The following is a 51,242-nucleotide window of genomic DNA, read 5'->3' as shown; positions in this document are numbered from 1 at the left end:
ATCGTTTCCTGATTTCGGTTGCCGTGTTGTAAAGCGGGATGCTTGATGAATTCATGAATTGTGTGCGTGTGTGAATGATGATGATGTGCGTAAACGTGAGGTCAGTGATGTGTCTCTGTGTGTTGGTATTATTGAGGATGTTGATGATGATGGTATATTGGTGTTGAGGTTATTGTTATTGTTAATCTCCGTGTATTATTATTATTGATGATGATATTGATCTGTTCTCTGTGTGTTATTGTGTTGATGTTGTTGATATTGTGTTATTATTGTTGATGTCTCTGTTGATGATGTCTCTGTTATTGTCTGTTGATGATGCATTATTGTGTGGTATTGTTATTATTATTGGTATTGATATTGTCTATTAATTGTCTATTATTGGTATTATTATTGTGTGTTATTGTCTCTGTGTCTGTGTGTATTGTCTCTGTGTGGTAATCTCTGTGTGGTATTGTCTCTGGTATTATTGATGACGTATATTGTGTTATTGTGTCTCTGGTATTGTCTGTGGTATTATTGTCTCTCTCTGTCTTATTATTGTCTGTGGTATTGTGTGTGTGTGTGGCTGTTATTATTGTGTCTCTGGTGAAAATGCTGGCTATTATTGTATTGTCTTATGTCTGTGTATTGTCTGGTATTGTCTGTTGATGATGACTATGTGTGTCCTGTGGTATTCTGTGTGTGTGTCTCTGTGTCTGTGTTATTATTGTCTCTCTGTGTGTCTCTGTGTATTATTGTTATTGATATTGTCTCTGTGTGTGTGTGTCTGTGTGGTATTGTCTATTATTGTGTCTCTGTGTGTCTGTGTTGTTATTGTGTGTCTTATTGTCTGTGTGTTATTATTATTATTATTATTGTGTCTCTGTGTGTACAAAATGATATATTATTGTCTGTGTGTGTGTGTGTGTCTCTGTGTGTAATCTCTGTGTGTCTGTGTGTGATATTGTCTCTGTGGTAATGCATTATTATTATTATTGTGTGTTATTGTGTGTCTCTACGGCGTGCCGTGGTGGCTGTATCAGATTGATCCCCTCATCCTGGCTGGTCTCATTGGTAATGACCCCATGAATGGTCGATCCGATCTCTGAGCTGGGACTCTGTTCCGGACTTCTGGGATGACGAAGCTCTAACACCGAACGGCAGCAACTAACAATAACAGATTCCCTGGGGAACGTTACCTGGAACGCACAAGGACACACGCAGGGGAACCGCACGCACAAGGACGCACACGCGGGCTTACACACAGGACACACACACGGAGACACACACACACACAGACACACACACACACACACACACGCACACACACACACGGACACACACACACAGAAACACAGACACACAGACGGACACACACACAGAGACACACAACAGGGCAGACACACACACACAGACACGCACACACACACACACACACAGGACACGACACACACACAGACACACACAGAGACACACGGACACAGACACACACAGACACACACACACAGACACACAGACACACAACACACACACACACACACCAGACACACACACACACACACACACACACACACACACACACACACACACACACAGACACACACAGACACACACACACACACACACACAGACACACACACAGAGACACAGAGACACACTAATGACTGTAGGAGCAATAAGCCAGGTGTAATATATACTAAATATTCTGATGCGATCATGGACACCACTAACTCACTACGAGAGTGGCAGAACTGTCTCGACCTTAACGCTTCGAAAACAAAGGAACGGGTAGCTGACTTCTGTAAGGATGTTTCCACTATCCCCACTTTGTTAGTCAACAATCAGCCAATAGAAAGGGTAGATTCATATCGATACCTTGGGACAATACTTCATCATTAACTTACATTTCAGGTAAACAGTGAGAATATTTCCTCTAAGAGTCAGCAGCGACTCTTCTTCCTGAGGAAGCTACGTAAGGTTCATCAGTCAGTGGTGACAGCTTTTACTAATGTTTCCTTGAGTCTGTAATAACTTTCAACATGTCAGCTTGGTTTGGATCACTATCTAACATTCATCGTAACACACTAAACAAAGTTATAACAATAAGTAGTAAAATAATTGGACAGGTGCAGGAACCACTCATCAGTATTTATTAGCCTCAGACTCACACACTGCACAGTCACTATTATAGCTCACTTATATTCAGGACCAAGAGAGCCATGACATCTATCAGAAATATGAATGATTGACACATTTACTATTTTAACCCTTTTTTAAATTTTTAAATTTATTTATTTATTTATTTTATTTTTAATGTAACCGTTTTTTAATGCTTATTTATCATGTATTTATCTATTGTACTTTGCAAGCTTTGGTTACTATTTATGTTACTATTTATTGGTAAATATTTACTATTTGTCTATATGGAACTGTGTGTGTGTTGTGTGTGTGTGTGTGTGTGTGTGTGTGTTGTGTGTGTGTGTGTTAGATTATGCTGTGTTCATGGTACTGTACATGCACTGATGCTCAACACAAATGAAGTTCCTAACGGATAAATAAAGTTCTTTGAATTGAATTGAATTGAACACACACAAACACACACAAACACTCACACACACACACACACAGAGGTTGTTTATAGACTGATTATAACGTAGTAGATACATGAATAAGTGAGTTAAAGTTAGTAATAACATAACCCATCCTGTTGATCTTCTATCAGTTACCTGAGGCTGTCCTCTAGTTAGTAAATAACATCGGGCCTCATTCACCAATATCTTCCTAAGTTTTCTCTTAAATATGTTCTTAAGAAGGTTCCTAAGAAAAGTCTACGTCGGATTCATGACGTGTTCTGTAACAGCAGAATTGTGACGCCCTGTATTCTTAGGATTGATATAATCCCACGTCTTCGTAACTGAAAGCCGTGCCAGTTGTTCCTAATTAGCATAAGAAAACGCCCAAAAATTCCCATATAAGGACATGGCACTTCCTGTGCACCTCCTGGGAGACAGGTTTTCGGAGATTGTCGGAGCCGCAGTGGAGGAAGTACTGAATCTCAGTACTTAAATAAAAGTACAAATAACCAGAGACATATTTACTTTAGTAAAAGTAGAAGGTGTCCACTACCACAAACAAGGCCTGGCTTTTAAAAAGAAGTTCCTATCCTAACCAGCATAAAACGTAAATATGTTGTTAGAATGGGAATGTGGTTGGTTTTATTCATGGATGTATTTTATTTTCTTTAACCGTGGGAGTAAGCAAATAAAGTGTGAAGCAGCGGGCATGGGGAGATGTGAAGAGGTCCAGCCAAATAAATAAGATATGAACACAGCCTGGCGGAGGAGTAAACGACGCTGTGGAGAGAAATAGATATAACAACTATGATTTAAAAACGGGAATAATAAAAACAAACATTTTCATTTTCACGTTTACCGGAGGCTGTATTACGCGAGGGTCAGCGCGCGCCCGGCTCTGGAACGGAGCCGACGCTTGGATCATGGCGGGCCCCATATATACAGTATCTATGGCAACCCATATATACAGTATCTATGGCAACCAAACTTCACTAGTGAGACAAAAATGTGGACGGTCAGGAAGACGTTTTGGCAGGGGAAACTGATCAGAAAATATAACGGAACATTGTAGAAATGTAGTGGAGTAGAAAGTATAGATAATTGCTGCAAAATGTAACAAAGTAAAAGCATAAACTCCACAAAAAAAAAACCACCTCCCCCCTCAAAAATATCTTTCTTTTTTTTTTAAAAAAAAAATAAAAAAATAAATTCCCCTCCACCTCCACTGCATTTTAGCTCTATAAATAAGCAGCGATCAATACGGCAGGATTTAATCAGTTTAATTGCTGATGTAAATTGCAGTGTTATTGTTTTTTGCATAATATGATTTATTTTTCAACAAATGATCAGAAATACATTAAAGTAAATACTATCATTGTATACGACTGTAGAATTAAATAAAATGCAGTAACCAATCATTTGGAGCAAATTGTCATCACTCAAATGTGCGTAAGAGTGCTTTTCAGTGTTCGTAGATTTTCTTCTTAGCTAAGAACAAATCCAAGTTAAGAAAACATTAGTGAATGCCAGAATCTTCGTAAAAAGTTCGTAAGAAGGGTTTAAGAACACATTTCTTCGTAAGAAGGGTTGGTGAATGAGGCCCATTGTGTGTGAAAGGTACCTGAGGCTGTCCCCGGCCTGGGGGTCAGAGGTTAGAGTCCTGCAGGACCAGGACAGAGCTGTGTTGATCTGGGACCGGGACAGACCGGGTCCATCAGGGGGCAGCAGAGAGCTGAGAGACACTGAGGACCAGCACTCTGTCTCCAGACACTCACGGAGACCTGAGACACTGATGTACTGATGCACCGCACGGTCCACGCTGTACTGTAGGACACAGAGACACAGAGACATAGAGACAATCAGACAGAGACACTGAGACACAGTACTGTAGGGACACAGAGACAATCAGACACAGAGACAATCAGACACAGAGACACAGTACTGTAGAGACACAGAGACAATCAGACACAGAGACACAGTACTGTAGGGACACAGAGACAATCAGACACAGAGACAATCAGACACAGAGACACAGTACTGTAGGGACACAGAGACAATCAGACACAGAGACAATCAGACACAGAGACACAGTACTGTAGGGACACAGAGACAATCAGACACAGAGACAAACAGACACAGAGACACAGTACTGTAGGGCACAAGAGACACACAGAGGGCTTTACGATTTATACATTTTGGGCACGTGCTTTCGTGCTAAATCAGGGTTAAAGGTACGCTGGCACGCGCCTGCTGCGTTTTCACTCCTGACACCCATCAGCCAATCACCTCTTTCCCCCAAATAGACGATTGCGCTTGGTAGCAAAGCGCGGTACTGTTGCTAGATATGATGCTGACTGAGTGCAGACTGAGATATTCCCACAGCTGATGCTATGACTGTTTGAAATGATCCTGATGCCGATATATAATATATAATATATAATGTAGCGAGGAGTTTAACAGCTGCTGGAATGGGATGTGAACGCTGAGTGGGAGATGCAATTTTATCTTTGATTTCTTCCAGTAACTCTAATATTGACTATGTTATATTATTATATTATTATAATATTATGGCTGCTTGATCTGTAACGCTAAATGATGTTGTGTTCACTGACAAAGTGTGATTCTTGTGTTAAAAATATTTTCAGCCTCCCTTATGTCTTCGTCTTGCTCAGATGACTGTTGCCATTTCACCAGCGGCATATAAAGGTCTACGAGGAAACTGGACTGCGGCTGGTTTAGACCTGCTTTAAGAGGCGGAGAGTTTCCCCGCAGAATAGAGGCCGCTCTTACTGACAGTCTTTGTAAAACCACGGGATATATAATTGGGGGCACTTTCGCTTATCCTCCCACCTTTTTGGGTGGATACTCCCACTTTCCCCGACCCTCCCACGAACGCATATTGAAAGCGCAACTTGTCTCTTCCGCCATGTAGCCAATCTCTAACCCGCAAGTAGGCCTTGTTTGTAAATAGCCCGCACGATTACGTCCGTCTTTGCGACCAATTAGCGCCTGGAAACAAGCGCAAACGCGTGATAAATCTAGCCCTGAGACACACAGTACTGTAGGGACACAGAGACACACAAAGAACAGAAAACTGTAGGGAACGACTGTAGGGGACACAGAGACACAGTACTGTAGGGAACACAGTACTGTAGGGACACAGAGACACAAGTACTGTAGGGAGACCAGTACTGTAGGGACACAGAGACACAGTACTGTAGGGAGACACAGTACTGTAGGGACACAGAGACACAGTACTGTAGGGACACAGAGACACAGTACTGTAGGGACACAGAGACACAGTACTGTAGGGACACAGAGACACAGTACTGTAGGGAGACACAGTACTGTAGGGAGACACAGTACTGTAGGGACACAGAGACACAGTACTGTAGGGACACAGAGACACAGTACTGTAGGGACACAGAGACACAGTACTGTAGGGAGACACAGTACTGTAGGGACACAGTACTGTAGGGACACAGAGACACAGTACTGTAGGGACACAGAGACACCAGCTTGTTCCTCCTATCATTGGGACAGTAGAGCCAACAGGAAGTAGTATGTACCTGTGTCAGAGGACAGGTGTACAGGAAGTAGTATGTACCTGTGTCAGAGGACAGGTGAGCCAACAGGAAGTAGTATGTACCTGTGTCAGAGGACAGGTGTACAGGAAGTAGTATGTACCTGTGTCAGAGGACAGGTGAACAGGAAGTAGTATGTACCTGTGTCAGAGGACAGGTGAGCCAACAGGAAGTATTATGTACCTGTGTCAGAGGACAGGTGTGCAGGAAGTAGTATGTACCTGTGTCAGAGGACAGGTGAGCCAACAGGAAGTAGTATGTACCTGTGTCAGAGGACAGGTGTGCGGCTCGTCTAACATCTCTGAGTAGATGTCTCTCCTTCCTCGTCCTCGTCTCCACACACACTCCATCAGTTTCCATGACAACACACACACACACTGCTGCTTCAGCACACCTGGAACCAGACTGACAGAGACAGACAGGTAGAGAGACAGACAGTTAGAGAGACAGTTAGAGAGACAGAGACAGAGAGGTAGAGAGACAGACAGAGAGGCAGAGTTAGAGAGACAGACAGTTAGAGAGACAGACAGACAGACAGACAGACAGACAGACAGAGAGGCTGTCCATTGTTACCTGTCCAGGTGAGTGTTACCTGTCCATGTGTGTGTTACCTGTCCAGGTGTGTGTGTTACCTATCCAGGTGTGTGTTACCTGTCCAGGTGAGTGTTACCTGTCCAGGTGTGTGTGTTACCTGTCCAGGTGTTACCTGTCCAGGTGTTAGTTACCTGTCCAGGTGTGTGTGTTACCTGTCCAGGTGTGCGTTACCTGTCCATGTGTGTTACCTGTCCAGGTGTGTGTTACCTGTCCAGGTGGGTGCTACCTGTCCAGGTGTGTGTGTTACCTGTCCAGGTGTGTGTGTTACCTGTCGAGGTGTTTGTTACCTGCGAGCGAGCTGGGAGCTCAGGTGACAGGCCCACAGGTACTGGGACACGCCCATGTTCTTCTCCAGCAGTAACCGTGGTAACGCTCCGTCGTCGGGGCAACGGACGTCAGGCGTGTCGCTCGCCGCCCGGCTGAAGGCGCTGACCCGCAGGCTGGAGCGCAGACAGGTGCAAAGCATGCTGGGAGGAAAGTCTGGGCACGGCCGGTACAGGAAGTGCACGTGATGCAGCTGCAAGAAAACTTTATTATTTAGTTGTCTTTTTCAACTGACTCCCGATGCATCGTTACATCAATAATAATAATAATAATAATAATAATAATAATAATAATAATAATAATAACTAGAAAATTCCTAAGGAAATTTTGACAGTGTGCCTACTACTTGGTGCACATCCGAATAACAATAGCTAACAGTAAATCTGCTGTTTGACACGTCCTGAAGAGAGGACAACAACATACTACCGTTACAGCTGTAGTGTGCTGGGTTTACCTGTTTACAGGTATATCTGGCAACCCAGCCTGGCTGTGAGACTGGGCAGTTAATAACAACACACAGATCAAAACATAAACAGACATCACGTCACGGAATGTAAATTTCAAAAAGAAAAAATACTGACATTAGCATTGTTGTCAGAAAAGATAGTATTTCCTTAATAGTATTATAAGTATATAAGTTTCCTTAATATCTGACGAGGCATTGGTGTCACTTTTGGATTTATTACAGTACATATATTACATATTGGACCTTTAAGTGATTTCCCGAAGACTTCCCATTAAAGTCTATGGGAAATTTCGCTGCATTTGTTTTGCCGATTTCGTGAAAACCGTGCAGCAAATCTGTTTGAAAAGTCATAGCACACCATTCCCGGTCATTACACACATTTTGATGTATTTTGTGTGCATTTGTTGGCAACGCTCCGTGACTAGTAGCAGGACAAAAATGTGGCGGAATAAACATGCAGGATAATAGTCATTCTGCCTTTTGCTGCCATTGCAGCACATCGGCAGAATGAATTAATATAACTGCTGTGTGAAGTGACTGACCTCCACAGAGTCTCCGGCTCTCAGTTTCCTCCTTGGAGTCGGCTGATAGGCCAGACACAGCCCCACCTTCCTGTCAATCACGTACAGTCCCGCCCCCTCACTCACCACCTCCGTCACCGTGCCCTATCAGAGCAGAGGGGCGGGGCTTAACACACAGGAATCACAACACCACAAACTACCTGAGAACTTTAGAGCCCAGTTTCTCTGTCTCACCTGGTAACTGATGACTCTGGACTTCTTCATCCTGACAGCTGATTGGCCGGCCTCTCTCTCAGGCTCCGCCTCCTCCTCAGAGTGGTCGTCATCGTTGTGTGACATCATCAGCAGAGGGGGCGTGTCCGACGGCGGCTCAGGGTCAGTGAGTGTGTAGTTTGTGTGTATTTCAGATCGGTCGGTCGCACACAGGATGTTGTTTCCTCTCCAGCCTCGCAGGACGCACACGCGCAGCGCCGTCACACACACACTCTGACCGACACACACACACTGAGTCCACCAGAGACGCCCGCTGTCCTGAGAGACAGACAGGTAGAGAGACAGACAGACAGGTAACTCACCAGACACAATCAGGACTTTTATCATTGTAAAACACACTTCATTCAAAGTGGACAGGAACTAAATAAAACTACCAAAAGTCGTCTTGGTTCATCTTTCCACTGTTCCAACAATCACCACTCTGGTTTGGTTGAAATAAACCCTTAATTCACCCATTTATATGTGGACATATGCAGGCTCTATACACGCTAAAAGTCCTGATTATTTACATGGAGTCTGGTGGAGATATGCTGGCTCTATACACACTAAAAGTCCTGATTATTTACATGGAGTCTGGTGGAGATATGCTGGCTCTATACACGCTAAAAGTCCTGATTATTTACATGGAGTCTGGTGGAGATATGCTGGCGCTCTATACAGCATAAAAGTCCTGATTATTTACATGGAGTCTGGTGGAGATATGCTGGCTCTATACATGCTAAAGGCCCTGATTATTTCCATGGATTCTGGTGGAGATATGCTGGCTCTATACACACTAAAAGTCCTGATTATTTACATGGAGTCTGGTGGGTTTGGTGGTGGTAAAAGTCCTGATTATTTACATGGAGTCTGGTGGAGATATGCTGGCTCTATACACGCTAAAAAGTCCTGATTATTTACATGGAGTCTGGTGGAGATATGCTGGCTCTATACACACTAAAAGTCCTGATTATTTACATGGAGTCTGGTGGGTTTGGTGATGGTAAAAGTCCTGATTATTTACATGGAGTCTGGTGGGTTTGGTGATGGTAAAAGTCCTGATTATTTACATGGAGTCTGGTGGAGATATGCTGGCTCTATACACACTAAAAGTCCTGATTATTTACATGGAGTCTGGTGGAGATATGCTGGCTCTATACACACTAAAGTCCTGATTATTTACATGGAGTCTGGTGGAGATATGCTGGCTCTATACAGCTAAAGTCCTGATTATTTACAAGGACTCTGGTGGAGATATGCTGGCTCTATACACGCTAAAAGTCCTGATTATTTACATGGAGTCTGGTGGAGAAATGCTGGCTCTATACACGCTAAAAGTCCTGATTATTTACATGGAGTCTGGTGGAGATATGCTGGCTCTATACATGCTAAAGTCCTGATTATTTCCATGGATTCTGGTGGAGATCTCTATGTCTGCTATAAAGTCCTGATTATTTACATGGAGTCTGGTGGGTTTGGTGATGGTAAAGTCCTGATTATTTACATGGAGTCTGGTGGAGATATGCTGGCTCTATACACGCTAAAAGTCCTGATTATTTCCATGGATTCTGGTGGAGATATGCTGGCTCTATACACGCTAAAAGTCCTGATTATTTACATGGAGTCTGGTGGGTTTGGTGATGGTAAAAGTCCTGATTATTTACATGGAGTCTGGTGGGTTTGGTGATGGTAAAAGTCCTGATTATTTACATGGAGTCTGGTGGAGATATGCTGGCTCTATACACATACACCTAAAAGTCCTGATTATTTACATGGAGTCTGGTGGAGATATGCTGGCCCTATACACGCTAAAAGTCCTGATTATTTACATGGAGTCTGGTGGAGATATGCTGGCTCTATACACGCAAAAGTCCTGATTATTTACAAGGACTCTGGTGGAGATATGCTGGCTCTATACACGCTAAAAGTCCTGATTATTTACATGGAGTCTGGTGGAGAAATGCTGGCCGCTATACAAAAGTCCTGATTATTTACATGGAGTCTGGTGGAGATATGCTGGCTCTATACATGCTAAAAAGTCCTGATTATTTACATGGATTCTGGTGGAGATATGCTGGCCTATACACGCTAAAAGTCCTGATTATTTACATGGAGTCTGGTGGGTTTGGTGATGGTAAAAGTCCTGATTATTTACATGGAGTCTGGTGGAGATATGCTGGCTCTATACACGCTAAAAGTCCTGATTATTTACATGGAGTCTGGTGGAGATATGCTGGCTCTATACAAGCTAAAAGTCCTGATTATTTACATGGAGTCTGGTGGGTTTGGTGATGGTAAAAGTCCTGATTATTTACATGGAGTCTGGTGGGTTTTGGTGATGGTAAAAGTCCTGATTATTTACATGGAGTCTGGTGGAGATATGCTGGCGCTATACACGCTAAAGTTCCGATTATTTACATGGAGTCTGGTGGAGATATGCTGGCTCTATACACGCTAAAAGTCCTGATTATTTACATGGAGTCTGGTGGAGATATGCTGGCTCTATACACGCTAAAAGTCCTGATTATTTACATGGAGTCTGGTGGAGATATGCTGGCTTAACACTAACACAAAAGTCCTGATTATTTACATGGAGTCTGGTGGAGATATGCTGGCTCTATACACACTAAAAGTCCTGATTATTTACATGGAGTCTGGTGGAGATATGCTGGCTCTATACACACTAAAAGTCCTGATTATTTACATGGAGTCTGGTGGAGATATGCTGGCTCTATACACACTAAAAGTCCTGATTATTTACATGGAGTCTGGTGGAGATATGCTGGCTCTATACACACTAAAAGTCCTGATTATTTACATGGAGTCTGGTGGAGATATGCTGGCTCTATACACACTAAAAGTCCTGATTATTTACATGGAGTCTGGTGGGAATGCTGATATGCTGGCTCTATACACGCTAAAAGTCCTGATTATTTACATGGAGTCTGGTGGAGATATGCTGGCTCTATACACGCTAAAAGTCCTGATTATTTACATGGAGTCTGGTGGAGATATGCTGGTGTGAGCTGAGTGTAACTCACCTTGACGAGGACAGGAAGAGAGTGAGCTCCGTCGGTCAGAGAGAAACAGAAGAAGGAAGTTCCTGCAACGACCAGCAGAGGGCAGACTGAAGACACCTGACCACAGACAGACACCCGCTGGCCTCCAGTCCTGAGAGACAGACAGGCACACAGAGAGAGAGACAGGCAGAGAGACAGAAAGGCACACAGAGAGACAGGCAGAGAGACATAGAGACAGGCAGAGAGACATAGAAACAGACAGGGACACAGAGAGACAGACAGGGACAGAGAGAGACAGACAGGGACACAGAGATATCATCTATTGTGTCTATTCTGATATAAGATATGATTGTTAGATAATGTTATATCTGGTACTGTTAGCACCAAAAACACTTTATATTGATTTATTTATCTGATTCATGTTGTTACATCCCATAATAAGTACTGATGAGTTATAACAACTTTATTCCTTAAAATGTAAAAGTCTAAAACATACAGGTGGGGGGGGGGGGCTCAGAGGTAGAGGTCGGAGGTTCGATCCCAGAAGGTTAAATGCAGTTAGTTAGACAGAGGTATTAATGGTGGATGAAGAAGTCTGCTCCAGTCTGAGAGCCTTGGTGCACCTGTGTTTGTATCTCTTTACATAAATATGTGTTTCTACTACTATGGGCCAACAGTTAACATAGAAACGATTAGAGATACATGTAAATGCCCTCTGGAAATGCTGCCCTGCTGGTAGGTTTTACAACTTGACCTACTTTCACTTAAAGGAACACTCCGACTTATTGGGACTTTATCTTATTCACTGTACCCCCCAGAGTTAGACTAGTCCATACATACCCTTCTCATCTCTTATTGGGACTTTATCTTATTCACTGTAACCCCCAGAGTTAGACTAGTCCATTCATACCCTTCTCATCTCTTATTGGGACTTTATCTTATTCACTGTAACCCCTAGAGTACGCCGTTAGACTCGTCCAAGTACAGCGCTTCTCATCTCTTATTGGGTCTTTATCTTATTCACTGTAACCCCAGAGTTAGACTAGTCCATACAGACCCTTTTTATCTCTTATTGGGTCTTTATCTTATTCACTGTACCCCCAGAGTTAGGCTAGTCCATACATACCCTTCTCATCTCTTATTGGGACTTTATCTTATTCACTGTAACCCCCAGAGTTAGACTAGTCCATACAGACCCTTCTCATCTCTTATTGGGACTTTATCTTATGTAACTGTACCCCCAGAGTTAGACTAGTCCGTACAGACCCTTCTCATCTCTTATTGGGTCTTTATCTTATTCACGTTCCCCCCCCAGAGTTAGACTAGTCCATAGCCTTCTCATCTCTTATTGGGACTTTATCTTATTCACTGTACCCCCAGAGTTAGACTAGTCCATACAGACCCTTCTCATCTCTTATTGGGACTTTATCTTATTCACTGTAACCCCCAGAGTTAGACTAACTAAACTCTGGGGGTACAGTGAATAAGATAAATTAATAAAGATGAGAAGTATGTATCAATACTCTAGAGCTCAGTGAATAAGATAAAGAGTCCCAATAAGAAGAAAAGAGCATACTAATGGTCTAGTCTAACCTGAGACGGAATAAGATAAAGAATCCAACAAAGATATGAATGAACTAGTCTAACTCTAGGAACTGGTGAATAAAGATAAAGATCCCAATAAGATGTGAAAACTAGTCTAACTAGCTCGTTGATTGTTGTCCTAAAGCGTGTGGCGTTGGTCCCGTGTTTTTAATGTTTTTTAACGTTACTAAAGCCGTCCCCCGATGTTTCTTTACCTAAAACCAACCTTTATTGTTTTTTTTTTTTACAGCGCGTGTGATGTAGTTCTGGCGATAGGACGGACGTTCCGTGGCGATACCAGTGGCGTGTGTTTACGTTAAGTCATGATGTCATTGTTTTTCCATGGGGAATCAAGTCTGTCTGTCTCTGCGCAGCAGCTTCCCAAAAGTCCCACGATGCAACAGGGCAGGACTGGGACAGGTCACCCAGGACCCCTATTGGTCCCTTATTGGTCCCTTATTGGTCCCTTATTTGGTTTTATTGGCCCTTATTGGTCCCCTTATTGCCCTTATTGGTCCCTTATTGGCCCTTATTACATATCGGTCCCTTATGGGTCCCTTATCGGTCCTTTATCGGTCCTGCTCATTATTATCGGCCCCTTATCGGCCCTTATCGGCCCCTGCATGGTGCCTATCGCCCCTTATGACCCTTATCTGACTATGCCGGTCCTTATGGGTCCCTTATGGGCCCCTTATCGTACTACTATTATGCCTCGGCCCCTTATGGTGCCTTGAGCCCTTATCGGCTGATGGCCTGCCATCGGTCCCTTATACGGTCCCTTGCCGGTCCCTGCCGGCCCCATTCTCTCTTCATGCGGTCCCTTATCGGTCCCTTATGCGCCCTTGACGCCCCTTATCGGCCCTTATAGGTCTAACCGGTCCCTTATCCGGTCCCTTATCGGCCCTTATCGGTCCTTATACGGGTCCTTATGCCTTTTGCATATTTGGTCCCTTCGGCCCGTTTTTGTCATATTTTTGTGCATTCTGCTTCTTCGTCATCTTTTTTGTAGGTCTTTGTTGTGTGTCCTACACTCCAGAGGTCAGAGGTCAGTAGGGGGTATGGGGCGTGTCCTACACCTAAAAGGGGAGGGGGGGGGGGGGGGGGGGGGGGGAGTAAGGGGAAGAGAGGGGGGGGGGAGGGGGGGGTGGGGGGGGGAGGGGAAGGGGGGGGGGGGGGGGGGGGGGGGGGGGGGGGGGGAGCTCAGAGGTCAGAGGTCAGTGAGGGGTTTGGGGCCGCCGGTCTGGGCGGGGGTTTGGGGCTGTCCCCAGGAGGTGGGGGGGTTTGGGCGTGGCCCCTCAGAGGTCAGAGGTCAGTGAGGGGGTTTTGGGGCATCCCTCAGAGGTCCAAGGGGTCAGCCTGTCTCACCTGTTGGTCGGTATCCTGCAGCCTCTCTGACTCCCACTGCTCCGCTAACGCCCGCCCTCCAGGGGCACGGCAGCCAATCCCTACTCACGACTCAGCAGAACCGGGAGAACAATCAGCTCAGCCACCCACCAGCCCTCCGAGCCTTGGGGGGCGGTGGGCGATGTAGAGTCAATGGGGGAGGAAGACAGGACGATTCAGCCACAGAGGAGAGGGAGACAGGCACTGCAAAGAGACAGACAGAGAGACAGACAGGCTGGTGTATTATGGTCTGTGTCTGTGTGTATAGAGGCAGGCAGGAGACAGACAGGCAGAGACACACAGGCAGGTTATTATGGTGTGTCTGACTGTTCAGCATGCAGAGAGACAGGCAGGCAGAGAAACAGACAGGCAGGTTATTATGGTCTGTCTGACTGTTATAAAGCAGGCAGAGAGACAGACAGGCAGAGAGACAGACAGGCTGATTATTATGGTCTGGCTGACTCCTAGTTGGCGTTGGCCCTCTCTCCTTTAACAATAGCGGGTGGCGGGGCAGGGCCGCGCCGCTCTTGCCGTCTATCAGCCTCAAGCACCATGTTTAAACACCACAGTAACAAATTTACCTTCCTCGGGAACAAAACAAAAAAAAAAAATTAAAAGAAAAAAAAATTGGTGCTCAAGAAGGTTGCTGGCCTTGCACCACAGCTACCGGGACAGAAACTCGAGACAGACACCAGCCTGGAGGTCAACATGGGGGAATCAACATGTAGGGAAGAGTCAACATGGGGGACAAGAGAGGTCCAACTTATGAGGGGTCAACATGGGGGCAGGGGGTAACATGGGGGCAGGTGAGACTTTCACGGTTATTAAGTCTCCAGGCTGAGGGTGTGTGTGTCTTGTGTGTGTTTGTATGTTGTGTGTTTGTTTGTTGAGTTGTATTATGGGTGTTGTGGTGTGTATGTTTGGTGTGGTGTGTGTTTGTTGTTTGTGTGATGTGTGTTGTATGTATGTTATTGTGGTGTTTGTGTTTTGTGTGTATGTGTGTTTGTGTTTGTGTTATGTATTATGTGTATTTATGTTGTACTATAGCTGACAGTAAGAGGTGTTGTATGTGTTATGTGTTGTGTGTTTTGTTTGTGTGTTGTGTGATTGTGTGTACCTGTAGCTGACTAGGTGAAAGGGGGGGGGGGGGGGGGGTGAGTGTGTGTGTGTGTGTGATGTGTGATGTGTGTGTATGTGTTGTATGTATGTGTGTGTATGTGTGTGTGTGTGTTTGTATGTGTTTGTGTGTGTGTGTGTGTGTACCTGTAGCTGACAGGTAAAAGTAGTGTATGTGTGTGTTTGTGTGTATGTGTATGTGTGTGTGTGTACCTGTAGCTGACAGTAGTATGATGTGATGATATGTGTGTGTGTGTGTGTGTTGTGTGTGTGTGTGTGTGTGTGTGTGTGTGTACCTGTAGCTGACAGGTAAAGTGTGTGTGTGATATGTGTGTATTGTGTGTGTATGTGTGTATTGTGTGTATTTTGTGTACCTGTAGCTGACAGGTAAAGTGTGTGTTTGTGTGTGTGTGTGTGTGTGTGTGTTTGTGTGTCTCTGTGTGTGTGTGTGTGTGTGTGTGTGTGTGTGTCTGTGTGTGTGTGTGTGTGTGTGTGTGTGTGTGTGTGTGTGTGTGTGTGTGTGTGTGTGTGTGTGTGTGTGTGTAGCTGCTAGGTGACAGGTGTGTGTGTGTGTTGTGTGTGTGTGTGTGTGTGTATACCTGTAGCTGACAAGAAGTATGTTTGTGTGTGTGTGTGTGTGTGTGTGTGGTTGTGTTGTGTGTGTGTGTGTGTGTGTGTGTGTGTGTGTATGGCGCTGGCAGGTTAAGAATAGTGTGTGTGTGTGTGTGTGTGTGTGTGTGTGTGTGTGTGTACCTGTAGCTGACAGGTAAGGTGTGGGGGGGGGGGGGGGGGTAAAGTGTGTGTGTGTGTGTGTGTGTGTGTATGTGTGTGTGTGTGTGTTGTGTGTGTGTACCTGTAGCTGATAGGTAAAGTGTGTGAGCGCTGTGTGTTCCTGGATCTTCTTCACCAAACACACACTCAGCTGATCAGCACACACACCCCCGCAAAACACAACACTGATGACATCACTGATCAGCTGATGTCTGATGTCATGTGACCAGTGGTCTCTGTAAACCCACTATGTTGTCCCTGTATGTTCGCTGTTGTCCAATCACAGCTCAGCACTGGGATTGGCTTTCAGTTCTGGTGTCCAAAGCATCTTCATAATGTTAAATATACATACACACATATACATACATATATATATATATACACATTTTAAAACTCTCCCCTCTGTACTCACTTGTATGAGTATTTATTGCAAGAAATGAAAATGTTAAGATCCATTAAAGCTCCAAAGTACCAGACTGGGTAACCTCCGGACTTAAAATATAATAATAATAATAATAATAATAATAATAATAAAAGAAAATATAAGGACAGAAATGGGACCAAAATGTCAAAATAATTAATAAAAGCGTGCCATTTCTACTTGGGCATAATTGTGTGGATGTTTTCAATTATACCTCCAAATATAATACCAATACTGAGCTTATTTACTATTTTACACAAGAAATACTTTGGGATTTCCCTAATGTCTCCTCCTGGGTAACAGACAATCAAATGCATACATTACCCACAATGCAACTGCACAGTCATGGAATAGGATATTCCGTCATAAAGAAGACTTTGGAGGACCGCCCGCTCAGTAATTGTCTCTAAAAAATTTTGATATTTCACCTTTTTTGGGTCACTGCGTCATTATGTTGAACTCAGGTGTCTTCCTGGATAACCCTAATAAAACATATTTAATGTTTTCATCTATAACAACAGATGATGGGTAATAAAGAGGATGTCCTGAGTTAAATTACACAATAAAGACGGTTTACCTGTGAACTGCATTTTAAGACATTTTCCATATTTGTTTTCTCTGTTTGGCATGGATTATCTGATATAATAATAATAATAATAATAATAATAATAATAAATTATAAATACCAAAATATATCCCATTAATTGTTCTAAAATGTCGTTTTCTTAACAGTGTGTGTTTGGTTAGCTGTAACTATAAATATACATACACATTTATATGTAATAAGGTAGACACTGAAATCATGTTGAAATCATTTCTGTGACATTTTTAATGGGATAAATCAAAGGATTCATCAAAAATAAATTGTAACTGCATTCTTAAATTAAATTCCTGTTGTTGAGATGTATACCAAACACTCTGAATTGGCATCTTTGACACTTTGATTCATGTTCATGTTGAATCCTTATCCGTCTTTGACCCATAAATAGAGCTTGGGCGATCTCTAGAAGCTGATTGGCTCACTGACCTGTCAACAAGCCGTCAGCAGCAGAGGGGGCGGGACCAGAGAGGACGGGACACAGATGTTCTGAGACGAAGCTGAAGATCTCCTTTAACCACATAGATTCCTGCAGAGAGACATTAATATATTCACATTTACTCAGATATATAACTATAAATACCACATTTACTCAGATATATAACTATAAATACCACATTTACTCAGATAGAAACACATAATATAACTATAAATACCACATTTACTCAGATAGAAACACATAATATAACTATAAATACCACATTTACTCAGATAGAAACACATAATATAACTATAAATACCACATTTACTCAGATAGAAACACATAATATAACTATAAATACATACAATTGCAAGAACAATACATATAATAATAGATAAATTATCATGGCAGGGTCGTTAATTATAAGTACTTTTCCAGTCAAAGTAACGAGCCTGTTAGTTACAGTAACTCGGCCGAATTCACCAGTCGGTTATTTAACAACAATAAGATCCAGAAACTAACCAATAACTACACTAATGGAACCACTGGTGTCTCCTCAGGTCATGTGATCCAGTTTCTGTTATAACTATGTAATAACTACGCAGCCTTTAGTGCTGGGTGGATATACAGTGAGCCGATATTAACATGAAGTATGACTGACTGTATAACAGTGTTTAATATTCCTCTGTGGTGAATATGTCTCCGCTGAGAAGCTAAAGATTATTAAAATCACACATTTCTAAAGCGAGTTCAGTTCTCAGAGCGTCAGAGTGTGAAGGTTACTAACGGCGTCTCCGCTGGGTTCAAACTGATCCAGGAACAGCTGCAGTGAGTCCATGTCCGCAGTAAGACCGCTCTCTGCCGCCCGATATCACTCTTTATTACTTATTAAATATCAAATATTCAGCCTGTAAACAAGCCGCTCCCGCAAAAGCCTTCAAACCACACATCCGGCCGGACTACGGTGTCCGGAGAGGCTCAAAGCGAACCGAGTGCGAGATGCGAGCGCCCCCGGCGGATATACTTCATACTTCGTTTCAGACTTTAGGTTTCATGTGTGTCACATAATGTTTAATGTGTCTGAAATATATAACTGTTATTTAAATAAAATCAACCTTTATTGATGTCGGAGTCAGCAGCAGAAAGACAGAAATAAGTTCAGATAAACAGAGAAAAAATACAAAGATAAACAAAATGTAATTATATTACTTGTAATATAATGTAATATAATAATAAAATTAAATATTAAAATATATAATTATAATAATTTAATTTATAATATTAATGTAATACAAAGAATGTACTACAATAATGACAAATTATAATAATAATTTAATAAAATTAATATTTAAAAGTAATAAGATGACAGGGTTGTATATAATTAACATATTATTTTATATTTTTCAAACCAATGTTTACATTTAGGTTTCAAAACAAGTAAATATGTGTATTTATCTGTGTTTTTTATGAAACATTTCCTTCTTCCAGCAGATTAAATATTATCTGTGTTTTTAGGAAACACAACAGAGTCATAACTTTTCTATCTTCCAGCAGATTAAATATAACATTTCTCTCACAAACTGAAGGAAAATAAAACACAACGAAGCTCCTAAAACAGACGATGTTTTGGTTAAATGTGGTGTTTAATAATAAAAACTATTTTTGTGTTTCTGTCTTTATATACAAACCCCCCTCATTTATAGGATTTATTATTTAATATTATTTTTAATAAATTCTTATTATAATTTGTCGTTATTGTAAGTATATTTTTTAGCGTTATATTAATATTATAAATTAAGTTATGATAATAATATATTTTAGTATTTAATGTAATTTTAATAGATTTTAATACTGAAGCCACTAAATGTGTTATACAATCTCCATCTTACACTGCTACTGTCTGTCTCTGTCGCCCCTCCTCCATCTCTTCACTGATTGGCTCTTATATTTCACAAACACTAGTGTTGACCAATCACACGCTAGGACTACAATCCAGCTCCTCCCACCTGCGTGTAAAAGTTCCCGCCCTGCTGCTGCAGCGTTGCTAGGCAGGCGGAGCCGTGTAGCAACGAGTTTTGAGGCGCGCCCCCGGGATCCAATCAAAATTCACTATAGATAAAATTCAAAATGCTTATTGGAAACAATGTAGCCAAGCGTCAAAGATACAAAATACTTATATATATAAATTAAATATATATATATAATTTAAATTATATATATATATATATATATATATATATAATTTAAATATATATAAATTAAATATATATCCTAAATTCATTCAGTAAACTAAAACATATTAAAACAAGAAAATCATAAAAGAAATATGTGTGGTGGGGGTGTGTGTGTGTGTGTGTGTATAGGTGTGGGTGTGTCTGTGTGTGTGTGTGTTTGTGTATATGTGTGGGTGTGTCTGTGTGTGTCTCTGTTTGTGTGTTTGTGTGTGTGTTTGTGTGTGTCTCTGTTTGTGTGTGTGTGTCTCTGTCTGTGTGTGTGTGTGTGTTTGTGTGTGTCTCTGTTTGTGTGTGTGGGTGTGTCTGTGTGTGTGTGTGTGTGTGTGTGTGTGTGTGTGTGTTTGTGTATGTGTGTGTGTTTGTGGTGTGCGTGTGTTTGTGTGTGTGTCTGTGTGTGTGTGTCTGTGTGTGTGTGTGTGTGTGTGTGTCTGTGTGTGTCTGTGTGTGTGTGTGTGTAATTCATTTGTTTAGGGCCAATAAAGAAACAGTATATACACTGTATATATACATATATATACAGTGTATATACATATATACAACTATACATATATATTCCCTCGACAACACTCTTGACTTCCTTCCTTGCTCACACGAAACCGCAACAACCCAACGACTTCTTCTCCCTCAACCAAGCATCCCCCTGGCTACAACTACATCTGCAAACCCGCCCCTCCCACCGTGGAGGTGGCTACCGCCCGTCATTTTCAATCAGAACTTCCGGATCACAGAACTCACCCTCCCCTCAGTATCATCGTTTGAATATCTCGCCTTCAAAACTCTTTCCTCCATGACAGTCATCCTCATTTACCGGCCACCTTAACCAAATCCCTCTTTCCTCTTCTTCTGATTTTACTGAACTCCTCACACTAGCCTCATCTCTCTTCACGTCTGCTGCTACTCGGTGACTTAAACATCCACATGGACTCCCCACATGCAAGCTCTCATCAGAATTCACCATTTTACTGGATAACTTCTCTCTCACCCAACATGTGCACTTCCCCCACCCATGAAAAGGTCACATCCTCGACCCTGGTCTGCTCCACCAACCAACCGGTTTGCTCGACCTCACATGCGGCCTCTTTCCCTCTCTGATCACAAACTGATACGGTTCACCATCCCTTCTCCAACACCACGCCTCCTCAGAGAAATCACCTTCCGCAACCTCAAATCTATCAATCCCCACCATCTCTCCGACCCTGCTCTCCACCACTCTCCACCTGGACTCAACCCTCACCTCACCCGATGACCTCACAGACCACCTCAACTCCACCTTGTCTACCTCCCTCCCAACACCCTGGCCCCCCTCAAAACAAAACTCGTCACTTTTAACACCTCTTCACCCTGGTACACACCTGCACTCCGGAAAATGAAACAAACTGGCCGCCAACTTGAACGTTCTGACAAAGAAATCATCCCTCACAGTCCATCATGAAGCCTATAAATCCCATCTCATCGCCTACAAAGATGCCCACAATGAACAACCTCATCCAAGCCTCGGACCAACACCCTCCCTACCTCTACTCCGGATCTCTGCAACTCATTCCTCCACTTTTCACTGACAAAATCAATCTCATTTACAAATCCCTATCCCCTGTATCTGACCTTCCAGGATCTACTCCAGCACCTACCTTGGACCCTCCTCTCTCCATCCCTCCAGACCTCCCGACCCCTCCTCCACACTTCCTCCTCTCCCAGTTTAACCCAGTCACTCCTCCTGAAATCTCCAAACTCATCAGCTCTTCCAAACCCACTACCTGCTCCCTTGACCCTCTCCCCTACTCCACTTCTGAAGTCCTGCCTCCCGGTCCTATGCCCCTACCTCACTAACCTCTTCAACTCCTCACTGTCCCTTGGAACTGTCCCCTCTGCTTTCAAAACTGCCGCTGTCACCCCAATCCTTAAAACCTGGTCTGGATCCCTCCTCTCTCAACAACTACGCCCAATATCCAACCTCCCCTTTCTTGCCCAAAACCCTGGAAGCATAGTCGCCTCACTACAAACCCATCTTCAGGCCAATAACACATTCCGAACCTCTCCAATCTGGTTTTCGCCCCCCTACACAGCACAAAACCGCTCTCCTCAAAGTCCTCAACGACCTCCTCACCTTTGCTGACACCGGTTCCCTCAACATCCTCATCCTCCTCGACCTGAGTGCAGCCTGATACTGCGTGAGCCATAACATCCTGCTCACCAGACTCAAAGACCTCGGTATCGACGGTACTGCACTCAGCTGGCTCCACTCCTACCTTTCCAACAGATCCCATTTCATCTCTCTCCCACAACCACACCTCTGCCACAGCCACAGTCACTCCAAGGTGTTCCCCAAGGCTCTGTACTTGGCCCCTCCCTCTTCATCATTTACATCCTCCCTCTTGGTCAGATACTCCGCCACTTCAACCTGGACTTCCACTGCTATGCCGATGACACCCAGATCTACCTCAGCACCAAATCCCCCCACAATCCTCCCCTCTCCCACATCAACTCCTGTCTGTCAGCCATTAAAACCTGGATGCAACACAACTTCCTCCAAACTCAACAGCGACAAAACAGAATTCCCTTCTGATCGGCTCCAAATCCACACTCAGCAAAACCAATAACCCCACCCTCACCATCGACGGCACCATTGTCTCCCCCATCTCCCCCAGGCCCACAACCTCCGCGTTATCTTTGATTCCACCCTCTCCCTTGAGCCTCACATCCCGTCAAGTCATTAAAACCTCCTTCTTTCACCTCCGCAACATCGCCAAAATCAGACCCTCTCTCACACCTCCCGCTGCTGAAAGACTCATTCCCGCCTTCATCTCCCTCCGACTGGACTACTGCAACTCACTTCTCCTCGGCATCAGCTCTACCAACATCAACCGACTCCAACTGGTCCAGAACTGCCAGCCGCCTCATCACCTGCTCCAAATCCTGGCACCACATCACTCCAGTCCTAAATCAACTCCACTGGCTTCCCATTTCCCCACCGGATCACCTACAAAATCCTGGTCCTCACCTATAAAGCCCTCCACCATCTGGCCCCCTCATACCTCACTGACCTCCTCTCCCCTTACCAACCCTCCACGGTCCCTCAGATCCACCTCAGCCGGTCTCCCTCTCCATCCAAAAGTCCAACCATGCGCTGTTTTGGGGACAGAGCCTTCTCCAGAGCAGCTCCCAGGCTCTGGAACTCCCTCCCCAAGAGATCCGCACCTCTGAGTCCCTCACCATCTTCCAGTCCCGCCTCAAGACCCATCTCTTCATCCCAGCCTACCCATAGTCCACCTGCCCCCCCTCCTTTTCATCTGTATCTTGTTTTGTTCTTACTTGTTTTGTTTGCCTGGTTTGTTTTGTTATGTTTTTTTATAATCTGCCCTGTAAGCGACTTTGAGTCCATGAAAGCGCCATATAAATTCAATTTATTATTATTATTATTATATATATATATATATATATATATATATATATATATATACACGTATATACATACATATACAGTGTATATACATACATATACATTGTATGTATATATATATATATATATATATATATATATATATATATATACAGTGTTTCTTTATATGTATATACTGTCTATGTATATGGATACAAGACAGTACATAAGAGATATATATATATCTCTTATGTACTGTCTATGTATCTATATACATATCATAGACAGTACATAAGATATATATATATATATATATATATATATATATATCTTATGTACTGTCTATGATATTAATACAAGTGTCAAAAATGTGAAAAAATAAAAAATAAAACCACGTGAAGCAGAGCCGTGAGTGAGCCAATCACAGAGGCGTATTGAGCGAGGCCCCGCCCACCGCGGCCGGCCTTGTTCCCGCCCTCTGAATAGGAATGACCAACGGGGGCGTTGCTGGGGGGCGGCGCCGCGCTCGAGCTCGACCCAGTTTGAAAGTGAACCAACGGCTCCAGTCGCTGCTTCCACCACCAAACAACAACAAGAACCAGAACTCCGACCCAAAACCTGATCCCTCCGCGTGCACCCGGCCCCTCCTGACGAGTGAGTACCTCACCTTCGGGTTCCTGTGGTTTTAATGTCGCTGAGCGCGCGCAGGCGGTGGTTAGACCGGCTGGCTTTTCCTGCAGAATCCCGAAGATAAAAGCTCCGGGAATAAGGCTGGAAAACGGGAATAAAATGGCCGCTGTTTGGGTCAGATTGGGCCGGAATGTGACGGGTCTGGGGTGCATGTCTGAGCTTCTGTGTGGCGCGCACTCTGCGGTCTGTCCGAAACGTGTTGTTGTAAACACGGAACGCCCATTACGTTGTATGTATAAAAGCCAGCCAGGAATTAGCCGTGTCCCGTCCCTACAATGCTGACCTCTCCGGAGTATAGCCGGAGCCCTGCGTTGAAAATGCGTAGCAGCTGCTATCACACTATGTTTCCGTTGCAAAAACATCTGTTAGGTGTAAATAACCCGCAGCGCCGCGGGTGAAAGTTAAAGAAGAAGCCCACGCGCTAGCAGAAAGCCTTTTATTGCGTTTGTAGTTCAAACTGCCTTTTTTTTTTTTTTTTTTCTCTCTGCCTGCTAGCCTGTTAGCATGATGCTAGCGGGGGATGGGGGCTGCTAGCATGATGCTAGTGGAGGGGATGGGGGCTGCTAGCTCCGCAGAGGGCGGGAAGCAAATGGTGGCCCATTGTTCTACTGGAGCTGGCCCGTTAGCACGGCTAGGCTAACTGCAGCAGTCAGTACACCTCCATAGAAGACGCGGCTAGCTGCGGCTTTAGTTCATCTCTACGGCCCGGAGACTCGCAGTCACAGCGGGGCGGAGGAACCGGGAGCTTCGCCGGGCTGTCCGGGGCAGTTACCCGACACACAGAGGCCCTAGCCCGGGTTAGTGGGCCGCCTCGCGCCCCGGCAGATAAAATGGATCCCCACTTTGTTCTCTTTGTTATTCCCAGACTGCCGTTACTTTCCGTTAGTTTCCGTTACAGCTTACCGGATTAACGGACCGTTAACGGCCGACTCTGTCACTGGGACGGAGGAAGTTCATTTGCTCTGTTTTATACATTATAATTTTGAATAAAACATATTTTTAAATGTACGTATATTAAAAGCAGACATATATGTGTAAAGGGTCATTTCACACAATGTTTATTCCTGTCTGATGTTTAGATTTATTCAACCAGATTAAGATTTATTACTGATTTATTTTATTTATTTCTGTTTAACAACCGGTGATTTATTCATGATTTAATTTAAATGTAAAGATCAGCTGTGCTGTTTAAACCTTATCATCCTAAATATATATGTATATGTTATGTGTGTGTGTGTGTGTGGTTTGTGGTTGTGTGTTTGTGTGGTTTGTGTGTGTATAATACCAATGATGTTATTGTGTAAATGATCCATGACATCACTCTTCTCTTTGTTGGGTGGCCAGCTGAATATTTTGGGCTTTAGCCCCTCCCCAGGACGTGTTATAGATGAAATGATTAATTAATTAACTGGCCCATGATCATCAGATTAATGATGGTGATTATTAACAGTTTCAGTAGCTTTATTACAGTGTCTGTAACGTTAGCTCCAGAAACAACATTTAATCACCTTTAAGGGCTGAATAATTAATAATTAATAATCAAGATTATAAACCTATATTATAATCTCCATCACAGACACACACACACAGAGATAACACACACAGATACACAGACACACACACACACCGCACACACACACAGATACACACACACAGATACACGAGACACACACACACAGATACACAGACACACGATACACACACACACACACACAGATACACAGACACACACACACAGATACACACACACACACAGATACACACACACACACACACAGATACACAGACACACACACACAGATACACACACACAGATACACACACAGACACACACACACACACACAGACAGTTATACAGCCTGATTATAATGTTATATCAACACAGTTATTATTATATCACAACTAAACATTATCCTGCTTTCTGTCTCTCTCTCTTTGTGTGTGTGTGTGTATTATCTGTGTGGTATGTATTAGTATTGTATCTGTGTGTTGGTGATGTGTGTATTGTGTATCTGTGTGATGATGATGTGTGAGTGATAATGATGTATGTGATATGTATCTGTGTGGTATTGTGTGTGTGTATGTATTTGTGTATATGTGTGTATTATATGTGTGTGTGTGTGTGTGTATCTGTGTGTGTGTGTGTGTGTGTGTGTGTGTGTGTGTGTATCTGTGTGTGTGTGTGTGTGTGTGTGTATCTGTGTGTGTGTGTGTGTGTGTATCTCTGTGTGTGTATCAGTCCGTCAGTATGATGCGTAAAGACGTCAACAAGCCGAAGGGGAAGACGTCGGCGTACGCCTTCTTCGTCCAGACGTGTAGAGAGGAACATCGTAAGAAGAACCCCGAGCAGTCCGTCAACTTCGCCGAGTTCTCCAAGAAGTGCTCCGAGAGATGGAAGGTGAGACAGATACACAGACAGACAGGTAGAGAGACAGACAGGTAGAGAAAGAGACAGGTAGAGAGAGAGAGACAGGTAGAGCCATTGGTGTGTAAATATTAAAGTCAGAGTAGTTTAGTGTCCTCATGTAGACTACCACCAGTAACACCATCAGGTGTGTTTGATTGGACCAGGTGAGTTCCTCTGACCAGTTACACCTGACAGACCCAACTGGTAATGGTTGACTGGTACCAGACTGGTAATGGTTAACTGGTACCAGACTGGTAATGGTTGACTGGTACCAGACTGGTCTGATATTACCAGTTACACCACCAGACCTGATGCTGCTAGGACTGGTAATGGTTAACTGGTACCAGACTGGTAATGGTTAACTGGTACCAGACTGGTAATGGTTGACTGGTACCAGACTGGTCTGATATTACCAGTTACACCACCAGACCTGATGCTGCTAGGACTGGTAATGGTTAACTGGTACCAGACTGGTCTGATATTACCAGTTACACCACCAGACCTGATGCTGCTAGGACTGGTAATGGTTGACTGGTACCAGACTGGTAATGGTTAACTGGTACCAGACTGGTAATGGTTAACTGGTACCAGACTGGTCTGATATTACCAGTTACACCACCAGACCTGATGCTGTAGACTGGATAATGGTTGACTGGTACCAGACTGGTGCGTATTACCAGTTACACCACCAGACCTGATGCTGCTAGGACTGGTAATGGTTGACTGGTACCAGACTGGTAATGGTTAACTGGTACCAGACTGGTAATGGTTAACTGGTACCAGACTGGTAATGGTTGACTGGTACCGAGACTGGTCTGATATTACCAGTTAACACCGACCTGATGCTGCTAGGACTGGTAATGGTTTAACTGGTACCAGACTGGTCTGATATTACCAGTTACACCACCAGACCTGATGCTGCTAGGACTGGTAATGGTTGACTGGTACAGACTGGTAATGGTTAACTGGTACCAGACTGGTAATGGTTAACTGGTACCAGACTGGTCTGATATTACCAGTTACACCACCAGACCCGATGCTGTAGGACTGGTAATGGTTGACTGGTACCAGACTGGTAATGGTGACTGGTACCAGACTGGTAATGGTTAACTGTACTGAACTGGTCTGATATTACCAGTTACACCACCGGACCTGTACGCTAGGACTGGTAATGGTTGACTGGTACCAGACTGGTAATGGTTTCTGGTACCAGACTGGTAATGGTTAACTGGTACCATACTGGTCTGATATTACCAGTACCACCAGACCTGATGCGCTAGGACTGGTAATGGTTAACTGGTACCGACTTAATTACTGGTACCAGACTGGTCTGATATTACAGTTACACCACAGACCTGATGCGCTAGGACTGGTAATGGTTCTGGTACCGGTAATGGTTATGGTACCGATAAATTACACCACAGCCTGATGCTGGGCTGGTAATGGTTGACGGGGGGGTGGTACCAGACTGGTTAATGGTTAACTGGTACCAGACTGGTAATGGTTAACTGGTACCAGACTGGTCTGATATTACCAGTTACACCACCGAACCCTGATGCTGCTAGGACTGGTAATGGTTAACTGGTACCAGACTGGTAATGGTTAACTGGTACCAGACTGGTCTGATATTACCAGTTACACCACCAGACCTGATGCTGCTAGGACTGGTAATGATTGACTGGTACCAGACTGGTAATGGTTAACTGGTACCAGACTGGTAATGGTTAACTGGTACCATACTGGTCTGATATTACCAGTTACACCACCAGACCCTGATCCGCTAGGACTGGTAATGGTTAACTGGTACCAGACTGGTAATGGTTGACTGGTACCAGACTGGTCTGATATTACCAGTTACACCACCAGACCTGATGCTGCTAGGACTGGTAATGGTTAACTGGTCTAGTGTTGAACTGGTAATGGTTGATAGGTGGCGCCAGACTGGTAGTAGTGGTTAACTGGTACCAGACTGGTAATGGTTACTTGAGTACCGTCTGACGGGTAATGGTTGGGTGGCAGCTGAACTGTTGGTACGGCTGTAACTGGTACCAGACTGGTAATGGTTAGCTGGTACCAGACTGGTCTGATATTACCAGTTACACCACCAGACCTGTTCGATGCTGCTAGGACTGGTATTGGATTGTTGGTAATGGTTAACAGTGCCAGACTGGTAATGTGGTTAGCTGGTACCAGACTGGTAATGGTTGACTGGTACCAGACTGGTAATGGTTAACTGGTACCAGTTGACTGGTAATGGTTAACTGGTAATGGTTGACTGGTACCAGACTGGTAATGGTTAACTGGTACGCCAGACTGGTAATGGTTAACTGGTACCAGACTGGTCTGATATTACCAGTTTACACCACCAGACCTGATGCTGCTAGGACTGAAATAATGGATTAGCTGCGAACAGGCGCAGTAATGGTTAACTGGTACCAGACTGGTAATGTTTAACTATTAATGGTTGACTGGTACCAGACTGGTAATGGTTAACTGGTAATGGTTGACTGGTACCAGACTGGTAATGGTTAACTGGTAATGGTTAACTGGTACCAGACTGGTAATGGTTGACTGGTACCAGACTGGTAATGGTTGACTGGTACCAGACTGGTCTGATATTACCAGTTACACCACCAGACTGTTAAACGCTAGGACTACAGTAATAGGTAACTGGTACAAGACTGGTAATGGTTGACTGGTACCAGACTGGTAATGGTTAACTGGTACCAGACTGGTAATGATTGACTGGTACCAGACTTTGGTAATGGTTAGCTGGTAATGGTTAACTGGTACCAGACTCATTGTTTAGCTACCGTTCCAGACTACGATGGCCCCGGCACCCCCAGAGTTAGACTAAGTCCATACAGACCCTTCTCATTCTTATTGGGACTTTATCTTATTCACTGCTTCCCCCAGAGTTAGACTAGTCCAGCATTACCCACCTCCTCTCTTATTGGGACTTTTCTCTTTATTCATGTAACCCCCAGGTTAGACTAGTCCATACATACCCTTTCTCATCTCTTATTGGGACTTTATCTTATTCACTTGTACCCCAGAGTTGAACCCAGCAGCTGTCCATACATACCCTTCCCATCTCTTATTGGGACTTTATCTTATTCACTGTACCCCCCATGGAGGTTAGACTAGTCCATTTCTAGCCTTCTCATCTCTTATTGGGACATTATCTTATTCACTGCTTAACCCCCAGAGTTAGACTAGTCCATACATACCCTTCTCATCTCTTATTGGGACTTTTATCTTTATTTCACTGTACCCCAGAGTTGGACTAGTCCATCTCCCTTCTCACTCTTATTGGGACTTTATCTTATTCACTGCTTTTGAGTTTAGACTAGTCCATTCATACCCTTCTCATCTCTTATTGGGACTTTATCTTTCACTGACCCCAAGAGTTAGACTAGTCCATATACATCTCATCTCTTATTGGGACTTTATCTTATTCACTGGCTGCCCCCAAGAGTTAAGAGTGTCCATTCATACCCTTCTCATCTCTTATTGGGATTTATTCACTGCTAACTTCCCCAGAGTTTCCAGACTAGTCCCATACCTACCCTTCTCATCTCTTATTGGGACTTTATCTTTTATTCACTGCCCCAGGGAGTGCGGCTAGTTTTCCAGACCTTCCTCTCTCTTATTGGGACTTTATCTTATGTTTCCCCAGAGTTAACTGTATTCTTACCCTTCTCTCCATCTCTATTGGGACTTTATCTTATTCACTGTACCCCCCAGAGTTAGACTAGTCCATACATACCCTTCTCACCTCTTATTGGGACTGTTATGTTTCCTGTTTTACCCCCAGGAGTTAGACCTTCAGTCCATTTCAGACCCTTCTACATCTCCTTAGGCGTGCTGTATGTGCTGTCTGCTGGCTCCAGCATTAAGCTTAGCTAGCACAAGATCCTGTAAGTAACTGGCTCCAACTAGCCTACTGCTCCCAACTAGAGACAAAACAACTCCAACATGTTCCTGTTTACATGTTGCCCTGATTTGATCGAGACTCGCCGTGTACTAATAACAAAGGTCACATGAGACACAGCCATCTTCTAACTTCGTTAAAACGCACGGAAGACCATTCCTAGACAGGCTTGCTTTGAGCATATCACTCCGCCCAAGTACTATATTCTTCCCACCTGAGAATATAGTTCCCGGGTTTTGTTTAGGGTTAGAAGATGGCTGTGGTGTCATGTTACGTTTTTTGGTACTACCAGCTGTGACTCTACAAATCACAACATGTAAACAGGAACATGTTAGTGTTATTTTGTCACTTATTGGGAGCAGTAGGATTACTGGAACCAGTTACCTGCAAGGATCTGTTATGGAGGCTGATGCTGCTGGAGCCGTCAGGAGCATAGCCATTACACAAGATGAGAAGGGCTTGATGCAGACTCAGTCCACTGGGGTGACTCAGTGGAATAAAAGTCCCAATAAGAGAGAGAAGAATAATATCTGAAGTACAGTGAGATAAAGTCCCAATAGAAGAAGATAATGGCTGAACTTGGGGTACCCTAGGGATAAGACTAAGTGCAACTAAGAGATGAGGAAGGGTGCTATGTGACTAGTCTAACTCTGGGGGATTACAGTGAACAGAGAATCCCAATAGAGAGAGAAGGGTTACTGTATGGACTAGTCTACGCTGAGAGTTAGTGAATAGGATAAAGTCTAATAGAAGAAAGGGTATGTATGTGAGTCTAACTCTGAAGAGCTACAACAGATAAAGTCCAAGCAAAGAGATGAGAAGGGTATGAATGGACTAGTCTAACTTCTGAAATGTGAGAGATAAGATAAAGTCCAATAAGAGAAGAGAAGGTATGTATGGTAGTCTAGGGGCTACAGTGAATAAAGTCCCAATAAGAGATGAGAAGAGACTGGAGCTAACGTCTGAAGTACAGTGAATAGATCAAAAGTCCCAATAAGAGATGAAGAAGGGTGTAGTAGTGCTGACACAGTGAATAGACAAGATCTAATAGAGGGAAGGGCTGTCTACTTGAGGGTACAGTAGTAAGATCATAAAAGGATGAAGAAGTGAAGGACTAGCCTGGGATCATGAACAAGATAAAGTAGTGAGAAAGTATGGACAGTTACTTGGGTACAGTGAATAAGATAAAGTCCCAATAAGAGATGAGAAGGGTCTGAATGGACTAGTCTAACTCTGGGGGGTACAGTGAATAAGATAAAGTCCCAATAAGAGATGAGAAGGGTCTGAATGGACTAGTCTAACTCTGCCGTTGATTGTTGTCCTAAGCGTGTGACGTTGGTCCCCGTCGTGTTTTAATGTTTGCTAACGTTACTAAAGCGTTCCCCGATGTTTCTTTACCTAAAACCAACCTTTATTGTTTTTTTTCTTTTTTACAAGCGTGTGATGTAGTTCTGGCGATAGGACGGCACGTTCCCGTGGCGATGCCACGTGGCGTGTGTTTACGTTAAGTCATGATGTCATGTTGTCTCCATGGGGAATCAAGTCTGTCTGTCTCTGCAGCAGCTTCCTCCACAGTCCCACGATGCAACAGGGCAGGACTGGGACAGGTCACCCAGGACCCCTATTGGTCCCTTATTGGTCCCTTATTGGTCCCTTATTGGTCCCTTATTGGTCCCTTATTGGTCCCTTATTGGCCCCTTATTGGTCCCTTATTGGCCCCTTATGTTATAGCGGTCCCTTACCGGTCCTTATCCCCCTTTATCGGTCCCTTATCGGGCCCTTATATCCCCCTTATCGATCTTTATACGGTCCCTTATCGCACTGCCCATTGGCCCGCCCTGCTGGCTATTGGTCCCTTATCGGCCCCTTATTGGTCCCTTATTGGTCCCTTATCGGCCCCTTATTGGTCCCTTATTGGTCCCTTATTGGTCCCTTATTGGTCCCTTATCGGCCCGTTTTTGTCATATTTTTGTCGTCGTCTTCTCGTCATCTTTTTGTCGTCTTTTTGTGTCCTACACTCAGAGGTCAGAGGTCAGTGAGGGGTTTGGGACGTGTCCTACACTCAGAGGTCAGAGGTCAGTGAGGGGTTTGGGACGTGTCCCACACTCAGAGGTCAGAGGTCAGCCTGTCTCACCTGTTGGTCAGTATCCCTGCAGCCTCTCTGACTCCCACTGCTCCGCTAAGCCCCGCCCCTCCAGGCACGGCAGCCAATCCCTGCTCACGACTCAGCAGAACCGGAGAACCAATCAGCTCCACGCAGCCTCCGGCCTCAGCCGGCCCCGGGGCATTGTGGGGGATGTAGTTCCAGTGGGGGAGGAAGACAGGACGATTCAGCCACAGAGGAGAGGGAGACAGGCACTGCAGAGAGACAGACAGGCAGAGAGACAGACAGGCTGATTATTATGGTCTGTCTGTCTGTTATAAAGCAGGCAGAGAGACAGACAGGCAGAGAGACAGACAGGCAGGTTATTATGGTCTGTCTGACTGTTGTAAAGCATGCAGAGAGACAGGCAGGCAGAGAGACAGACAGGCAGGTTATTATGGTCTGTCTGTCTGTTATAAAGCAGGCAGAGAGACAGACAGGCAGGTTATTATGGTCTGTCTGACTGTTGTAAAGCATGCAGAGAGACAGGCAGGCAGAGAGACAGACAGGCAGGTTATTATGGTCTGTCTGACTGTTATAAAGCATGCAGAGAGACAGGCAGGCAGAGAGACAGACAGGCAGGTTATTATGGTCTGTCTGACTGTTGTAAAAAGCAGCAGAGAGACAGGCAGGCAGAGAGACAGACAGGCAGGTTATTATGGTCTGTCTGACTGATTTATAAAGCAGGCAGAGAGACAGACAGGCAGAGACAGACAGGCAGGTTATTATGGTCTGTCTGACTGTTATAAAGCATGCAGAGAGACAGGCAGGCAGAGAGACAGACAGGCAGGTTATTATGGTCTGTCTGACTGTTATAAAGCAGGCAGAGAGACAGACAGGCAGAGAGACAGACAGGCTGATTATTATGGTCTGTCTGACTGACCTCCCAGCTGACGTTGCCGCTGGCGTCCTCCAGCCTCCAGGCTCCGCCCCCCCCGTCTCTCAGACAGCCAATCAGAAGCAGGTTGACGCGGGGCAGGGCCCGCTGACCCGGCACACTAAGCTCCGCCTCCTTGGCCCACGCTCGCTGCTGATTGGTGCTCCAGGAGGAGAGTTGCTGAGCCTTCGCGCCCCGCAGCGCTGCCGGGACAGGAGCTCGAGACAGAAACCAGCCTGGGGGTCAACATGGGGGGGCAACATGGGGGGGTCAACATGGGGGCAACATGGGGGTTCAACATGGGGGGCAACATGGGGGGCAACATAGGGGGTCAACATGGGGGTCCAACATGGGGGGTTCAACATGGGGGGGCAGGGGGTCAACATGGGGGTGGGGCAGGGGTCAACATGGGGGGCAACATGGGGGGCAGGGGTCAACATGGGGGGCAACATGGGGGTTCAACATGGGGGGCAGGGTTCAACATGGGGGGCAGGGGTCAACATGGGGGGCAACATGGGGGTCAACATGGGGGGCAACATGGGGGGTCAACATGGGGGGCAACATGGGGGCAACATGGGGGTCAACATGGGGGCAACATGGGGGCAACATGGGGGGTCAACATGGGGGTCAACATGGGGGGGGGTCAACATGAGACTTTAAACTACGGTTAATATAATGTACTCAGGCTGATGGGGGTGTGTGTGTGTGTGTGTGTGTGTGTGTGTGTGTGTGTGTGTGTGTGTGTAGGTGAGAGGGAGAGTGTGTGTGTGTGTGTGTGTGTGTACCTGTAGCTGACAGGTAAAGGTGTGTGTGTGTGTGTGTGTGTGTGTGTGTGTGTGTGTGTGTGTGTGTACCTGTAGCTGACAGGTAAAGTGTGTGTGTGTGTGTGTGTGTGTGTGTGTACCTGTAGCTGACAGGTAAAGTGTGTGTGTGTGTGTGTGTGTGTGTGTGTGTACCTGTAGCTGACAGGTAAAGTGTGTGTGTGTGTGTGTGTGTGTGTGTGTGTGTGTGTGTGTACCCTGTAGCTGACAGGTAAAGTGTGTGTGTGTGTGTGTGTGTGTGTGTGTGTGTGTGTGTGTGTGTGTGTGTGTGTAACGTACCTGTAGCTGACAGGTAAAAGTGTGTGTGTGTGTGTGTGTGTGTGTCTGTGTGTGTGTGTCTGTGTGTGTGTGTGTGTGTGTGTGTGTGTGTGTGTGTGTGTGTGTGTGTGTGTGTGTACCTGTGCTGACAGGTAAAGTGTGTCTTGTGTGTGTGTGTGTGTGTGTGTGTGTGTGTGTACCTGTAGCTGACAGGTAAAGTGTGTGTGTGTGTGTGTGTGTGTGTGTGTGTACCTGTAGCTGACAGGTAAAGTGTGTGTGTGTGTGTGTGTGTATACCTGTAGCTGACAGGTAAAGTGTGTGTGTGTGTGTGTGTGTGTGTGTGTGTGTGTGTGTGGTGTGTGTGTGTGTGTGTGTGTGTGTGTGTGTGTGTGTGTGTGTGTACCTGTAGCTGACAGGAAAAGTGTGTGTGTGTGTGTGTGTGTGTGTGTGTACCTGTAGCTGACAGGTAAAGTGTGTGTGTGTGTGTGTGTGTGTGTGTGTGTGTGTGTGTGTGTGTGTGTGTGTGTGTGTGTGTGTGTGTGTGTGTGTGTGTACCTGTAGCTGACAGGTAAAGTGTGTGTGAGTGCTGTGTGTTCCTGGATCTTCTTCACCAAACACACACTCAGCTGATCAGCACACACACCTCCCCCTGCAACACACAACACTGATGACATCACTGATCAGCTGATGTCTGATGTCATGTGACCAGTGGTCTCTGTAAACCCACTATGTTGTCCCTGTATGTCTGCTGTTGTCCAATCACAGCTCAGCACTGGGATTGGCTTTCAGTTCTGGTGTCCAAAGCATCTTCATAATGTTAAATATATATATATATATATATATATATATATATATATATATATATATATATACAGTGCCTTGCGAAAGTATTCGGCCCCCTTGAACTTTTCGACCTTTTGCCACATTTCAGGCCTCAAACATAAAGATATAAAACTGTAATTTTTTGTGAAGAATCAACAACAAAGTGGGACACAATCATGAAGTGGAACAAAATTTATTGGATATTTCAAACCTTTTAAACAAATAAAAACTGAAATATTGGGCGTGCAAAATTATTCAGCCCCCTTAAGTTAATACTTTGTAGCGCCACCTTTTGCTGCGATTACAGCTGTAAGTGCGCTTGGGGTATGTCTCTATCAGTTTTGCACATCGCGGAGACTGACATTTTTGCCCATTCCTCCTTGCAAAACAGCTCGAGCTCAGTGAGGTTGGATGGAGAGCGTTTGAACAGCAGTTTTCAGTTCTTTCCACAGATTCTCGATTGGATTCAGGTCTGGACTTTGACTTGGCCATTCTAACACCTGGATATGTTTATTTGTGAACCATTCCATTGTAGATTTTGCTTTATGTTTTTGGATCATTGTCTTGTTGGAAGACAAATCTCCGTCCCAGTCTCAGGTCTTTTGCAGACTCCATCAGGTTTTCTTCCAGAATGGTCCTGTATTTGGCTCCATCCATCTTCCCATCAATTTTAACCATCTTCCCTGTCCCTGCTGAAGAAAAGCAGGCCCAAACCATGATGCTGCCACCACCATGTTTGACAGTGGGGATGGTGTGTTCAGGGTGATGAGCTGTGTTGCTTTTACACGAAACATAACGTTTTGCATTGTTGCCAAAAAGTTTGATTTTGGTTTCATCTGACCACAGCACCTTCTTCCACATGTTTGGTGTGTCTCCCAGGTGGCTTTTGGCAAACTTTAAAACGACACTTTTTATGGATATCTTTAAGAAATGGCTTTCTTCTTGCCACTCTTCCATAAAGGCCAGATTTGTGCAGTATAACGACTGATTGTTGTCCTATGGACAGAGTCTCCCACCTCAGCTGTAGATCTCCGCAGTTCATCCAGAGTGATCATGGGCCTCTTGGCTGCATCTCTGATCAGTCTTCTCATTGTATGAGCTGAAAGTTTAGAGGCGGACCGGGTCTTCGTAGATTTGTAGTGGTCTGATACTCCTTCCATTTCAATATTATCGCTTGCACAGTGCTCCTTGGGATGTTTAAAGCTTGGGAAATCTTTTTGTATCCAAATCCGCTTTAAACTTCTCCACAACAGTATCTCGGACCTGCCTGGTGTGTTCCTTGTTCTTCATGATGCTCTCTGGCGCTTTACACGGACCTCTGAGACTATCACAGAGCAGGTGCATTTATCCGGAGACTTGATTACACACAGCTGGATTCTATTTATCATCATTAGTCATTTAGGTCAACATTGGATCATTCAGAGATCCTCACTGAACTTCTGGAGAGTTTTGCTGCACTGAAAGTAAAGGGGCTGAATAATTTTGCAGCCCACTTTTTCAGTTTTTATTTGTTAAAAAAGTTTGAAATAGCCAATGAATTTCGTTCCACTTCATAATTGGGACCCACTTGTTGTTGATTCTTCACAAAAAATTACAGTTTTATATCTTTATGTTTGAGGCCTGAAATGTGGCAAAAGGTCGAAACGTTCAAGGGGGCCGAATACTTTCGCAAGGCACTGTATATATATATATATATATATATATATATATATATACATTGTAAAACTCTCCCCTCTGTACTCACTTGTATGAGTATTTATTGCAAGAAATGAAAATGTTAAGATCCATTAAAGCTCCAAAGTACCAGACTGGGTAACGTCCCGACTTAAAATATAATAATAATAATAATAATAATAATAATAATAATAATAATAAAAAGAAAATATAAGGACAGAAATGGGACCAAAATGTCAAAATAATTAATAAAAGCGTTCATTTTCTACTTGGGCATAATTGTGTGGATGTTTTCAATTATACCTCCAAATATAATACCAATACTGAGCTTATTTACTATTTTACACAAGAAATACTTTGGGATTTCCCTAATGTCCCTCCTGGGTAACAGACACTCAAATGCATACATTACCCACAATGCAACTGCACAGTCATGGAATAGGATATTGCGTCATAAAGAAGACTTTGGAGGACAGCTCAGTAATTGTCTCTAAAAAATGTTGATATTTCACCTTTTTGGGGTCACTGCGTCATTATGTTGAACTCATGTGTCTTCCTGGATAACCCTAATAAAACATATTTAATGTTTTCATCTATAACAACAGATGATGTATAATAAAGAGGATGTCCTGAGTTAAGTACACAATAAAGAGCGGTTTACCTGTGAACTGCATTTTAAGACATTTTCCATATTTGTTTTCTCTGTTTGGCATGGATTATCTGATATAATAATAATAATAATAATAATAATAATAATAATAATAATAATAATAATAAATTATAAATACCAAAATATATCCCATTAATTGTTCTAAAATGTCGTTTTCTTAACAGTGTGTGTTTGGTTAGCTGTAACTATAAATATACATACACATTTATATGTAATAAGGTAGACACTGAAATCATGTTGAAATCATTTCTGTGACATTTTTAACGGGATAAATCAAAGGATTCATCAAAAATAAATTGTAACTGCATTCTTAAATTAAATTCCTGTTGTTGAGATGTATACCAAACACTCTGAATTGGCATCTTTGACACTTTGATTCATGTTCATGTTGAATCCTTAACCGTCTTTGACCCATAAATAGAGCTTGGGCGATCTCTAGAAGCTGATTGGCTCACTGACCTGTCAACAAGCCGTCAGCAGCAGAGGGGGCGGGACCAGAGAGGACGGGACACAGATGTTCTGAGACGAAGCTGAAGATCTCCTTTAACCACATAGATTCCTGCAGAGAGACATTAATATATTCACATTTACTCAGATATATAACTATAAATACCACATTTACTCAGATAGAAACACATAATATAACTATAAATACCACATTTACTCAGATAGAAACACATAATATAACTATAAATACGACATTTACTCAGATAGAAACACATAATATAACCATAAATACCACATTTACTCAGATAGAAACACATAATATAACTATAAATACATACAATTGCAAGAACAATACATATAATAATAGATAAATTATCATGGCAGGGTCGTTAATTATAAGTACTTTTCCAGTCAAAGTAACGAGCCTGTTAGTTACAGTAACTCGGCCGAATTCACCAGTCGGTTATTTAACAACAATAAGATCCAGAAACTAATCAATAACTACACTAATGGAACCACTGGTGTCTCCTCAGGTCATGTGATCCAGTTTCTGTTATAACTATGTAATAACTACGCAGCCTTTAGTGCTGGGTGGATATACAGTGAGCCGATATTAACATGAAGTATGACTGACTGTATAACAGTGTTTAATATTCCTCTGTGGTGAATATGTCTCCGCTGAGAAGCTAAAGATTATTAAAATCACACATTTCTAAAGCGAGTTCAGTTCTCAGAGCGTCAGAGTGTGAAGGTTACTAACGGCGTCTCCGCTGGGTTCAAACTGATCCAGGAACAGCTGCAGTGAGTCCATGTCCGCAGTAAGACCGCTCTCTGCCGCCCGATATCACTCTTTATTACTTATTAAATATCAAATATTCAGCCTGTAAACAAGCCGCTCCCGCAGAAAGCCTTCAAACCACACATCCGGCCGGACTACGGTGTCCGGAGAGGCTCAAAGCGAACCGAGTGCGAGATGCGAGCGCCCCCCGGCGGATATACTTCATACTTCGTTTCAGACTTTAGGTTTCAAGTGTGTCACATAATGTTTAATGTGTCTGAAATATATAATTGTTATTTAAATAAAATCAACCTTTATTGATGTCGGAGTCAGCAGCAGAAAGACAGAAATAAGTTCAGATAAACAGAGAAAAAAAATACAAAGATAAACAAAATGTAATTATATTACTTGTAATATAATGTAATATAATAATAAAATTAAATATTAAAAATATATAATTATAATAATTTAATTTATAATATTAATGTAATACAAAGAATGTACTACAATAATGACAAATTATAATAATAATTTAATAAAATTAATATTTAAAAAGTAATAAGATGACAGGGTTGTATATAATTAACATATTATTTTATATTTTTCAAACCAATGTTTACATTTAGGTTTCAAAACAAGTAAATATGTGTATTTATCTGTGTTTTTATGAAACATTTCCTTCTTCCAGCAGATTAAATATTATCTGTGTTTTTAGGAAACACAACAGAGTCATAACTTTTCTATCTTCCAGCAGATTAAATATAACATTTCTCTCACAAACTGAAGGAAAATAAAACACAACGAAGCTCCTAAAACAGACGATGTTTTGGTTAAATGTGGTGTTTAATAATAAAAACATATTTTAGTTTCTGTCTTTATATACAAACCCCCATCTTATAGGATTTATTATTTAATATTATTTTTAATAAATTCTTATTATAATTTGTCGTTATTGTAAGTATATTTTTAGCGTTATATTAATATTATAAATTAAGTTATGATAATAATATATTTTTAGTATTTAATGTAATTTTAATAGATTTTAATACTGAAGCCACTAAATGTGTTATACAATCTCCATCTTCACACTGCTACTGTCTGTCTCTGTCGCCCCTCCTCCATCTCTTCACTGATTGGCTCTTATATTTCACAAACACTAGTGTTGACCAATCACACGCTAGGACTACAATCCAGCTCCTCCCACCTGCGTGTAAAAGTCCCGCCCTGCTGCTGCAGCGTTGCTAGGCAGGCGGAGCCGTGTAGCAACGAGTTTTGAGCTGCGGCCCCGGGATCCAATCAAAATTTACTATAGATAAAATTCAAAATGCTTTATTGAAAACAATGTAGCCAAAGCGTCAAAGATACAAAATACTTATATATATAAATTAAATATATATATATAATTTAAATTATATATATATATATATATAATTTAAATATATATAAATTAAATATATATAAATTAAATATATATCCTAAATTCATTCAGTAAACTAAAACATATTAAAACAAGAAAATCATAGAAAGAAATATGTGTGTGTGCGCGTGTGTGCGTGTGTGTGTGTGTGTATAGGTGTGGGTGTGTCTGTGTGTGTGTGTGTGTGTGTTTGTGTATATGTGTGGGTGTGTCTGTGTGTGTCTCTGTTTGTGTGTTTGTGTGTGTGTTTGTGTGTGTCTCTGTTTGTGTGTGTGTGTCTCTGTGTGTGTGTGTTTGTGTCTGTGTGGGTCTGTCTGTGTGTGTGTGTGTGTGTGTGTGTGTGTCTCTGTTTGTGTGTGTGGGTGTGTCTGTGTGTGTGTCTGTGTGTGTGTGTGTGTGTGTGTGTATGTGTGTGTGTGTTTTTGCTGTGCGTGTGTGTGTCTGTGTGTGTGTCTGTGTGTGTGTCTCTGTGTGTGTCTGTGTGTGTGTGTGTGTAATTCATTTGTTTAGGGCCAATAAAGAAACAGTGTATACACTGTATATATACATATATATACAGTGTATATACATATATATACACTATATATATATATATATATATATTTATATACACTGTATATATATATATATATACACTGTATATACATACATATACAGTGTATATACATACATATACATTGTATGTATATATATATATATATATATATATATATACAGTGTTTCTTTATATCGTATATACTGTCTATGTATCTATATACATAAGAGATATATATATCTCTTATGTACTGTCTATGTATCTATATACATAAGAGATATATATATCTCTTATGTACTGTCTATGTATCTATATACATATCATATACAGTACATAAGTATATATATATATATATATATATATATATATATATATCTTATGTACTGTCTATGATATTAATACAAGTGTCAAAAATGTGAAAAAATAAAAAATAAAACCACGTGAAGCAGAGCCGTGAGTGAGCCAATCACAGAGGCGTATTGAGCGAGGGCCCGCCCACCGCGGCCGGCCTCTGAATAGGAATGACCAACGGGGGCGTTGCTGGGGGGCGGCGCCGCGCTCGAGCTCGACCCAGTTTGAAAGTGAACCAACGGCTCCAGTCGCTGCTTCCACCACCAAACAACAACAAGAACCAGAACTCCGACCCAAAACCTGATCCCTCCGCGTGCACCCGGCCCTCCTGACGAGTGAGTACCTCACCCTCGGGTCCCTGTGGTTTTAATGTCGCTGAGCGCGCGCAGGCGGTGGTTAGACCGGCTGGCTTTTCCCTGCAGAATCCCGAGATAAAAGCTCCGGGAATGAGGCTGGAAAACGGGAATAAAATGGCCGCTGTGTGGGTCAGATTGGGCCGGAATGTGACGGGTCTGAGGTGCATGTCTGAGCCTCTGTGTGCGCGCACTCTGCGGTCTGTCCGAAACGTGTTGTTGTAAACACGGAACGCCCATTACGTTGTATGTATGAAAGCCAGCCAGGAATTAGCCGTGTCCCGTCCATACAATGCTGACCTCTCCGGAGTATAGCCGGAGCCCTGCGTTGAAAATGCGTAGCAGCTGCTATCACACTATGTTTCCGTTGCAAAAACATCTGTTAGGTGTAAATAACCCGCAGCGCCGCGGGTGAAAGTTAAAAGAAGAAGCCCACGCGCTAGCAGAAAGCCTTTTATTGCGTATGTAGTTCAAACTGCCTTTTTTTTTTTCTCTCTGCCTGCTAGCCTGTTAGCATGATGCTAGCGGAGGGGGATGGGGGCTGCTAGCATGATGCTAGTGGAGGGGGATGGGGGCTGCTAGCTCCGCAGAGGGCGGGAAGCAAATGGTGGCCCATTGTTCTACTGGAGCTAGCCCGTTAGCACGGCTAGGCTAACTGCAGCAGTCAGTACACCTCCATAGAAGACGCGGCTAGCTGCGGCTTTAGTTCATCTCTACGGCCCGGAGACTCGCAGTCACAGCGGGGCGGAGGAACCGGGGCTTCGCCGGGCTGTCCCGGGGCAGTTACCCGACACACAGAGGCCCTAGCCCGGGTTAGTGGGCCGCCTCGCGCCCCGGCAGATAAAATGGATCCCCACTTTGTTCTCTTTGTTATTCCCAGACTGCCGTTACTTTCCGTTAGTTTCCGTTACAGCACCGATTAACGGACCGTTAACGGCCGACTCTGTCACTGGGACGGAGGAAGTTCATTTGCTCTGTTTTATACATTATAATTTTGAATAAAAACATATTTTTAAATGTACATTATGAACAAAAGCAGACATATAGGTTAAAGGGTCATTTCACACAATGTTTATTCCTGTCTGATGTTTAGATTTATTCAACCAGATTAAGATTTATTACTGATTTATTTTATTTATTTCTGTTTAACACCAGGTGATTTATTCATGATTTAATTTAAATGTAAAGATCAGCTGTGCTGTTTAAACCTTATCATCCTAAATATATATATATATGTATATGTGTGTGTGTGTGTGTGTGTGTGTGTGTGTGTATAATACCAATGATGTTATTGTGTAAATGATCCATGACATCACTCTTCTCTTTGTTGGGTGGCCAGCTGAATATTTTGGGCTTTAGCCCCCCCTCCCAGGACGTGTTATAGATGAAATGATTAATTAATTAACTGGCCCATGATCATCAGATTAATGATGGTGATTATTAACAGTTTCAGTAGCTTTATTACAGTGTCTGTAACGTTAGCTCAGAAACAACATTTAATCACCTTTAAGGCTGAATAATTAATAATTAATAATCAGATTATAAACCTATATTATAATCTCCATCACAGACACACACACACAGAGATACACAAACACACACACACAGATACACAGACACACACACAGACACACACACACACACAGATACACAGACACACACACACAGATACACACACACACACACACACAGATACACACAACACACACAGATACACAGACACAATACACACACACACAGATAACAACACACCACACACAGATACACAAAACACACATACACAGATACACACAATACACATACACAAACACACACACAGATACACAGACACACACACAAATAATACATACAAACACACACATAATACACAGATAACACACAACACAGATACACAACAGACATAAACAGACAGATAACAATACACACAGATATAAACACACACATACATAACAATATATACATACAAACACACAGATATATGATACATACAAGAGAATATAGATATAATATCAATACACAATAATAACACACACACATACATACATTATAAATACACATCAATAACAGATAGTTATAATGATAAATATCAATCAATTATATAATACAGATATTATTATTATCAATAACAATACTACATGTGTTACTGTTGTGTATGTGTGTGTGTGTGTATCTCTGTGTGTGTGTGTGTGTGTGTGTGTTATATGTGTGTGTGTGTGTGTGTGTGTGTGTATCTCTGTGTGTGTGTGTGTGTGTGTATCTCTGTGTGTGTGTGTGTGTGTGTATCTCTGTGTGTGTCTGTGTGTGTGTGTGTATCTCTGTGTGTGTGTGTGTGTATCTCTGTGTGTGTGTGTGTATCTCTGTGTGTACCGTGTGTGTGTGTCTCTGTGTGTGTGTGTGTGTGTATCTCTGTGTGTGTGTGTGTGTGTGTATCTTTGTGTGTGTGTGTGTGTGTGTGTGTGTATCTTTGTGGTGTGTGTGTGTGTGTGTATCTCTGCGTTGTGCTGGTGTGTGTATCTCTGTGTGTGTATCAGTCCGTCAGTATGATGCGTAAAGACGTCAACAAGCCGGAAAAAGACGCGGGCGTACTTCTTCGGTCCAGACGGTAGAGAGGAACATCGTAAGAAGAACCCCGAGCAGTCCGTCAACTACCCAGTTCTCCAAGAAGTGCTCCGGAGATGGAAGGTGAGACAGATACACAGACAGACAGGTAGAGACAGAGACAGGTAGAGAGAGAGAGACAGGTAGAGCCATTGGTGTGTAAATATTAAAGTCAGAGTAGTTTAGTGTCCTCATGTAGACTACCACCAGTAACACCATCAGGTGTGTTTGATTGGACCAGGTGAGTTCCTCTGACCAGTTACACCTGACAGACCCAACTGGTAATGGTTAACTGGTACCAGACTGGTCTGATATTACCAGTTACACCACCAGACCTGATGCTGCTAGGACTGGTAATGGTTAACTGGTACCAGACTGGTCTGATATTACCAGTTACACCACCAGACCTGATGCTGCTAGGACTGGTAATGGTTGACTGGTACCAGACTGGTAATGGTTAACTGGTACCAGACTGGTAATGGTTAACTGGTACCAGACTGGTCTGATATTACCAGTTACACCACCAGACCTGATGCTGCTAGGACTGGTAATGGTTAACTGGTACCAGACTGGTAATGGTTAACTGGTACCAGACTGGTCTGATATTACCAGTTACACCACCAGACCTGATGCTGCTAGGACTGGTAATGGTTGACTGGTACCAGACTGGTAATGGTTAACTGGTACCAGACTGGTAATGGTTGACTGGTACCAGACTGGTAATGGTTAACTGGTACCAGACTGGTCTGATATTACCAGTTACACCACCAGACCTGATGCTGCTAGGACTGGTAATGGTTAACTGGTACCAGACTGGTAATGGTTAACTGGTACCAGACTGGTCTGATATTACCAGTTACACCACCAGACCTGATGCTGCTAGGACTGGTAATGATTGACTGGTACCAGACTGGTAATGGTTAACTGGTACCAGACTGGTAATGGTTAACTGGTACCATACTGGTCTGATATTACCAGTTACACCACCAGACCTGATGCTGCTAGGACTGGTAATGGTTAACTGGTACCAGACTGGTAATGGTTGACTGGTACCAGACTGGTCTGATATTACCAATTACACCACCAGACGATGCTGCGAAAACTTTGGTAATTAATGGTACAAATGGTTGACTGGTACCAGACTGGTCTGATATTACCAGCTACACCACCAGACCTGATGCTGCTAGACTGGTAATGGTTAACTGGTACCAGACTGGTAATGGTTAACTGGTACCAGACTGGTCTGATATTACCAGTTAACCACCAGACCCGATGCTGCTAGGACTGGTAATGGTTGACTGGTACCAGACTGGTAATGGTTAACTGGTACCAGACTGGTAATGGTTGACTGGTACCAGACTGGTAATGGTTAACTGGTACCAGACTGGTCTGATATTACCAGTTACACCACCAGACCTGATGCTGCTAGACTGGTAATGGTTAACTGGTACCAGACTGGTAATGGTTAACTGGTACAACTGATCTTGATATTACCAGTTACACCATGCCGCGCTAGATGACTGAAGACTGGTAATGGTTAACTGGTACCAGACTGGTAAGTCGGTGATATTACCAGTTACACCACCAGACCTGATGCTGCTAGGACTGGTAATGGTTAACTGGTACCAGACTGGTAATGGTTAGCTGGTACCAGACTGGTAATGGTTGACTGGTACCAGACTGGTAATGGTTAACTGGTACCAGACTGGTAATGGTTAACTGGTAATGGTTGACTGGTACCAGACTGGTAATGGTTAACTGGTACCAGACTGGTAATGGTTAACTGGTACCAGACTGGTCTGATATTACCAGTTACACCACCAGACCTGATGCTGCTAGGACTGGTAATGGTTACTGGTACCAGACTGGTAATGGTTGACTGGTACCAGACTGGTAATGGTTGACTGGTACCAGACTGGTAATGGTTAACTGGTACCAGAGGTAATGGTTAACGGTAATGGTTGACGTGTACCAACAGCACGCAGACTGGAATGGTAATGGTCTGGTACCAGATGGAATGGTTGACTGGTACCAGACTGGTAATGGTGACTGTACAGTACTAGTAATGCTAACTGGTAATGGTGACTGTCAGACTGGTAATGGTTAACGGTAATGTAGACTGGAATGGTTAACTGGTACCGAGTGGTAATGGTTCTGTACCGACCAACAAGGAGAATGGTTGACTGGTACCAGCGGAATGGTAATGGTAATGTTAATGGTGACTGGTAATGGTTGACTGGTACCAGACTGGTAATGGTTAACTGACCAGACTGGTAAATGGTTGACTGGTACCAGATGGTAATGGCTGGAATGGTATAGATGGTTAACTGGTAAAGGACTGGAGGTAATAGCCCTACTGGGACCTTGCCCTTGGAGCCTGGGAACCCGCTGTATGATGTAAAATGTTTTGATAAAAACAATATATTTAAAAGGTTATATATATATATATATATATATATATATATATATGGTTTCGACCACTTTCACTGCTTAACCCCAAACCGTTCATGGCTGCTGCACTTTTCATTATTAACCCCATGTTTTTGTCCTAGTTGTTGTGTTAATTGTTTTTTTTTGGTTATTTTTTTTTTTTTTTTTTTTTTTTTTTTTTAGTTATTTTTTTTGTTTGGTTTTTTTTTGTTCAGTGTTGTCAATGGTTTTATATATTATTATACAGGTTATTATTGTTGTACTCTACCAGGCTGTAGTTATATATTATTATAGGGTACGTTATGTTTATATATAGTTTTTTCAGTAGTATTTGGGTTTATCTTATATTATTTTTATATCAGTTTAGGCTTCATGCTTTTAAATTACTTATTTTTTTATTATTATATATTAGTGTATCTCTGTTTATATCGTTATTAGTATCAGAGTTATGTATTGTTGAGTAATCTCTACTCAGTGCTATATAGTATATATATCAGTTTATTAGTATCAGAGTTGTATTGTTGAGTAATCTCTACTCAGTGCTGTTGTTTATATATCATTTATTAGTATCAGAGTATGTATTGTTGAGTAATTCTACCAGGCTGTATAGTTTATATATCAGATTATATAGATTAATAAAAGTATTATAATTATTATTTTTCTTTATATTATTTAATTAATTTATAATAGTATATAATTATTAGTTTTATATAAGGTTTTTAACTAAGTTAATATCTAATATATCTAGGTATATATTATGTATTTGAGTAATTCTAAGGCTGTATAGTATATATCTATTATTCAGTATGTGTATATTATATATTATATAAATTTTTATATTATGTATATATCATATTTGATGTATGTTGAGAACTACGTGCTGTATAGTTATATATCAGTTTATTAGTATCAGAGTTATGTATTGTTGAGTAATCTCTACTCAGTGCTGTATAGTTATATATCAGTTTATTAGTATCAGAGTTATGTATTGTTGAGTAATACTCAGGCTGTAGTTTATATATCAGTTATTAGTCAAGTATGTATTGTGAAATCTATATAACGTCTATTATTCTCTACCATGTATAGTTATATATCAGTATTAGTATAGGTATGTATTGTGAGTAATTCTACGTCTTATAGTATATATTAGTATAGGATATTTAATCTCTACTTTAAATAAGTATTAGTATAGAGTTATGTTTGATATTACTTGTATGTTATATATTATATCAGTTATTATTATAATTACATGTATGTATTAAGTATATATGTATTATATCTCTCTTAGTTTATATATCAGTTTATTAGTATCAGAGTTATGTAGTTGAGAATCTCTACTCAGGCTGTATAGTTTATATATCAGTTTATTAGTATCAGAGTTATGTATGTTGAGTAATTCTACTCAGGCTGTATAGTTATATATATCAGTTTATTATATCAGAGTTATGTATGTTGAGTAATCTCTACTCAGTGCTGTATAGTTTATATATCAGTTTAGTATCAGAGTTATGTATTGTTGAGTAATTCTACTCAGTGCTGTATAGTATATATATCAGTTTATTAGTATCAGATTATGTATTTGAGTATTCTACTCAGTGCTGTATAGTATATATATCAGTTATTAGTATCAGAGTTATGTATGTTGAGAATTCTACTCAGGCTGTATAGTATATATATCAGTTTATTAGTATCAAGTATGTATTGATAATTCTACCAGTGCTAATTTTATATACATTATTAGTAAGAGTTATGTAATAATCTACCAGGTGTATAGTATATATATATTTATTAGTATCAGAGTTATGTATTGAGTATTTACATTATATTATATATTTATATAAATATGTATGAGTATCTAACTGTATAAATATATCAGTTTATTAGTATCAGAGTTATGTATGTTGAGTAATCTCTACCATGCTGTATATATATCAGTTATTAGTATCAGGTTATGTATGTTGAGTATCTACAGTTATTTATGTATTGTATCTCTACCAGGCTGTATAGTATATATATCAGTTTATTAGTATCAGAGTTATGTATTGTTGAGTAATCTCTACTCAGTGCTGTATAGTATATATATCAGTTTATTAGTATCAGAGTTATGTATTGTTGAGTAATCTCTACTCAGTGCTGTATAGTATATATATCAGTTTATTAGTATCAGAGTTATGTATTGTTGAGTAATCTCTACTCAGTGCTGTATAGTTTATATATCAGTTTATTAGTATCAGAGTTATGTATGTTGAGTAATCTCAAGTGCTGTAAGTTTATATAAGTTATTAGTATAAGTTATGTAATGTTGAGTATCTCCTACTCAGTGCTGTATAGTTTATATATCAGTTTATTAGTATCAGAGTTATGTATTGTTGAGTAATCTCTACTCAGTGCTGTATATATATAATATTATATAGAGTTATGTATTGTTGAGTAATCTCTAAGGTATAGTTTATATATCAGTTTATTAGTATCAGAGTTATGTATTGTTGAGTAATCTCTACTCAGTGCTGTATAGTATATATATCAGTTTATTAGTATCAGAGTTATGTATTGAGTAATCCCTACTCAGTGCTGTATAGTATATATATCAGTTTATTAGTATCAGAGTTATGTATCGTTGAGTAATCTCTACTCAGTGCTGTATAGTTTATATATCATTTTATTAGTATCAGAGTTATGTATTGTTGAGTAATCTCTACTCAGTGCTGTATAGTTTATATATCAGTTTATTAGTATCAGAGTTATGTATTGTTATAATATCTATTAATATTATAGTAAATGTATTGATAATTAGATAATGTATGTATATAATCTCTACCAGGCTGTATAGTTTATATATCAGTTTATTAGTATCAGAGTTATGTATTGTTGAGTAATCTCTACTCAGTGCTGTATAGTATATATATCAGTTTATTAGTATCAGAGTTATGTATTGTTGAGTAATCCTACTCAGTGCTGTATAGTTTATATATCAGTTTATTAGTATCAGAGTTATGTATTGTTGAGTAATCTCTACTCAGTGCTGTATAGTTTATATATCAGTTTATTAGTATCAGAGTTATGTATGTTGAGTAATCTCTATGTGTATAGTTTATATATCAGTTTATTAGTATCAGAGTTATGTATTGAGTAATCTCTACTCAGTGCTGTATAGTTTATATATCAGTTTATTAGTATCAGAGTTATGTATTGTTGAGTAATCTCTACTCAGTGCTGTATAGTTTATATATCATTTTATTAGTATCAGAGTTATGTATTGTTGAGTAATTACATTTATATTTATATACATTATTAGTATCAGAGTTATGTGTTGAGTAATCCTACTCAGTGCTGTATAGTTTATATATCAGTTTATTAGTATCAGAGTTATGTATTGTTGAGTAATCTCTACTCAGTGCTGTATAGTATATATATCAGTTTATTAGTATCAGAGTTATGTATTGTTGAGTAATCTCTACTCAGTGCTGTATAATATATCAGTTTATTAGTATCAGAGTTATGTATGTTGAGTAATCTCTACTCAGTGCTGTATAGTTTATATATCAGTTTATTAGTATCAGAGTTATGTATTGTTGAGTAATCTCTACTCAGTGCTGTATAGTATATATATCAGTTTATTAGTATCAGAGTTATGTATTGTTGAGTAATCTCTACTCAGTGCTGTATAGTTTATATATCAGTTTATTAGTATCAGAGTTATGTATTGTTGAGTAATCTCTACTCAGTGCTGTATAGTTTATATATCAGTTTATTAGTATCAGAGTTATGTATTGTTGAGTAATCTCTACTCAGTGCTGTATAGTTTATATATCAGTTTATTAGTATCAGAGTTATGTATCGTTGAGTAATCTCTACTCAGTGCTGTATAGTTTATATATCAGTTTATTAGTATCAGAGTTATGTATTGTTGAGTAATCTCTACTCAGTGCTGTATAGTTTATATATCAGTTTATTAGTATCAGAGTTATGTATTGTTGAGTAATCTCTACTCAGTGCTGTATAGTTTATATATCAGTTTATTAGTATCAGAGCTCTGCAGAAGGTTGAAAGCTCTGAATTAAAGATCCTACATGGCTGTAATAGAAACCTGTATTTGCTGCATGGTGATGCATATGGAGATAGGGACTCTCTGCCGAGTAGTAGTCTCTCCCTGGGACCTGAACAGAGCTCCTCCTCCTCTTCCTCCTCTTCCTCCTCCTCCTCTTCCTCCTCTCCTCTTTTCCTCTCCTCCTCTCCTCCTCCTCTTCTCTCCTCCTCCTCCTCCTCCTCTTTTTTTTTTTTTTTTCCTCTTTCTCCTTTTCCTCCTCCCCTTCCCTCCCCCCCCCCCCCCCCCCCTTTTTTTATGCTTATTAGCTACCTGTCTACTCTCTCTCTCTGTGTGCCTCCATCTGTCTCTCTCCTGTCTGTCTCTCCCTGGCTGCCTCTCTGTGTCTCTCTCTCTGTGTGCCTGTCTGTCTCTCTCCCTGGCTGTCTCTCTGTTCTCTCTCTCTGTGTGCCTATCTGTCTCTCTCCCTGTCTGTCTCTCTCCCTGGCTGTCTCTCTGTGTCTCTCTCTCTCTGTGTGCCTGTCTGTCTCTCTCCCTGGCTGTCTCTCTGTGTCTCTCTCTCTCTGTGTGCCTGTCTGTCTCTCTCCCTGTCTGTCTCTCTCCCTGGCTGTCTCTCTGTGTCTCTCTCTCTCTGTGTGCCTGTCTGTCTCTCTCCCTGTCTGTCTCTCTCCCTGTCTGTCTCTGATATATTGAGTTGAATATGATAAACTGATAAAGCAGGAAGCCTCCATATGTGAGAGGCTGGTAATGAAGAATGACCTTAATGATGATCAGA

At 42.0% G+C, this 51,242-nt stretch overlaps 1 protein-coding gene across 1 annotated transcript; it reads right to left on the bottom strand.

Moving 5' to 3' along the window:
• Positions 1-4,173: 4,173 nt before the first annotated feature.
• On the bottom strand, positions 4,174-33,446 carry ctc1 (CTS telomere maintenance complex component 1; the record flags this gene model as incomplete). Its single annotated transcript, XM_039793902.1, is given in 8 exon segments — positions 4,174-4,376; positions 6,400-6,541; positions 7,018-7,247; positions 8,063-8,185; positions 8,276-8,572; positions 11,335-11,464; positions 32,383-32,606; positions 33,275-33,446. Coding segments are annotated over 5 exon segments (806 nt in total), but the record flags the coding sequence as incomplete, so codon positions are not given.
• Between the last annotated feature and the right edge of the window lie 17,796 nt (positions 33,447-51,242).

This window comes from Perca fluviatilis, unplaced genomic scaffold (genome assembly GCF_010015445.1).
Source record: "Perca fluviatilis unplaced genomic scaffold, GENO_Pfluv_1.0 PFLUV_unplaced_scaf_29, whole genome shotgun sequence".
NCBI classification, from domain to species: domain Eukaryota; kingdom Metazoa; phylum Chordata; class Actinopteri; order Perciformes; family Percidae; genus Perca; species Perca fluviatilis.
The sequence above is the reverse complement of the archived record's forward strand: the minus strand, read 5'-3'. Positions and strand labels throughout refer to the sequence as shown.